The following is a 62,804-nucleotide window of genomic DNA, read 5'->3' as shown; positions in this document are numbered from 1 at the left end:
TGCTTGATAGGCAGAGAGCCAGTGAACAAGTAGGCGGTGGTATCTACTTCTCTTCTCTCTCACTACCACCACCACCACCATTACCTGGGCCATAGCAAGATGCAGGTGAACATGCTGAGTGCAATGGTTAAGAGGAGAAGCAACTCCAGGAGACACCGATTAGTTGGAACCTGCTGGGGCATGGGCCCTCGGCAGGTGCCCAAATATGCCTACCCTTGATGCCAGCCTGATCTTTCCCCTGCTATAACTGGTAGCTATTCGTGCACGTGCTAAAAAAATACTGTGCTGAGAAGTTGGAGCACTGCTGACTTTCTATGCCACAATATTGCAGAATTGTCTATAAATCTATAAATATGCGCCATCACATTTGTTGCTAACAAATACACAAGAAGGTGGTTTAAAAATTTAGTACAAGTTTACTAACTTGGGACTAGTAGCATTGTGGGGTCATGGGAAGAGTCTTTCCTAGTTTTGATGCTTTCCCCTCTTCTAAGCCCTTTCAAACTGCCTCACCCACAGGCTCTAGAGATTTGCATTTCTGTCTGCCTCAAGCGAAGAATCTTGCAGATACCGGAGTTATTTTAAACAAGCAGGAAGAAATGAAAGAAACCAGGAAAAGATCTGTCATGGATTGTACTAAGTGCAAAACCAAGTTTTTTCTGCCTAAACATGTACAGGAATAAAACCATTCAATTATCAATGCTTCCCAAGCACCGGTACCCCAGGCAGTTCATTGGTTAACAGTTCACCAAATCAGGCAACCAAGCAATTGTGCAATTTCTTCTTCTTTTTCCTTTATGTATTTTCTGAGGCAGAAAAGCATGGGAGGGTTCGGAGTGGGAAAAGATACCACCTGGCCTGTCTAACATTCCATGAACGAGGCAGGGCGATGGCGAGATAAAAGCTCCTCGCTCTACTTAGGAGTAAGTCCCATTGAGTTTACCCCCAGGTAAGTGGGCATAACCTTGCAGCCGCGCATGGACGAGGATTGCCGCTGGTCACGTGTCTCCCAGGGCGGCTGTCGACGCACGTCCCGCGCGCTCTGCAGCGGGACTCGGAAGAGCCTGAAGGGCTGGGCGCTGCTGCCTTATATAAGTGCAATTGCCCAGCCCTGGCATAGTGGCGCCAAATATACCCAATGGGGAGTACGTCTCTCTCTTCCTGCCCGCAACTACAAACCCGTGGCCAGTCCCAGGACGTGGTGGAAGGGCATTTGTCTGCACGCGCTCCGCCCAAATGGACGGAGGGTCGGTGGATCTTCCAGAGTGACGTAGCAGTCCATACATACATATACACACAAACCTCTTCTGCTCTTAGGAGAGGCTCTTGCGCGGGGCAGAAAAGTTAAAGATTTTCTCTTAGGTGCCATTGCAACTGATATCACAGCTTTTAGCAAGCTTCTGTTAGGACTTCCTAGAGTGTTCCTCCATTATGTTCTCTCTCCCCACCCCCATTCGTTTGTTTTAAAATAGAGCTGCTTCAGGCTTGGTGACTGATATTTTGACCAGGCCAGCCTCAAGCGTTTCCATTCGCGGGGGTGTGAAGGGTGTGTGTGTTGAACCTCTCAACTCGTTTGGTCTGTCTAACGGCAAGTTTTGACCCGACTACGCAATACAGGTAGAGTTACCTGTATGAAACTCCACACCTGCCGCAAACCCGTTGGGAGGTCTTCCTTCAGGACGCGAAGGCCCCCGCCTCGCCCCTCCCACGCAGCAACGTTGTGGATGAAGCGACGCCTCTTACGGGTTGGATCTGTGCTGTTTTCAAGGCGGCGTAGAGCCCTTACTCTGCACAGCCTTAACGTTTCTGGGTGTTGATTTGAGAGGACAGCCTCGCCTTTAAACCGGTAGAACCCGCCTAAATTGGGGGGGGGGGGGGGGAAAGGCGCTTGCCACACACTTACTTGCTTGTAATTTTCCGCCTCTATTCTATAAGATCCTGTGTTTTGGTAGTTTCCTTGGGTAGGAAGAATGATGACCTGGGAAGTTCGGGCGTTCTGTATAATGCAACTCCTTCCACAGGTCCTAAAACTCTGACTGTCCGCGCTGTCAGGAAACGTGCTGCTGCCTCAGTGCCGAGACCAGATTTTCTAGAAGTGAAGAGCTGTGCAAAACCCAAGTGCGCTGCTGTAATAGTTTTCTTCTTCCTCTTGTTTCAGAGAGCTTTAAAAGGCAACTATACTTAGATATAAGCACATATGGGGTATTATTATTATTTGTATTTGTATTTGTCATTTTTTTTGCAATTGATTGATTGATTGTATTTGTATTCCCACTTTAGCATTGTTACCATTTTTTCAACTTTGCTGTATGGAAATATTTCAGTATAGAACACATGCTTTAGTTTTGATTAAATTAGCATCATTTTATTTTTACTGAGCCAGAGAATTGAGTATCCTGAATTTCTACAGGTGTGTGTATTTTATATATTGCATTATTTTAATAAATTAATTTGTTTTTGCCATTGGCCAACATTCAAGGAAATATTTCATATCTTCTCCCTTCATAAATGTGCCACTGATCTTCAATGTTTTTTTTAACTTTGAAATAAACATGTGGAGTTCTAATCTGGATTGGAATCACTACGTGCAGGTAGGGGTGTGTGTTAAATCTTCCGACCAAGTCAGCCCCCCCCCCAAGATCCTTCTGGGGGCTAAAAAAAGTGGGAGGGTGGACCTCCATTGATTTTTTTCCTTTTCAATGTTCTTCATTTGATTGTACCCATTTGGTTGGGTTGGGGAAGAGCAAAATCAACAAAGAACAAGAAAAATGCATCTTTTGTAGATGACAGGAACTGAAACAAAAACATGTTATTTTTAAGTTGTATATGATGTTGAAATGGGTAGATGTTACTGAGCTTTCTTCTCTTTTTCCTTTTGTGTAGTAAAACATGAAGGCTGCGTTAGGGGTTTCCTGTATTGTCATACTGTCATTCTTCTATGTGCTCAAATCAGGTGGGTGCTATGGTAATGGCCCATGTGGAAAATTTTCCAAATAAAGAAATGGAACGCTACACAGTAGCAAAAACTAGAAACCCTTTTATTAGCTGCCCAAATGCTTTAGTTAAGAACTCTATCATTTCAATATCAAAAGCCTTTTTTATAATCTATGTAGCAGCTGTGGAGGTTTCTTCTGTTTTTCTGTTTGCTTCATGATGACACTGTCTATTATTAACTGCGCTTTTCATCCTCTGCGGGGGTTTTTTTTTACATCCTTTTTGTTCTTATGTTGGGTGAGAAGTGTTTCAATTTTTTTGTGTGATTGTGGCAGTTATAATTTTGTAGTGTGTTGGGAGGCATGTTATGGATCTGCAGTTAGCTGGGTTTTGGGTGAGTTTTTGGTTTAATGTAGGTTTTGCCTTCAGTAAGGAATAGCGGGAATAGGTGTGGGTGTTCCATGACTGCGTTGATCTGTTGAGCAAGGTATTCCTGTGTTGATGTAAGCTGCTTGTACCAGAAATTTTGAATTTGGTCCGGGCCAGGTGTTTTCCAGTTGTGTATCCTTTGTATCCTTCAGTTCTTCCAGGGTTATTGAATACTCTGTTTGGTGTTGTAGTTGTCTCTGTCTTTCTTCTTCTTGTCTTATTCAGCTTGTACTTCCTTTATGTTGTACTGGTTCTGACCAGATATTTTTTCCAGAATGTGGTTATTTCTTCTTGACTTGGGGGTGTAATGTTGTTTTCTTTTTTCTTGCTTATTCTTTGGTATAATAATTTCTTGATTCTTTTAAAGAGAGCGTTTAGGGCTTTTCGTTCATTTGATTCTTTATATCTTCTTAACCTGGTGGTCTGGACTGCAAGTTTTTGTTTCATTATGCCAAGAGCTACTATTACTGTTTCTTTATGGTTTGCTATGATGTCTTGGGTATTTTTGAGGATATTTTCGAGCGATTTCCATTTATGTATTGAGTCATTCTTCCTATATCTTCTCATAGCTTTTCAATTTTGTTTTCAATTCTGATTTGCCGGTTTGGTTTGGTTTTTAATCTTCTGTGTGTGTTGTTGTTTGTGGGCAGTTCTTGTTTGTTACAGGTGAGGACTGCTGTGGCTGCTGCATAGATGACTCTGGATTTCTTTAGGTTGCTATCGTTATTAATGTATGTTGTGAGTTCACTATTCATAATGTTTATGAGTTTCTGCATGTCCTTGATAAACTTTAGTGTAGGTAGTGGGTTTCTTTTTGTTGGGTCAGTTTCTCTCCATTTTGTTAGATTTGTCTCAGTTTCTTTCATCAGTTGCTGCTCCGTGTTCATATTTGTTGTGTTGTGTGTTTTGGGTTGAGGTGTTGTCTGGGGATCTTCTGGTGGAGTTGTGTCTAGGGTTGCTGTTCCTTCTGTGGATGTCTGTGTGCTTGTTGGTGCATCTGTGCTTTTCATGTTGGTGTTCTGTTGTTCTATTTCTTCTTTGATTTTTTGAATTCCATGTTCCGTTAGCCTTTTGTTGTTGATTATAACTCTTTCTTGATCTATTAGTCTTTGTTCTGTTACAGTGTCCGTTAGGTGGGGGTAGGTTTGCAGAAATAGTCTCTGAAGTTCTGTTTGGTATCCTGATGCTATTGTTTCAAGTTGTGTGCTTTCGAAGTAACAATGCATTACATTAAAGTTCATTTCGTCTGACCAAGCTAAGCATTGTCTTGGGTGTCCTGCCTTGATGGTTGCCTGTGGAACAGGCAAAACACATCAGGGGGAGTTTGGGTGGCTTTTCCTTATTCTTGGGCTGTGCAAGGACCCCCCTCCCCGATCTGCTCTGGATACCAATATGGACCTTCTGGATTGGGTCTGAACCACTCTGGATCGATCCAGACCTCTTCTGAAACTATCTGGATCTGAATCCGGAGCAAGATCTGGTGTTCCGCATTTTCCCCCATAGACTTACATTGGAAAAGAAACCCCCCTGTAACTTTTTAGTTTTCAAGATAGAAACATGAAAATGGCCACCATGATAGCTTCTAAATATATCCTTATTCATGGCCACTTTGAAGGAAACAGTGTCATCCACTGATTTTTTGGGAATTTTTAAAGTTCCCCCCATTTACAGAAATGCATTTTTCTCCGTTATTTTTGAAGATACACACATTTAGTTGGGCACCATGATATCTTCCAAATAGATCCTTAGTCATGCCAATTTTGAAGTAAATTGAATCATCCCCTGATTTTTAGGGATTTAAAAAAAAGATTTCAGCATTTCCCCCATTTACAAAACTGCATTCATCTCCTTCATTTTTACAGTTAGACATGTAACTCAGCCCCATGCTTCCATATAGGACCTTATGCATGCCAACTTTGAAGCAAATCAGGTCGTGCCCTGATTTTTAACATTTTTTAAAATTAAACCTCAACCACAATATCCTCAGAAAGAAAATGAGAATTGGAAGGAGTGAAAGTGCATCTCAGGAGAACATTACCACTTCAAATGGAACATAGTGCACTGTGTTCCCTTTGAAGTGGTAATGTTGTTCTGAGATGCACTTTCAATTAGCTCCTGGTGCCCAGTTACATGTCTTTAACTGTAAAAATGAGGGAGATGAACGCAGTTTCGTAAATGAGAGGAATGCTGACATCTTTAAAAAATCCCTAAAAATCAGGGGGATGATTCAATTTGCTTCAAAGTGGCCATGCCTATGGTTCTATGTGGAAGCTATCATGGTGCCCAGTTACATGTGTGTATCTTGAAAAATAACGGAGATAAACGCATTTTATGTGGGGACTTAAAAAATTCTCTAAAAATCAGGCGATGATTCTGTTTGCTTCAAAATTGGCATAACTAAGTATCTATGCAAAAGCTATCATGGTTCCGAGTTACATGTGTGTAACTTGAAAACTAAAAAAGTTATTGGCATTTTTCTTTTCCAATGCAAGTCAATGGGAAAAAAAGTGGTTTGACCCAAAATGGCATCCGGAGCTCCAGATCAGTTCAGATCAATCCGATCCGAACTGATCTAGACCACCCCTGACCCAATTCAGATCCAAATTTAGGAGGTCTGTATCAGCCCAATCCAGCTTAGGTTGTGGTCTTATGCACACGTCCCTGGAAAATGCAAGCACTGTGCTAATGTTTTAAATCTCATGATTGAGGATGGATGAGGGGGAAGAGCAGGAACAAGCTCATTAGCACTGTCCCCTTGGTCATGTCACTTTCACTGGCTCTGCCATTCTACATCTGTTGCTGGGTACACCTCTGCACTGGGAAGTCTGCTGGACTCGAATAGGCTGCCCAAATGACTTGGGGCTCATCTACACCAAGCAGGATATTCCACTATGAAAGTGGTACATAAAAGGCAGGAGCCACACAAATGCTTTACAGCAGTACTGAAAAGCACTGACAACTGTTGGGGCTCATTGACACATACTACCATATACTGCTTTCATACTACTTTCATAGTGCTGTATCCTGCTTGGTGTAGATGTGTCAGGGGCCCCAACAGTTGTCAGTGCACTTCAATAACGCTATAAAGCAGTAGTGTGGCTCCTGCCTTTTATATATCGGTTTCATACCGCTTTCATAGTGGAATGTCCTGCTTGGTGTAGAGGAACCCTTAGAACCCTGATCTTCCATCTGAAGAGAACTCCTATGTAGAATTCTGCTGTTAGACTCCTTTTGACATCCAGGAATTGGCATGCTCCCAAGGCTTTATTGCAGTCACTTGATGAGCCAAGGAAATGTAGGACATGAGGAGGGGTGCTGGCAGGCTCTATGTCCCAAGGAATGTCTGTGGAATATGAGTTGGGAATGAGTTTGTAACATGTCATGCAGGCCCAGGAACAAGGACAATCACCAAAATGCTCACATGCAGAAAAGCTTATGTGGTGATATAGTAGCTGCCGATTGATATATGGGTTAGCTGGCCTCGTTTTCTCCAATAAGCACATTAAAGAGTAAAAACACACACCCCTCATTTGTCACTTTCTATTCTTTTTTTCTCCCTGCAGAGAAATGTATTGTTCAACAAGAGAATGTGTATCAGATGCAGACTGAAGAAGGGCAGCCTCTTGAAATTGCTTGCCCTGTCTACAATCCAAGCTGTAGTTTTAGCTGGTATATAAATGGAAGTGAAACATCTATAACTGAACAACAATCTTCAAGAATTCATAAAAGTGGTCATTTGCTTTGGTTTCATCCCGCAATATATGAAGATTCTGGAACGTATGAATGTTTTGCAGGGTCAGGATTTGCATTTATCTGTGTAGCTTTTTGGGTTAATAATTTTTGTTCTACCATTGAGAAATGTGAATATTATCTTTTTTCATTTTGCCTATTTGTGTATTTTGGTTCAAGAAGTAACTTGCAGTGCACCTATTCTGTACATTTTTGCCGTTAAGTTGATTGGGACCTACTCCTAGGTAATCATACGTAGCCCCTCAGTCTCAAGGAAGTGGCCATGGGTTTTTTTGATGCATGTTTGTCGTTGCTTCCTCATTCCTAGTTAAATCCCATATTTGCAGCTTTCCATTCTATTGTTAAGAACTTCTTAAGAATTAGGTAGAAGGAAAGAACAATTGAAAATCTTAGGAAAGCATTGCTTACCTTAAAACATTCTGTGAATGCAAGTTCAATTGAGGTAGTGGGAGCTTATGTCAAGGATATACTTAATGTGGGAGAAAATAGAAAAAAATTAATCAGTGATGCTTTTTATGTTTAGTTACAGGAATTCAACAACATGTTACAAAAACACTTTCCACGTGACAGTATCGGACAGTGCTGGCCTTTGCTTTAATGAGAAATTCTATCACCTGCAACAGATACCATTATCAACAACTTCAAAGATCGTGTGTCACATGGAACATTTTGTACAAGATAATTTCTCTATTCAGTGGTATAAGGTAGAGATCTTATAAGATTCCCTTTTTGTGGCTAATACAATCATATTTTAATAGCTCTAATGAATGTTGGGATCTATTGGGTTTCCAGTCCTATATGTGTCTTGTTACATTCATGCCATGTATTTGCAAGGGAGTATCAGCCCTTTGAAACAATTTTTTTTAAAAAAATTTTTGTGGTGCCAGGTGTAACCTTCAATAATTATAATGATCTCAAGCTGTTCTTCAGGCTGTAATACGTTTACTGGTTTAAAGATGGGTGTTTTGTCCAGGCTGAACAGAAATCTGAAGCTGAAAAGGTTCTCCTCTCATCAACACTTAGTAAAGTAAGGAATTGCCTTATGCCAATTCAGACATTTCCATCTAGTACGGTATTGACTATGCTGACTGGCACTTGTTCTGATGGGTCTCACAAAGCAGGGTTTTTTTTCATTATCCAGTACTTGTTCCTCTTAATTGGAGATGGGACCTTCTGTATACAAACAGAACAATGCTTAAAGGCCCATTGCAATGAGAAACTCTGCTGTCTTGCTCTGAAGATGAGCCACAGCTAACTATGTTAGTTGAGGACTAGCCAGGATCTGAAATTATGGCTTGTTCTCATTTAGGGATGTGTGAATTAGCAAAACTTGAGTTTGCCAAAGCTCCATCTTGAAGCTCGTTTCTGTACCAGAATTTTTTTCTTTTTGCAAATATACACATCGACTGTATGTATCTTTAAAATGTAGCATTCTTCTCCCAGTGATTAAAGTGTATTTGTGCACATTTTCAAAAGTATGCATTTTTTAAAAAATGTATGCTTTCTGTCAAATGCATTTTTTGGTCCATGCATGATGTCGCAAGCTCAGAAATGTATGGACTTTGACCACAGATTGCATCTGAGTCCATGTTCAATCTGGAAAGTGTGAACTGGGTAAATCCTGATTTTAAAAAATGGATATTTAAGTGAATAATTCAGTAAGCCCAATGTCTGAAGGGGCTTCTTGGCCATCATCAACATGGTACCAGATAGGGGGCAGCGCCGTCCCATGATAAAATAGCAATGCTTGTTCTTTCACCTGTTTGGTGAACGAAGGTCAAAACTGCAAATGGGCATACACCTTCTCTGATACAGAGGTCGATACTTGACAGGGCCAGCCTTTATAGGCTCTGCCCCACCCTTGCCTCTCGTGGTATACGTGTGGCAACAGCCGAGGTGGCTTATTCTGCACCTCCCCACCTGCAATGACCGTTTTCCCACCAAAGCTGTCCCAGCTGGACGGGTACCAGATTTTCTGTATTAAGCTACAGTTGAAATGACATACCTCTTTTTAAGTCAAGATATATCGATTTTTCATTTTCTTTTAGTGAGGTTGTTTAATCTCATATATATATATATATATATATATATATATATATATATAATTTTAAAATGGTCTGATATGAGAGTTATATTGCAATGATCTGATACAACATTAACTTCAAATATACCTTTTTCTAATTAGAGAGCTAGTGAGTTGTAGTGGTTAGAAAGTTAGACATAGGAGTCTTCCAGATGGAAGGCTCCTAGCTCTAGCATTCAAAACACACTGTTATTCTGGCTTTTCTTCCTTAAAGGCTTTTTTTGTTGGGGGGAGGGCAGGGTGAAAAGAAAAATGTTGAAATAAGTAATAAAATACTGGAGGGTTAAAAATGAAAGATTTGTCATCTCCCCCCCCCCCCCGCTCCCCATCAAATTCTGTGAATGAGGTAAAATGGGGATTAGACCTGGTTTAAAGACAGTACCTGGTTTAAAGATGGTTGGACAAGGGATATAGCGGTGAAGTTCTTTCAGTAAACCTTGGTCATTGACACTCTGGCTCAGTTCAGACAACACATTAGTCAATGCATTGTAAAAACTCAACAGTTGAGTTTTAGGGGGTACTCCCCACACAACATGTTCTAACTCCATCGTTGTGTGACTGTGGGATACTTTGGAGTTGAGTAAAATCCATCACGATGTTTGATTGACAGTTCTTCCACCCTGTCTCTTCCCCCAGTCCTCCCGGTGGTATCCCATCAGCCATTGCTGCAAAAAACACAATCCCAGCGGCTCTCCTAGAGCAGCACTTGCTCTTTTCGTCGCTTTTGCCAGGGAACTCTGTAGTCCGTGGGAAAAGTCAATGTAATGGAAAACTCCACGGAGCCCTCCACTCAACATGCAACACAACGGTTGTGCAGGAACTCTCATCTGCATAGTGTGGATATTTTGCGTGGAGTGTTGTTTTTTTTTTAAAAAAAAAATCCACCACAATGTGGAGTTTTCCTGCCAGACAACACATTTCTTCATGGTGGTGTAAAAACTCAACTGCGGAGTTCTAAAACCACCTTTGAGAAATGTGTTGTTTGAACTGAGCCTATGTTTATCCTAATTCAAAGAGCTGCTGTAAAGATAAAATGGGACATCCTTATGTACATTGTTCAGAACATTTTGGAGGAAGGACAGAATTCAGATATGATATAGAAGTTCTTCAGAGCTTAATACAAAATTAAGTATACAAGGGATACTTACAAAGGCCATATATATGTTTGTACACAAACAGATGCAACACAGTTTAGATGCTTCTTTGTTAAAAAACAGATGTGATTGTAGTGTTTTCATAGAATGCAGCAAGATTACTTCATAAGGAAAAGTCACTGTGAAATGTATTTTTTAAAGCTCACTATGTTGTCTTATCTCTTTATGATGAGATAATGTGTAGCCACATAGTCATTTTGTACATCATATAAAATGGAGGAGTATAAACTGTGTTGTTACCTTGAATGGTTATAAGTATTTGTCTAGGATAAGCAGTAGTCCATAGGAAGCATGTTGCAGCTCATATTCTGTGCTTAACTTTTTTAAAGCTCTACTTTCTTACATTTAGGGATGTACACCATTGGAGGGGCAGAGATTTATCTTAACGAAAAGAGCAGTTATAATACGTAATGTGAGCGACGATGATAAGGGAAAATACCAATGCAAAGGAACATACAGTTATTTGGGGAATAAATACCACTTTTCACAGAGCATTTTGTTGATTGTTAAAGGTACAAGTTTGTGTTTGCTAGTTCATCGTTTTCTACCTATCTTCCCTGGGTAGTGTTTTCCTACTTCTTTTGTCAATGCAGAATTTCCATTTACTTATTAGCGGTTTCCAAGCAATTGCACAAATCACAAATTCCAACTTTGTACAGGAATTGAAACCAATTATGTTTTAAGACTATTATACTTGCTGGCATTATACACAATTGTTAGTCTTCAGGATGCCCCTTTATCAATATTGTTACTACAACACAAAGTAGGAGAGAGATACTTTAAAATCAAATGGCACATTCTGTTCAATGATTCTATTTAATTCCAATCTTATTGTTCCTGAAAACTACCTCTGAAATGATCACTCACTGTGAAGTGGGAGTGTATCCATGTAAGTCATATTTCAGTGTGTGTATCGTTTACAATGTGAGACACTGAACTGGAGCTGCATGCTGACTGGCAATTCTTAGTGCTGCAAAAAGAAAAGGGAGTCGCCCTCACGTAGAGAAGGTAAGAAAGAGGACCTAAGAAATATGGTTCAATTTCCTATATTGACATTAACAAGGAGTACCCAAAAATTGTTGTTCAATATTGTGTATTTACACATTAATCAGTGAATGTAATAACTCTCAACCATAGTCCAATTTAAAGACAACAGTAAAAGGTCAAGATTACAGATATGAATATACAATCAAAATCTCAATAGTGATAACAAATAAATGATGATGCGGGCCAAATATACATAGTAGTGACACAACAACATTAATCAAATCAAAACGGACATTCTGGATTGTGTATTCCGTTTCAATGCCAGTCTTCTTCAGTTGTAAATCACTGTTTGTCACTTCAAACAATCCCTGGGGGACACGGCACTGTAACAATAATATACAGGCTAACCATCACATAAATCACAACAACATAGTGCATACATGCCATTAAAATACAATAATTACCTTATCACAACTAAGTGGAGAACCTAATCCTTTGAACTTGCCTAATCACCGTGCTATCTTCTTTGCACTGAAAGACAAAATTGTAAATGCTCTATGTTGTTGCTGCTGATATCATACTAAACCTAGACCTAAAGAGCTAGCTTCAAAACCATATATTTTACCTTTCATTTGGGCTGAGTTTCGGAAATGTGTGCCAAAAGTCCTTCCCCACGAATAATAAGGTTGGACACAGAGCTATATATCACATGTGTAGAAAAGTAATCTAATTGGAATGAAACCATGAATTATCTACAGGGAGGTCCAAGTGAAGGCCGATTTTGTTGTCGGCTGAAAATTAAAGAAACATTCTTATATAGTATCTTCCTGTGCTGAAACATGGCGGGTGTATTCCTGTAACAACTTAGTTGTGATTTGTTATAAAAAAGGGGACAAGTCCCATTTATCATTCAGACCATGGGGGGACATCGAACCCAGCTTAAAGATCCAGTATGCTTCCCCTTTTAACAGGAGTTCATAAATGCATACATGTTTATGGGGATGTTGTTTAATGTGTTCCACAGCAAAAAACAGCATTGACTCTGGAGAATGATTATGATCCAAGAAATGTGAAGTCAAAGGAGCTTCCATGTGTTGATTATGAATCTTACTTTTATGTTCCGTGATCCTCATCCTTAGTGGTCTGGAAGTTTGTCCTACATACATTTTAGGACACGGGCACAAAATGACATATATGACATTCGCAGTCCCGCAGGTCGACTAAAACCTGAGAGTATATTCCAGTCCATCCAAGGGATTAATAAAATTTCAGCTGTAGTGATTGAGGGCAACAGTTGCAGTGCCCACATTTAAAATGTCCAATGTCCTTCATAGGAGAGAGGACTGGGTGTAAGAAATCCAACCAAACCAGTCTGTCCTTTAAATTGGCGGTCCTACATAGTCCTATCATTGGTGCAGACTAGCACCCTGGAATGTCCTGTACAATGTGCCAATGTTTGTAAATTAGCCCCTTAATATGAGAAGATAAGACACCATACTCAATGGACCAATGTAACTGAGAACATGTTGTTGTTGTTTTGGGCCGAAATAAAACGTCCACCTTCGTTTTTGCTGTCCTGATAACATCAATAGGATATCCCCTATCCCTAAAGTCTTGCATCAGTTTTTTGGCTTGTGTCTCATACAATTTGTTGGACTTGTTCCTTTTCAAACGTAAAAATTGTCCATAGGAAATTTTATGTTTTATGTTTTGAATGATAACTGAAGGCTTTTATTAATCATTTATTTGTTATCACTATTGAGATTTTGATTGTATATTCATATCTGTAATCTTGACCGTTTACTGTTGTCTGTAAATTGGACTATGGTTGAGAATTATTACATTCACTGATTAATGTGTAAATACACAATATTGAACAACAATTTTTGGGTACTCCTTGTTAATGTCAATATAGGAAATTGAACCATATTTCTTAGGTCCTCTTTCTTATCTTCTCTACGTGAGGGCGACTCCCTTTTCTTTTTGCAGCACTAAGAATTGCCAGCCAGCATGCAGCTCCAGTTCAGTGTCTCACATTGTAAACGATACACACACTGAAAGATGATTTACATGGATACACTCCCACTTCACAGTGAGTAAGGGAACCAGCACATCTGTAGTTCATGAACTTGAAGATGCAAGCAAGCACACATGCACACCACCACCACCACCACCACTTTGCGGGCTTTCTTTCTTTCCTGCTTCTCCAAGAGAAGGAGCCATGATTGGTTTAACACCACTTGCTTCGTGGCTGGTCATTCTCCCCCAGCTGGGAGTTGGTCCTGACACGCCCCTAGATCTGAGATAAAAGGGGGCAGGAAAGAGAAACAGAGGGAGGGGAGCTGGAAAGATTTCCCCTCTTTCTGCGCCCTTTTCCTAAGAAGGAGCCACAGAGGGAGGGAAGGAGCCTCCAGGCAGGGTTAGGGGATTTACTTTACTCAAAAGTAAATCCCATTGATTTCAACTGCTAACATGATATGCTGCCCCTTGGTCTGTGCTTAGGGAAAGGGAACAGAAAGATGGGAAATCTTTCCAGGCCCCCCCTCTCCGTTTCTCTTCCCTCCAAGCACAGATCAAGGGTGAACCCCGGAATCCAAGGCGAGGCAAGCCAACACAGCCTGCCTCAACCTAAATACGAGACAGCAGCAGGACGGCCCAAGGCACCCCAAGATGAAGTGGACTGGTACCAAAGCATCCTGGGAGGCCACTCCCCCCCACTTGCCCATGCAGGAAAGCTGGCGTGAGGTTGACCATGAGTCTGTTGGATTCACCCCCTTCCTCTCCCGTCCTCCTCTTCCTGCTCACCCTCCAGAACTGCTGCAGCCGCTGCTGCCTATAAAACTTACCTTTGCAGTCTGTCTTCCTCCATCAGAGATGTAATTTAAAGGTAAAATGGGGACTCTCTCATTTTCATAGATCTATGTCTTCAAACTATGGCGGCCATAAAGGACTTTTCTGCAGTTCATGGTTGCCCAGGAGTCTACAAAGGCTGGTTTTGGTTCCTAGGCGAGTTGGGGGGCTGTACACAGCCCTACTGAAAATCAGGAAGTCTCCAATTCAAATCTTGCCTTGGCCTTGGATTTGGAAGGTGGTCTTAGAAAAGCTATTATCTTTTAGTTTCTGTCTGCCATCTACTTACCAATATAGCATAAGGGTTTCTGAGATGATGTTTGTGTTTTGACCACTGTAAATTGCTAATAGTAATGCTCAGTATTACTGTTATTTATTACTGATCTGAACTATTGTGGCACTTTGTTGCTCCTTATTGCATTTTGTTTTATATGCATATATGTGTGGTCTTCTTTACAAAATACTTCTGATTTCTTTTATTTCTAGAGAGAGGAGGAAGGAAGAGAACAGAGATTTTGTACCCCAGAAACAATACAATTGAAGCCGAACTTGGTAAGTCTTTGGTTACTTCCTAATTTCTGATAGAGAATTGACAAAACAACAAAACATGTGTCTTAACTTACCAGTAATATTTTAACGTTAGTGATTAAAATGTACACATTTTTGTCATCCTTTACACATCAGCACTGAGAATAGAAGACAATACTGTATTCTTTGTTTACTGTATTACTGTTCCAAGAGTTGGAAATGGAAGGCAGCCAGCATTAGGGTGGAAGATGCCCTGTGTCACTTTGAAGCTGCAGATGACCATTTTGTTTGGTTGTACTCTTTCCATTATTTCCATGGGTCAAAGGCAGTAATGAAATTAAAACTGTAGAGCAGTAAAACTTGATAAAATACAAAAAAATTAGTGGAACAAAGCAGTATTTACTGCCCATCTAAAGCAAGATGAAGAAGGGAGTTCCACAATTGGGGTGCTGCTACCAAAAAGGCCCTGTCCTGAGTAATCACCAACGTAGACACTCTAGTGGGACATATAACAGGGCCTCTAATGATTGTCCTAAGTTCTAGGTAGATTCATATGGATGGAGCAGTCATTCAAATATCCTGGCCCCAAATCAGTTTGGGCTTTGTAGGCTTTATTAGAATGCTCTGGTCCTCTAATTAGAGGTGCAAAATAGTGTCTGCGGGATTCAATTACTTAGTCTACCTATGAGCTATACAATGTATCCAGAACTTTTCTTTTTTCTAAAGCTTTTAAAACTTGATTTTGTTCTGACTTTTATACTGTTAGTTTTACTCTACCCTGTGCCTGTTTGGTGCATTCTCTTCCCCTTCTTATTGTTTTATTATGATTTTATTAGAATGTAAGCCTATGTGGCAGGGTTTTGCTATTTTATTGTTTTACTCTGTACAGCACCATGTACATTGATGGTGCTATATAAATAAATAAATAAATAAATAAATAAATAAATAATAATTTACATCTGAGTAACTATAGATCAGGGCTTGTAACAAAAAACACTCAAAAGTGGCCAGTAGAGCTTTACAAAGACCCTGGGGTTCCTCCCGATGTTAGTATAATTATCCTGACTCATTGACAGAATTTTCAGGAAGTCCAGGCAAAGTTGGCCTCCACTTGCAGTCCTCCTATGTTTCCCCACCATTTTCTTTCTCTAGCTCTTTTTTCTTACAACAATAAATCCACTAAGGAGGGAAAGATGGAAAATACATATTTCATTGGTAGCACTAGTAGCAGGTTTTCATTGCTCTGCTTCATTAATGGAATTTTAGTCCAGATGTTGACATCTTGGACTTGTAACCCTTCCATAGTTTCCCACCACGGCTTCCATCTTTTTCTTACTGTGGAGAATCTGTTAAGAAGAAAAGATGGAACAGTTGCATATTGCCTTCTACTTGCAAGTTCAAAAACCTTACATGTTGAAGCAAGCCTAATCAAAAGCAACCAATTAATACTCACATTTTACAGGTGAGGCGAAGAGATTAGGATATGGTCAGGATGTGGTATGAAATCATTTTTAACTTTTATTTTTAAATGTTGTTGTTAAACAACTGGGACTCAGTAACCCTTCCCGATCTAGTGCAAATTGCCCTGCTATAGCACACTAAAACCCAATTCACATGTAATGCCCAATTCCTTGGCTAATCAACCAAGGAACTTGCATGACCATGTTTGACTGAGCTTCCAGCCTGCTAATCACTTTCACTTTTTGAAACAACCCAAGAATGCCTCACAGTACTGGGTGGTTATTGTGATGTCTGAACCTGGAACATCAGGGGTTAAACAACCCAGTGTTAGCCCAACAACAAACTATGAGCAATTGTTTACAGTCCAGGAATTGGGGACTTTGCAATTCTAAACACACTTACTAGGGAGTAAGCCCCATTTAAAACAGTGGGATATACTTCTGAATAAACATGTAGGATTCCACTGCCTGTCACCAGATGGAGAAAATTTATGCTCAAGTTAGTTTTCAGGCATTCTTTTAAAAAGATATTTTCATGAAATTGTTCAGTGACAGTTTATTAAAGGCTTCTGATAATCATTTTCTGGTACCAATTTTTCAGGATCCAACATATTTACAGAATGCAATGTTTCAAGTTACAATGACCCTTTTCTTTTTGTATTCTGGAAAGTCAATAATACGCCAGTTGACTTGGTTAAAGGAAGAATTGTGGAAGGATTTCAGTAAGTATATATATTTCATATGTAAATAAAGCAAGCAAGATCTCATTTCTTTTTTTAATTCAGTGAATACTAATTTCATGATTGTAAAGAGAATTCTAGAGAAACAGGATTCAACTATGTTTCGGTAGTTACTAACAGAAGATGAAAGTATCAGCTATATTGGGGTATTGTTTACTACAGAACAATATTTAACCTTCTCGCTTCTTCATATAATATCTTTCTACCATAGGTTTTCAGACTGTGTTGTGGAAAAATCTAAAGTTACTTTCTGAAGAGATTGATAACGGAAGGCAAACTTCCTTAAAGTTTGTCTACCATTTACTGATATTCCCCTACAATGTAGAAGTGTTGTGGAATATTGAGTAATGTAGAAGTTATACTAATGTTCCATATAAGATAGTAAGATGTTTTGTTTTCTTTCTACTTATTGGTTGTCCAAACCCAGAAAATGATTAAATTTCCTCCACAGAAGATCTATTAAACTTCCTTGTGCTTCTAGAATATGTGACAAAGTGTACTTGAAAGAGTAAGAGAGAGAACTCCAATCTTATGTCTGAATTTTCATCCATCTGCTCCAGATTCGCATCTTTATTTATTTATTTATTTATTTATTCATTCATTTCATTTCATTTCATTTCTATACCACCCAATAGCCGAAGCTCTCTGGGTGGTTCACAAAAATTAAAACCATGAAGAGCATAATAAAACAACCAACAATTTAAAAACACAAATATAAAATACAATATTAAAAGCACAACCAGGATAAAACCACACAGCAAAACTTGATATAGGTTAAAATATGAAATTAAAACAGCAGAGTTTAAATTTAAGTTAAATTAGGTGTTAAAATACTGAGAAAATAAAAAGGCCTTCAGCTGGCGACGAAAGGAAAACAATGTAGGTGCCAAGCGAACCTCTCTGGGGAGCTCATTCCACAGCCGGGGTGCCACAGCAGAGAAAGCCCTCCTCCTAGTAGCCACCTGCCTCACTTCCTTCGGCAGGGGCTCACGGAGAAGGACCCCTGAGGATGATCTTAAGGTCCGGGCAGGCACATATGGGAGGAGGCGTTCCTTCAAATAACCTGGCCCCAAGCCGTTTAGGGCTTTGAATGTTATTACCAGCACTTTGAATCGGGCCCAGACCTGGACTGGCAGCCAGAGAAGTTGTAGAAGGACTGGCGTAATATGGTCTCGTCAGCCAGTCCCTGTTAGGTGGGCTGCCCTGTTTTGTACCAGCTGAAGTTTCCGGACCGTTTTCAAAGGCAGCCCCACGTATAACACATTGCAGTAATCCAAACGAGAGGTTATAAGAGTATGGATAACTGTAGCTGAGTTATCTCTGTCCAGATAAGGGCGTAGTTGGTAAATCAGACTGAGCTGATAAAAGGTGCTCTTTGCCACTGAGTTCACCTGTGCCTCAAGTGACAGTTCTGGATCGAAGAGCACCCCCAAACTACGGACCCAATCCTTTAGGGAGAGTGCAACCCCGTCCAGGACAGGGCAAACATCACCTTGCCGGACAGATGAACCACCTACTAACAGTACCTCCGTCTTGTCTGGATTGAGTCTCAGTTTGTTAGCCCTCGTCCAGTCCATTACCGTGCCCAGTCACTGGTTCAGAACAGCCTCTGCCTCACCTGGGTTTGATGAAAAGGAAAGGTATAGCATAACTATAACTCTGATGGATTGTACAGACAATTAGTTTGAAGATAGTTCAACGTAGAGGATATGATTATCTTTCATCCAGATAAATCACTTGTTCCTATCATTCAAATTACAAATTGTGGTTGCTGTGCATTGTGATACTCTGCCTTTAGTGTGACTGTCATAGCCTTCTGTCAGATTATATCCATGACATCATTGCTAGTGATAAACGCAGAGTTCTGGCTTCCCATCTCCTATTCACCTATCCTGTCCTGTAACTGCACCCACTAGAGGTTTCACATGTTAACTGCTCCTTTGAAGGTGGTTATATAAGGAATCAGAGGACTATAAAATGAGAGGCACTATCTTATCAGTTCCTGCATATCTTCATCATCCCAGAGAGTGGTGATGTGGACTAGTCTATACTCTTTCTAGAAGCTCATTTAAGTGTGGGCTGAGATGTTTGTTTCTTGTATGCCTTTGCCCCAAAGAAAATCCATGGATTTTTGCATGTGTTGATTAAGTACTTGCTACTTTTTTTGTACAGAGACGTATATCATGTTGAAGGAGCTCAGTTTTTTGTAGTGCCTCTGAACATTACAAATCTGAAGAGTGAAGATTATGGCAAGTTGTTTGTTTGCCATGCAGGTGAAGTTTCTGCATATATCTCAATACAACCTCCAAGTAGTATGTCTTCTAATATTTATTAATAGGGAAAATGGAAAATGTAGAGACATGTAAAGGAATTAATAAACTACAAGATTTCCAAAGTCCAGAATATATTGTATACACTAATGGGAAGTATGGGATGGGGCATAAACATTGTCTGCATGTTTACTTGGCAGTAAGAACTATTGATTGTATTGAGACCTCTTCCCAATGAGTGGAGAATTTGCAACACTGGTAGTTGCCATATTTTTTTTATTTTTTTTTTTTTTGTGGTGGCGGCTGGGTTGTTCCTATAAATGTAGAATATGTTTTATTTTTATTTATTTATTTATTGCATTTTTATACCACCCAATAGCTGAAGCTCCCTGGGCATTTTATTTGCCATGCTTCAATTTCTAAACTCAATTTTGGTCAGAAAATATAAGTAATTCCTTGCACATTGAAACTGCATTAAAATCAGGCAGGTTAACAGAGGTTTACTTCAAAGATGCTGTCCAGGACTAACGCCAGTGGCTACTGCTAAATCTCCCACTACAAGCCCTATTGCCACCTTGCATATTGTATGGCCTGGTGGCTTGCAATACCATGGCTGCCTGGAAAGGCTTCTGAGTGAATGGCTGCTTCTGCCTTTAAGCTAGCAAACTCTTATTTCAGCCTGTACGTTCCTTTGTGTTATGGGAAAGATGAGTCAAAGCACACAGTTACAGTGATCTCATGAGAACACCAAAAAGTTTACTTGTGTAGGCTAGAAAACTCTAACGAGCTGACATTCCAGCCCCTTCATCCAATTAGTAAGTGCACCTGGGTGAAGTGAAGAGCCTTATGTGAGCCAACGAAATGACAAGTTGTGCCTTGTATTGCAACACAATGTAACCTTAGCATAGATGCTTATGGTGAGAAGAGTTGCTTTGTTACTAATCCACATGAATGACTGAAATCTCTCTGAAGTTGGCAGCAATGCCAGTCCAGTTATACTGTTAGGGAAATTCCCCTAACCTGTTAGGAAAAGGATGACTTCACATCCGGTCCAGAAACAGAGACTCTTTATTTACTTTGCACACAGGAGACAGCCCCTTACCATGTACAAACCAACGGCAGAGACTCTCTAACCATCATCCTCATCAGCATACATTTGTAGCTTTCCAAGTCCATCCATGCATTTTACAGAGATTACATACTTTCTACATTTTCCATAAACTATTTCATCTAGAACAATGCCCCATATTGTTCTGTGTCCACCGTATGTAACTCCTTGTACTTTGATAAAACCATCCCAAGGTCAACAGAAAATGTCTCCAGCCAGCTGCGAGCCACTTCTTGGTGCCCGCTAAGGGAGGGGGTCTTAGCAATAAGACTTAGAGATGCCTCTGCGTCTGGGGAAATATGGAAATTTGTTTCCGGCCTCAAGGCTTTCTTCTGGTATGTTATCTGGGACTGTAACCTTTTCCCTAAGTCAGATTACCAGAGCAGGGGTTGGGGCAACTTTGAGCACAATGAGGAGACTAGGCACTTTGCTTTTCTCCGTTTGGAGACACTGGTGGGGGCAAGGACAAACAGTGTGCATGCTTCTGCACTTTTATTCACATTGAAATGAGGGGCTTCAGGGGGGCTTTTCAGATTTCTCTGTCAATCCTCCATTTGTAGGCATTTATAAGCAATTAATATGCCTACACATGTTTCCCCTCAGAGTTACTGATTAATAGACATCAGCTCCAGAATTTCTCTATGAATCCACTCCTGGTTTGCCAACTGATGCTAAACCATTTGTCTTAACTTTTGCTAGTTGTCTATTGCCACTGTAGGTTTGACACTGCTACAGGCACACAGTTTAACTAGGGCAACTAATACATAGAACACAAAATACATGAAATGATCACAAGACAATTCAGTGCCACAAGCTGGATGATTTTAGGACCAACAGATCCAAAGATCCCAGTGAACCAAGACCAAATAGACCAATCCTCCCTCCTCCCCTCTCTTTTCCCACTTCCTGGATGTTTTTTGCGTGTTCAAAGATCTGGTCAGAACACTCAGAGATGTACACACAACATTCCTCCTGAATCAAAGCACAAACGCCACCAGTCAATGCAAGGATGTAATCCAGCACCAACCGGTTCTAGAGAATCATTTATTTCCCTTTGCCCTCCGGCCAAGCCTTCAACGGCATCTGCAGTTTCATTTCCCATCGTCTCAATTATAGACTGCAGGCAAAGCACAGTGGATCTGATTCTCCCTACCTCATACATGGGAAATAGAATGCGCCCAACCACCTGTCCCATTGTCAGGGCCCCAGTAGTTTGGTCTTTCAAGAACCGGGTATTGCGTATTTGCCCCATGGGCAGATCAGATGTCACATGAATGGCTGGAATCAAGGTGCCTATTTAACAGACCCTTCCCCCGCCAGGAGGGAGATGAAATAACAGATGAAATAATGACCTGCCAGGGTGGTGAACTCCTTCTCGCAAATGCTCCTTTCCACCCACAGCTGGTAATATCCAGAAAAGGAAGGGAGGAGACCAGGGAGCCATGTTCCCACTGAGGTGGTGGCCCCCTGGGGCACATACTTAAGATCACATTCACTATGACCCAACCAAACACCAGTCCCATTATAATCCCAACAAAAATGTCCCTTAACTTTAGTATGCAGCTGGATGTATTCATTGGCACTCTGGCACCTCTCTTCCCAGATTGAGTCTGTTTTTACAGCCTTGGGATCCAGGGCATTCATCTGGCTGGCATTCAGGGGAAATGCCCCCATCAGCATGGACAGGCATATGGTTACAGACCCAACAGTTAGTCTTATTCATAGCCTCAGCAGTTTTCTAAGACAGTCTCAATGCCAGATAATGGTTTGGGAAGCCTGCTGCCAGCTTTGGAAGGAACCAAAAGAAAACCAGGATCACAAAGAAAAACAGCCACAGCAGATTGATGACCAAGGGGTAAATTGAGGGGGGCGCTAGTTGGCCCTCCAGCCCTGGGTGCACTGCAGGGCACCTCACCAGGTAGATCGGCTGCGGCCTGTCATTGGAAGCAAAGTTTAAGGCCCCCCATCTGGCAGCAGCTCCATTGCGTCTCCAGGCCATTGGGCAATGCTCTGGGATGAAATTTATTTGGTTTCGGGGCAGTCGGTGGTCCGTGGCAACGCGAGGAGGGCTGTCCAGGCTGTCGATTGGCATCATCTCCGGGCGTGATGTCATCTGGTATTCGAGCTGCCTTACAATGGGAAGCATGGACCCATGAATCGACCCCATCTACTTTCATGGTGGTATCAGTGACCAGTAGGACCTGGTGTGGACCTTTCTACCTGGGCTCAAGGCAGTGCTTCCTCTGGTGTTGCTTCACATAGACCCAGTTTCCGGGGGTCAAAAGGTGCGCTGGACCCTCGGATGACTTTGGTTGCACCTCACCAACCTGCAACTGTATATTCTGAACAGCATTAGTCAAGCCCTTACAATATTCCACAAGGGAATGATGCAGGGCATTAGCATCCCCCGGGACTGGGGTTGTCCCAGGGTGATAAGGCCTCCCCATCAAAATCTCAAAAGGGTACAGCCTATGTTTTCCCTGGGGAGTGGTTTGGATTTGAAGGGCCACTATGGCTTCTGTCCATTTAAGCCTCGTTTCTGCACTTACCTTTGCTAACTAATTCTTGATTTGGCCATTCGTTTACTCCATTTTGCCAGTACTTTGGGGGTGGTCGGGCGTGTGGAAGTGTTGGGGTATGCACAGTGCTTTGCAGACGTTTTCCAGAACTTTTTCAGTAAAACATCTGCCCCTGTCGGAATCCAAAGAGGGGGGTATTCCGAACCTGAAGCAAATATCATGGAGCAACTTCTTTGCGACCTTAATTGTATCAGCTTTTTGACGGGAAAATCTCTGGCCATCCTGAAAACAGATAAATTATCACAAGGGCATATTTGAACCCTCCTGCTGGGGGCATTTCAATGAAATCAATTTGGAGATGGGAAATTGGCCAGAGTTCAGTCAGTACATGTCGTGGTTACATTTTTACAGGTACCCCTGGGTTGTGCTCCAGGCAGATGGGACGTGTTGCACACAATTGTGCCGGTGTTGTAGTGAACCCTGGGGCAAACCAATTCTTTGTTATAATTCCAATCATTCCTCCCTTGTACATCCCATGAGATCCATGTGCATGTATTGGAATTAGTGCCTCTGGGGCAACTGGGCGTCCATCAGGGTGTTTCCACAATCCATCTGGGCCCACAGAACATCCATGCTGTTTCCAGTTTTCCTTCTCTCTGGGTGAGGCGGCCACCTGCAGAGAGGGAATCTCAGAGAGAAGATGAATTAATTTTTCACACTGTGTTGCCATTTTGTCAGTAGGGGACACCCGAGTCCCGTATTGTGCTGCATGTCGTGCAGCTGCGTCAGCAAAAGAGTTGCCATGCGTAACAGAGTCAGTTGCAGAAGAGTGAGCTTTACACCAAATAACAGACAGGGTAGACGGGAGCTGTATAGCAGCCAAAAGCTGAGAAATTAAAGGTCCATGGGAAATAGAGGTTCCTGCAGTAGTAATGAACCCTCGATGTTCCCATATTTTGCCAAAACTGTGGTAAACATTGAAAAAATAACAGGAATCTGTATACGCATTTACGGAACAGCTAGAAGCAAGGGTGCAAGCATGCATGAGGGCATAGATCTCAGCTGCCTGTGCACTCGGGAAGGGCAGTGAATATGCCTCAACCACTTCATGCGGAGAGCATACAGCATTATGGCATAGCCTGTTATATGGGTACCGTCAGGAAGAAGGAAAGAGGAGCCATCTACATAGAAAATGTAGTCAGGATTGTCTAAAGGGACATCAGACAAATCAGGGCGGGGAAACAAAACAGTTTCAACAATTTCAATACAGTTATGAGAAATAGAGTGTGGGTCACCGTCAGAGGGGTTGGTAGGAGGGAAGCCAGATTCAAAGGGTTGCAACAGACCAGAGTGAGGTTGTCCTGGGCAATGAGGATCTTCTCATAGCATGTAAGATGAGCAGAGGAAAGGTGCTGAGTCTTGCCCTGTTGAAGAAGGGCAAGAACACTGTGGGGAACTGCAACAGAAAGGGGTTGTCCAAGAACCAAATCTGCAGTTTGCTCTACCAAAAGTGAAGTGGCTGCCACTGCACAGAGACAGGCAGGGTAACCGGAAGCCACTGGATCCAGCTGAGCACTGTAATAAGAAACAGGGTGAGGCAATCCTCCAAAGGATTGGGTAAGGACCCCAGAGGCGCAGCCTTGCGTCTCATGGCAGTACAGGGTAAAGGCCTTGCCATAGTCAGAGAGACCCAGGGCTGGGGCAGTTGAGAGGGCCAGCTTCAGGGCGGAAAATGCAGACCCTGCCTTTCTGGCCATGCGATCGGATCTGGAGAAACATCATGGGTCAATTGGGTGAGGGGTTTAGTGACAACTGAATACTGTGGGATCCACTGCTCCCAAGAAGCTGCAGAGCTGTTTCTTGGTTCTAGGGTGGGGCAAGTCTACAACAGACTGGATTCAGTCTTGGGTGAGAGTCCACTTACCTTTGGAGATAGGGTGACCCAGGTAAGTTACCACAGGTTGACAGAACTGCAGTTTGGAAAAGGAAGCCTTGTGCCCCCTTTTCGCTAACTCAGTAAGAAGACAGTGTCAATTTCACAGACATCTAAGGAAGGCGAGGAAATCAATAGATCATCAATATATTGAGTAAGCACAGACTCCCCAGGTAGATGTATTGAGTCCAGATCTCTCTTCAGAAGCTGGCTAAAGACCCCGGGACTTTCACAGAGCCCCTGAGGCAATCTAGTCCATGCAAATTGCCCCCTTCAAATGAGAACGCCAGCAGGTATTGAGAATCCAGATGCACTGGAATGCTAAAGAACGCATTTGACAGGTCAATGACACAAAACTCTGAGGCATCTGAAGGGATTGTAGACAAACCAGTAGCTGGGTTGTGTACAACAGGGAAAGAGGGGATCAGAATATTGTTAATTTGTGTCAGAGCATGAATGAACCTGTAAATGGGGTGCTCCCCCCTCAGTGAAATGTCCTGGTTTAACGGCTGGGAGGAGGGGGCGTTGAAGGGGCTGACCGTTGGTACCACAATCCCGTTTCAACAGATCATTCAAGATTGGGTGAGTGCCCACAATAGCCTCTTTAGACAGGATACTGAGGCAGCCTGGGCAGACAGCTCTGTGGTTTAACTCTGAGTACAACAGGGGTAGTGCTAGATAGCAGACCCGCTTCATTAGGATTCTGCGTCCATAAGATTGGGGGCACGGTGGAGAACCTTTTCTGGTTCAATGAGGAAGAACCCTCCTGTGCCTCATCCCACAACAACACAGCCATCAGAGCAGACTGATTTGCTGCGGGCAAATGCAGAAATAAATTATCACCAGTACATTTGATAGTTGCTTCCAATTTACACAACTGATCTCTGCCCAGTAAATTAAGCGTGCTACAGGGTGACACAAGGAATGTGTGCTCAGTAGTTGAGGGGTCCCAAAGTTACAGACACAGGGTTAGATACAGGATGGACAATGGGGTTGTCCCCTATGCCCACAGCTAACACAGTTTTGCTAGACAGAAGAACATGTAGCTCCCGTATCCACTAAAAATTCAGTGGCATTCCCCAACACATCGAGTGAGACAGTGCAATCACGGGACAGCGGCAAAACAGGTGCACCAGAACCAGAAGGAATAAACATAGGAGCAGAGTTAACAGGAAAAGGAGGACTCAGGCTTTCCTATTGGTGGCACAGGCAATGGCGGTGGCAAAAAGTGTGGAGTGTCTCTGGGGGCAGGCTGCATAGGACAATTGAACTTCCAATGTCCGGCTTCCTTACAGTAATGGCATAAGTCATTGGCTCTTGCTTTGGGAGCTCCCTTATTTGTCCTTTTATTTTCTGAAACCATCCGTATTTCCAGATCCTCAATTTGCAGAGCCATTAACTTATTTATTGTGTGTTTATCACTGGTTTGTGCTTTATTCCAGAAGTGACATGCCATTTTAACAATTTCCATCACAGGCTTGTCTTCATATCCAACCTGGTTAGTAATGTGTTCTGATACTCCTGCTTCTAGTCCCAAGGCAAAAGAGTTAACAGTGCAAGCTCTCAGTTGGGTTTCAGGCTCCGCACACCCACTGTACAATCTGCATACATGCAAGAGGTGGCTATAATAGTCAGAGGGGTGCTCGCCAGGCTTTTGGCGGCACTGTTGAATATGGTTGTAGTCTATCTTGGATGGACTCAATTTCCTAACAGCCTCTAGCAAGTTCTTCTTTGCTGTTTCAAAAGATCCTCTGTAGCGGGCTGTGTGTTTGGCCACTTTGCCTCAGCTACCAGCACGTCACACTGTTCAGGGGGGCGGGTGGGGGGCGGGCGGAGAATGGCACAGTGTAACTGATTTACATCATTCCAGTTTGGCTGGAAGGCAGTGAAAATGGTGCACAGTGTTGCCTCAAATTCCTCTGGATCTTTTCTAATTTTTGGTATTGATTTCTGCCATGCTACAAGGTTGTTAGCAGTCCAAGGAACATGAACGTGCACTACCGCCCCCTCCCCAGCTGGGTCTGGATACTGCTGCAGTGGGGTTTGCACTGTTAGGGTTGGAGGCTCTCTCTGGAGAGACTGGGGCTGAAGAATTTATTTATTTATTTATTTATTTATTACATTTCTATACCGCCCAATAGCCGGAGCTCTCTGGGCGGTTCACAAAAACAGGTGTGGACTTTTTGTCTGGAGACTGGATGAGCTTGTAGTAGCTCGGATAATACACTCTGGTAACAGTTGGGTCAGCCTTTTTACACAGAGTAAGCAGGAGGTGGTTATCGGAGGTACAGACACTGTTGTGCATGAACCAAAAAGTGCACATCTCCTCATCACAAGGGACCTCGCACAACTCCCCACCTAATGTGCGGTGGTCAAAATTAATGATTGATTGAGGCCCCCTGTGAAATCGGTTGAAACACTAGCGAAATTTGTTTGCTCCGGGGCTTGAGCGCTCGAGCTGACAACCTGGTCCATGAAGTGGGCCATAGGATGAGGGGGAGACAGACTGAATCTAGTGTAGCGGCGTGCCACCTCACTAGGAGCTGAAGTTGCTGGGAGGGCAAGAGAAGCAGAGCTAGACTGGGTTTCCCGGGCTGAAAGTGGGGCAGGTATAGAATGCGAAAAACCTACTTGACTAGGGTTTGCAGCAGCTTCAAACACGTAAAGCATAACAGAATTTGGGGAGGCACTTGAAGGGCTCCCCACAGAGGTAGCGGGGGAGGAGAGGAGTTGAGCAGGTGGAGAAAGGTTCGGAGGGATGCTGTAAGACACTGCTGTAAGACATGGGCTCCAGCCATGAACAGAAGAGGGGAAGGAACAGTGGAGCTGCCAGAAAGCGGGGAAATTGCAGGCTGAGGGGCCACTGCAGAAACCAAAGGCAGCGCCGCAGGCAGCGGGGAAGTCGGCTGTGCAGGCACAGGAACCAGCAGGGTGGCTGGCTGCAGCGGAGGGAGAGCAACAGGAACCCATGGAGGGTCGGGAGGTGGCTCTTGGCGCACTGCAGGAACAGGCAGCGGCGGCGGCAATCGCCTGACTAGGGGTACGCAGTCATCTAACAGATCGGGAGGAGATGGCAGCAAGTCAGGAAGTAGCAGGTCAGTAGGAATGCTGGGGAACAGACCGACAGCAGAAGTTCCCAGGGTGTCGGGAGAAGGAGCTGAATCCTTCTGAGTGCTTGGAGATTCCCCAGGTTTTGCTCCTCTCCCAGCCCAGGTGCCATTTCCATTCCTTAAAATGCCCCTTAATGCTTCAACCTCTGCTTTCTGCTTTTCCAAATCTGCCTTAGGGCATTTCTTTTGTTAGCTGGGAATCGCCTTGCAGGCTGCTCACGAGTGTAGAAATTCCATTTTTCCACATAGCGGGTCGCACATGGGCTATAATTTGCGTGCATAAAATTTGCTGGCATTCTTTTCTCAAAAGGGGCATACTTTGAAGAAGTTGTCCCCATGTTCTCAAAAAGAAAACTCCAAAAGAAAAAAGTAAAAGCCACCAAAAAGCCAAATGGTCCCCTCCTCCTCCTTGCGAGGGGGAGTGGAAAAAACCAAAAGACCCAACTTCCCCGGGGATTTCAGAGGAACCTCCTCAGACTACAGACAAGGTCCCACAGGGCGAAGGAGCCTTGTGAAGGGTGACCCCAAGGTCCTGCGGAAACCCTCCAGATTTAACAATTTGAGTTCCCTTGCCTAGGCATCACCGAATTTCTGGGAGGCCATCTCCTCCCCCAGGAAAGAGCCTCTGTAGGAAGGGGGAGCGGGGAAGGAGATGGGGTGAGGGAGTCCACATGCAGCACCCCAGGAACTGGGCAGAATGACAAAGGAGCTGGGCAGAATTACTCACCTTCTGTCCAGAGATCCTGGAATGGGTGCCGCACTTGGTCCTCCCTCCTGCCCCTGGGCTGGGGTGGGTATGGGATCTGGCCACAGCGTGCCGAGGAACCAGGCAGTGCAGGCAGGAACAACGCGATACAAGCTCACCTCATCTGGGTCCCGCTCCCCAGGCCTGGTGCACCGCCAGCTCAGATCCCACTTTGAACACCAAAACTGTTAGGGAAATTCCCCTAACCTCGTAGGAAAGGGATGACTTCACAACGGGTCCAGAAACAGAGACTCTTTATTTATTATGCACACAGCCCTGACAGCAGAGACTCTCTAACCATCATCCACATCAGCATACATTTATAAATTTCCAAGCGTTTCACAGAGAGTCCCTCCTCCTATTTTTTATTGATTACATACTTTCTACATTTTCCATTTGGTGGAGGCAAATGGTGGGGCAAGGACAAACAGTGTGTGTGCTTCTGCACTTTTATTCACATTGAAATGAGGGGCTTCAGGGAAGCTTTTCAGATTTTTCTGACAGTACTATAGCTAAACTTGTGCCCAAGGGGTGGGCGTCAAGATTTCACCAAGGGGTCTTCTGTGCAGGAAGCTTTCGTAGCCTAGTCCACCTTTATGTAGAATAGGCCTGATGTGCTGAAACTATTCTAATAAAGACCATCTCCTTGTGAGCAAACTTCTGAAGTTTGGCTACGTTTGTTTCCTTGATAACCATGAAAGAACCTGAACCTGAAAGTTTGAAGGAGCTTGGCAGGGGACACACATATACTTTGGCAAATTAAGCCAAATTTTAAAATGGGTAGAAATCAAATTAAAGTAGCCATTAGATCTGATGCAAAAGCATTTCCCGGTAGGTCATGCCACAACCTCTATTTGTTGAAGTGCTCTGCTTTCAGATTCTGGTGCCACACATCTATGGCTCTTGTTCAGCTGGAGAGTCAAGCAGCTTCCTTCTAGGGAGATGGATTGGCCAGCTAACGTTTGCTATAACAGATTTATATACATTTATTTAGCTGCTTTGCATATATCTGAATGATTTCACTTCCTATGCTCTTTTGTTCTATGAGTCCTGTGATCTGGACTCACCCTCTTTATCACTGCTACCAGATGCTTGCTTGATAGGCAGAGAGCCAGTGAACAAGTAGCGGTGGTATCTACTCTTCCCTCTCACTACCACCACCACCACCATTACCTGGGCCATAGCAAGATGCAGGTGAACATGCTGAGTGCAATGGTTAAGAGGAGAAGCAACTCCAGGAGACACCGATTAGTTGGAACCTGCTGGGGCATGGGCCCTCGGCAGGTGCCCAAACATGCCTACCCTTGATGCCAGCCTGGTCTTTCCCCTGCTATAACTGGTAGCTATTCGTGCACGTGCTAAAAAAAATACTGTGCCGAGAACTTGGAGCACTGCTGACTTTCTATGCCACAATATTGCAGAATTGTCTATAATTCTATAAATATGCGCCATCACATTTGTTGCTAACAAATACACAAAAAGGTGGTTTAAAAATTTAGTACAAGTTTACTAACTTGGGACTAGTAGCACTGTGGGGCCATGGGAAGAGTCTTTCCTAGTTTTGATGCTTTCCCCTCTTCTAAGCCCTTTCAAACTGCCTCACCCACGGGCTCTAGAGATTTGCATTTCTGTCTGCCTCAAGCGAAGAATCTTGCAGATACCGGAGTTATTTTAAACAAGCAGGAAGAAATGAAAGAAACCAGGAAAAGATCTGTCATGGATTGTACTAAGTGCAAAACCAAGTTTTTTCTGCCCAAACATGCACAGGAATAAAACCATTCAATTATCAATGTTTCCCAAGCACCGGTACCCCAGGCAGTTCATTGGTCCACCAAATCAGGCAACCAAGCAATTGAGCCAAGTGACTAAGAGACTTATGATGTGTGTGTGTGTGTGTGTGTGTGTGTGTGTGTGTGTATTTGTATGTATGTGTGTATGTATATATATATATATATATATATATTCCCATTTTGCTAATTGCAAGCCTCCAATCTGAATACAGTTTTCTATGCTCTCAAAGTCATTTAGCAACTTGACAAACAGAATATTTATCTCCCAACCCACTCTGATTTTGTAACTTTGCGGCTCACGGGGGGGGGGGGCGGGGGGGGAGAGAGACTAAAATGGGAGTGTTAACCATTAGTAAGTATTGTGCAATTTCTTCTTCTTTTTCCTTTACGTATTTTCTGAGGCAGAAAAGCATGGGAGGGTTCGGAGTGGGAAAAGGTACCCCCTCGCCTGTCTAACATTCCATGAACGAGGCAGGGCGATGGCGAGATAAAAACCTGGTCTGGAAGCTCCTCGCTCTACTTAGGAGTAAGTCCATTGAGTTTACCCCCAGGTAAGTGGGCATAACTTTGCAGCCGCGCATGGACGAGGCCAACCGCGTTGCTGCTGCTGGCCACGTGACTCCCAGCGCGGCTGCAGACGCACATCCTGCACGCTCTGCAGCGGGACTCCAAAGAGCCTGAAGGACTGGGCGCTGCTACCTTATAGAAGTGCAATTGCCCAGCCCTGGCATAGTGGCGCCAAATATGCCCAATGGGATGTGAGCACGTCTCCCCCCCCACGCAACCCCCTCCCCGCGGGACGTGGTGGAAGGGCATTTGTCTGCACGCGCTCTGCCCAAATCCTCTCCTGAGGGTCGGTGGGTCTTTGAGTGACGTAGCAGTCCATACATACATACTTATACACACAAACCTCTTCTGCTCTCAGGAGAGGCTCTTGCGCGGGGTAGAAAAGGTAAAGATTTTCTCTTAGGTGCCATTGCAACTGGCTTTTAGCAAGCTTCTGTTAGGACTTCCTAGAGTGTTCCTCCATTATGTTCTCTCTCCCCACCCCCATTCGTTTGTTTTGAAATAGAGCTGCTTCAGGCTTGGTGACTGATATTTTGACCAGCCCAGCCTCAAGCGTTTCCATTCGCGGGGGTGTGAAGGGTGTGTGTGTTGAACCTCTCAACTCGTTTGGTCTGTCTAACGGCAAGTTTTGACCCGACTACGCAATACAGGTAGAGTTACCTGTATGAAACTCCACACCTGCCGCAAACCCGTTGGGAGGTCTTCCTTCAGGACGCGAAGGCCCCCGCCTCGCCCCTCCCACGCAGCAACGTTGTGGATGAAGCGACGCCTCTTACGGGTTGGATCTGTGCTGTTTTCAAGGCGGCGTAGAGCCCTTACTCTGCACAGCCTTAACGTTTCTGGGTGTTGATTTGAGAGGACAGCCTCGCCTTTAAACCGGTAGAACCCGCTTAAATGGGGGGGGGGGGGAAGGCGCTTGCCACACACTTACTTGCTTGTAATTTTCCGCCTCTATTCTATAAGATCCTGTGTTTTGGTAGTTTCCTTGGGTAGGAAGAATGATGACCTGGGAAGTTCGGGCGTTCTGTATAATGCAACTCCTTCCACAGGTCCTAAAACTCTGACTGTCCGCGCTGTCAGGAAACGTGCTGCTGCCTCAATGCCGAGACCAGATTTTCTAGAAGTGAAGAGCTATGCAAAACCCAAGTGCGCTGCTGTAATAGTTTTCTTCTTCCTCTTGTTTCGGAGAGCTTTAAAAGGCAACTATACTTAGATATAAGCACATATGGGGCATTAGTATTAGTATTATTATTTGTATTTGTCAATTCTTTTTGTGATTGATTGTATTTGTATTCCCACTTTAGCATTGTTACCAATTTTTCAACTTTGCTATATGGAAATATTTCAGTATAGAGCGCATGCTTTATTTTTGATTATGGATTACGGTTCAGAGCAGGTCAGCGTTCGGTTGGAATTCTCCAGAAAGACGACTTTGGTGTTTCATCTTGAAAAGCTGTAGATTTTTTGAACTTGCTGGTCAATATTTTAATGAGAAATGTTAATGAGAATTTAAGTGTAGGTAATTTTTATATTTAGAAATCAGCTACTTAGACTGCAGTTGTATAAATGCTTAGCTGGGTGTAAGTTCCATTGAGTTCAATGTAGTATAGGACTGTTAATATGATTTTCTCCTCTGCCAGTGAATAGAGTGTTTGTTTGTTTTTCATTTTAAAGATGTAAACATCTAAATATCCTGTCTGATAATATATTTTAAAGATGAAATTCTATGCACACTAACCAGAGAGTAAATTGCATATAACCAACATATTTCATAGTACACAGGGTTGCAGTGTAAAAGGATTAATAATTTTAGTTTAGAAGGTAGGCATACATGGCAAAGAATAATATTTCAGACTTTTATAAATTAACATCATTTTATTTTTACTCAGCTGGAGAATTGAATATCCTGAATTTCTACAGGTGTGTGTGTATTTTATTTATATATATGATAATAGCATTATTTTAATAAATTAATTTGTTTCTGCCACTGGCCAACATTTTATTTATTTATTTATCACATTTTTATACCGCCCAATAGCCGAAGGTCTCTGGGCGGTTCACAAAATTTAAAACGTTCAAGGTAATATTTCATATCCTCTCCCTTCATAGATGTGCCGCTGATCTTCACTGGCTTTTTAAACTTTGAAATAAGCATGTGGAATTCTAATCTGGATTGGAATCACTATGTGCAGGTAGGGGTGTGTGTTAAATCTTCCTACCAAGTCACCCCCCCAAAGATCCTTCTGGGGGCTAAAAAAAGTGGGAGGGTGGACCTCCATTGATTTTTTCCTATTCAATGTTCTTCATTTGATTGTACCCATTTGGTTGGGGTGGGGAAGAGCAAAATCAACAAAGAACAAGAAAAATGCATCTTTTGTAGATGACAGGAACTGAAACAAAAACATGTTATTTTTAAGTTGTATATGATGTTGAAATGGGTAGATGTTACTGAGCTTTCTTCTCTTTTTCCTTTTGTGTAGTAAAACATGAAGGCTGCGTTAGGGGTTTCCTGTATTGTCATACTGTCATTCTTCTATGTGCTCAAATCAGGTGGGTGCTATGGTAATGGCCCATGTGGAAAATTTTCCAAATAAAGAAATGGAACGCTACACAGTAGCAAAAACTAGGAACCCTTTTATTAGCTGCCCAAATGCTTTAGTTAAGAACTCTATCATTTCAATATCAAAAGCCTTTTTTTATAATCTCTGTAGCAGCTGTGGAGGTTTCTTCTCTGTTTTTCTGTTTGCTTCATTGTCTGTTATTAACTGTTCTTTGCATCCTCTGCTGTTCTATTTGTTTCCTTTTTGTTCTTCTGGGAGTATATTATGTTGGGTGAGATGTGTTTCAATTTTTGTGTGTGATTGTGGCAGTTATAATTTTGTAGTGTGTTGGGAGGCATGTTATGGATCTGCAGTTAGCTGGGTTTTGGGTGAGTTTTTGGTTTAATGTAGGTTTTGCCTTCAGTAAGGAATAGCGGGAATAGGTGTGGGTGTTCCATGACTGCGTTGATCTGTTGAGCAAGGTATTCCTGTGTTGATGTAAGCTGCTTGTACCAGAAATTTTGAATTTGGTCCGGGCCAGGTGTTTTCCAGTTGTGTATCCTTTGTATCCTTCAGTTCTTCCAGGGTTGTTGAATACTCTGTTTGGTGTTGTAGTTGTCTCTGTCTTCTTCTTCTTGTCTTATCCAGCTTAGACTTGCTTTATGTTGTACTGGTTCTGACCAGATATTTTTTCCAGAATGTGGTTATTTCTTCTTGACTTGGGAGTGTAATGTTGTTTTCTTTTTTCTTGCTTATTCTTTGGTATAATAATTTCTTGATTCTTTTAAAGAGAGCGTTTAGGGCTTTTCATTCATTTGATTTTTTATATCTTCTTAACCTGGTGGTCTGGACTGCAAGTTTTTGTTTCATTATGCCAAGAGCTACTATTACTGTTTCTTTATGGTTTGCTATGATGTCTTGGGTATTTTTGAGGATATTTTCGAGCGATTTCCATTTATGTATTGCGTCATTCTTCCTATATCTTCTCATAGCTTTTCAATTTTGTTTTCAATTCTGATTTGCCGTTTTGGTTTGGTTTTTAATCTTCTGTGTGTGTTGTTGTTTGTGGGCAGTTCTTGTTTGTTACAGGTGAGGACTGCTGTGGCTGCTGCATAGATGACTCTGGATTTCTTCTAGGTTGCTATCGTTATTAATGTATGTTGTGAGTTCACTATTCATAATGTTTATGAGTTTCTGCATGTCCTTGATAAACTTTAGTGTAGGTAGTGGGTTTCTTTTTGTTGGGTCAGTTTCTCTCCATTTTGTTAGATTTGTCTCAGTTTCTTTCATCAGTTGCTGCTCCATGTTCATATTTGTTGTGTTGTGTGTTTCGGGTTGAGGTGTTGTCTAGGGATCTTCTGGTGGAGTTGTTGTGTCTAGGGTTGCTGTTCCTTCTGTGGATGTCTGTGTGCTTGTTGGTGCATCTGTGCTTTTCATGTTGGTGTTCTGTTGTTCTATTTCTTCTTTGATTTTTTGAATTCCATGTTCCGTTAGCCTTTTGTTGTTGATTATAACTCTTTCTTGATCTATTAGTCTTTGTTCTGTTACAGTGTCCGTTAGGTGGGGGTAGGTTTTCAGAAATAGTCTCTGAAGTTCAGTTTGGTATCCTGATGCTATTGTTTCAAGTTGTGTGCTTTCGAAGTAACAATGCATTACATTAAAGTTCATTTCGTCTGACCAAGCTAAGCATTGTCTTGGGTGTCCTGCCTTGATGGTTGCCTGTGGAACAGGCAAAACACATCAGGGGGAGTTTGGGTGGTTGTGCTTTTCCTTATTCTCGGGCTGTGCAAGGACCCCCCGATCTGCTCTGGATCCCAATCTGGACTTCTTCCAAACTGATCTGGATCTGAATCTGGAACGAGATCCGGAGTTCCAGAATTCCCCCCATAGACTTACATTGGAAAAGAAAAATGCCTATAACTTTTTAAGTTTTCAAGATAGAAACATGAAAATAGGGACCATGATAGTTTCTAAATATATCCTTACTCATGGCTTCTTTGAAGGAAACTGGATTATCCCCTGATTTTTTTGGAATTTTTAAAGTTCCCCCCATTTACAGAAATGCATTTATCTCTGTAGTTTTTCAAGACACACACATGTAACTGGGCACCATGATAGCTTCCACATAGGACCTTAGGCATGGCCACTTTGAAGTAAATTGAATCATCTCCCTGATTTTTAGGGAATTTAAGATTTCAGCATTTCCCCCATTTACAAAACTGCATTCCTCTCCCTCATTTTTATGGTGTTCCCTTTGAAGTGGTAATGTTGTCCTGAGATGCACTTTAGCTCCTTCCAATTCTCATTATATTTCTGAGGATATTGTGGTTGTGGTTAACTTAAAAAAATTGTGTGTATCTTGAAAAATGATGGAGATTAATGCATTTTTGTAAATCGGGGGAATTGTTGAGCGTTAAATCCTTTTGTGAAGCATCCAGAGAGCTTCGGCTATTGGGCGGTATAAAAATGTAATAAATAAATAATAAATAAAATAAATAAATCTTCAAAATTTCCCAAATAATCAGGGGATGATCCAATTTGCTTCAAAGTTGGCATGCATAAGTTCCTATGTAGAAGCTATCACGGTGCCCAGTTACATGTGTGTATTGAAAAATGATGGAGATAAATGCAGTTTTGTAAATGTGGGGACTTTAAAAATTCTCTAAAAATCAGGCAATGATCCGATTTGCTTTAAAATCAGTATGACTAAGTATCTATTTAGAAGCTATCCTGGTGCCCAGTTACATGTGTGTAACTTGAAAAATAAAAAGGTTATAGGCATTTTTCTTTTCCAATGCAAGTCAATGGGAAAAAAATGCGGTTTGACCCAAAATTTCCAGAACTCCGGATTGGTTCGGATTGATCTGAAATGATCTGAACTGATCCGGACCTCCCCCGACCCAATTCAGATCCAAATTTCAGGGGTCTGGATTGGCCTGATCCGCTCTGGATCCGGAACGGAGCAGAGCACAGCCCTGCCTTATTCGTTGCCTGTTTGTTTCTCTTTTGGCTGACTGTTAGGTTCATGCAGTGTTCTCGGCCTTGACGCTGCTCATTCAACGGTTTTTTCCTATTGTCTGGAACCATTTTTACACACTAACACGGTGTTTAGTCCTGACCAATGGTGGTTAGCTAGGGTCTGTGGGTGTGCCATGCCCGTGTGATCCCTTGCGGGATTATCCCTTGTGGGATTATTATTATTATCATTATCATTATTATTTATTGCATTTGTATACCACCCCATAGCCAAAGCTTTCTGGGTGGTTTACATAAGATAAAAACACTTACCAATATACAAAAATTAAGAACCACAAAAACTTACAATATACAAATACATTTAAAGCTACTATAACTTTAAAAATCTGTGAGCCTAAAAAACCAGACCCAGGCTCATTACATATTGCTAAATGCCTGGGAGAAGAAAAAAGTCTTGACCTAGTGCCAAAAAGATAATGTCGGCGCCAGGCAGGCCTCATGAGGGAGATTGTTCCACAGTTGGGGGGCCTTGACAGAGAAGGCCCTTTCTCTTGTTGCTGTCCTCTGAGCTTCCCTTGGAATTGGCACCCGGAGGAGGACCTTAGATGTAATGCTTATTATATTGAGTGAAGCTTATTTATATTGGTTTTGGTAGCTCTTAAGCTAACTTAGGTTGTGGAGAGAGGGGCTTTCATGACTGATGTGGGATGGGGTTCAGGGGCCTGCTTAAGGGAGTAGCATGTGGGAAGATTTCCTTCTGTGAAATGTTTAGTATGCTTTTAGGATGTTTTTAGGATGTTTTTTTAACAGTTTATACTATGTTTTTAATTAGTATTTTATGTATTTTATACTTGCTGTTGTTCCCCGCCTCAACCCAATCAGAGAGGTGGGTAAGAAATAAATTATTATTACTATTAATGTACTATAGGATCAGAGCTGCTGTGGCTACATCATTCCTGAGGGCCAAATCCAGGATTCTTGCAATCTGTATCTTGCCTTCCAGGGCTTCCCAGATGGCCACCACTCCTTTTCCCTAAACCACTAACCACTTGGTGGCTTTCTGGCTTCTTTGCTAAGCCTTGGTTGGCAGAAACAACTTTAGGCTACATACGTTGGCATTTTTGGAATCTTGGCCCTGCCTCTCCCTTTGTATTTGGTTCTGCCCACCACTGGAATATGCCCCATTCACCGAGAAGTTTTCCAAAACGTGAACTGCCTAGAGAGCTCCGGCTATTGGGCAGTATAGAAATGTAATAAATAAATAAGTAAGTAAATTTGGCCACCTAGCTGAAAAGCATTTTGCTGCCCTGTTCTAGAGTAAGGCTACAATCCTATACAAGCATGCCTGGGAGTAAGACCTATTGCATTCAATGAGCTTTACTTCTGAACAGACATGCCTGGAATTGCACTGTATGTTTGCAGAAGAAAGCACTCCTCAAGAGAAATTTCCAAATTCTTTGTATTGCATAATCCTGTGCACATTTACTCAGAAATAAGTCCAACTATGTTCAGTGTGACTAACTCCCTACAATGACAAGCTTAGGCTGTGGTCTTATGCACACTTCCCTGGAAAATGCAAGCACTGTGATGATGTTTTAAATCTTATGATTGAGGATGCATGAGGGTGAAGAGCAGGAACAAGCTCATTAGCACTGTCCCCTTGGTCATGTCACTTTCACTGGCTCTGCCATTCTACATCTGTTGCTGGGTACACCTCTGCACTGGGAAGTCTGCTGGACTCGAATAGGCTGCCCAAATGACTTGGGGCTCATCTACACCAAGCAGGATATTTCACTATGAAACTGGCATATAAAAGGCAGGAGCCACACTAATGCTTTATAGCGGTACTGAAATACACTGACAACTGTTAGGGCCCATTGACACATACAACCATATACTGCTTTCATACTCCGTTTGACATCCAGGAATTGGCATGCTCCCAAGGCTTTATTGCAATCACTTGATGAGCCAAGAAAATGTAGGACATGAGGAGGGGTGCTGGCAGGCTCTATGTCCCAAGGAATGTCTGTGGAATATGAGTTGGGAATGAGTTTGTTACATGTCATGCAGGCCCAGGAACAAGGACAATCACCAAAATGTTCACATGCAGAAAAGCTTATGGGTTGATGTAGTAACTGCCGATTGATATATGGGTTACCTGGCCTCGTTTTCTCCAATAAGCATATTAAAGAGTAAAAACACATGCCCCCTCATTTGTCACTTTCTATTTTTTTCTTCCTGCAGAGAAATGTATTGTTCAACAAGAGAATGTGTATCTGAGGCAGATTGAAGAAGGGCAGCTTCTTGGGATTGATTGCCCTGTCTACAATGCAAGCTATAGTTTTAGCTGGTATATAAATGGAAGTGAAACATCTATAACTGAACAACAATCTTCAAGAATCCATAAAAGTGGTCATTTGCTTTGGTTTCATCCTGCAATATATCAAGATTCTGGAACGTATGAATGTTTTGCAGGGTCAGGATTTGTATTTATCTCTGTAGCTTTTGGGGATGATATTTTTTGTTATATGAGATTGTTCTACAATTGAGAAATATGAATATTACCTTTTTCATTTTGCCTATTTGTGTATTTTGGTTCAAGAAGTAACTTGCAGTGCACCTATTCTGTACATTTTTGCCGTTAAATTGATTTGGCTCTACTCCTAGATAATCATATGTAGCCCCTCAGTCTCAAGGAAGTGGCCATGGGTTTATTTGATGCATGTTTGTCATTGCATCAGATCTTGAGTCGACTCAGCTGTCCATCCTTCCGAGGTCCAGTAAAATGAGTTCCCAGTTAGCTGGGGGAAAGGTAATAATGGCCACGGAAGGCAACAGCAAACCACCCCCACTATAAGGCCTGCCAAGAAAACGTCAGCGAAAGCTGGTGTCCCTCCAAGAGTCAGTAATGACTCAGAGCTTGCACGAGAGGTTCCTTTCCTTTCCTTCCCTTGTCATTGCTTCTTCATTCCTAGTTACATCCCATATTTGCAGCTTCCTATTCTATTGTTAAGAACTTCTTAAGAATTAGGTAGAAGGAAAGGAGAATTGAAAATCTTAGGAAAGCATTGTTTACCGTAAAACATTCTGTGAATGCAAGTTCGATTGAGGTGGTGGAGCTTATGCCAAGGATATACTTAATGTGGGAGAAAATAGAAAAAAAAATAATCAGTGATGCTTTCTATGTTTAGTTACAGGAATTCAACAACATGTTACAAAAACATTTTCCACGTGACAATATTGGATAGTGCTGGCCTTTGCTTTAATGAGAAATTCTATGACCAGCAAGAGTTACCATTATCATCAACTTCAAAGATTGTGTGCTACCTGGGAAATTTTGTACAAGATGATTTGTCTGTTCGGTGGTATAAGGTAGAGTTCTTATGATTCCCTTTTTGTGGCTAATACAATAATTTTTAATCACTCTAATGAATGTTAGGAGGAACTATTGGGTTTCCTGCCCTGTATATGACTTGTTACATTAATGCCATGTATTTGTAAGGGAGTATCAGCCATTTGAAACAACTTTTTTTGGGGTAATTTTTTGTGGTGCCAGGTGAAACATTCAATAATTATAAGGATCTCAAGCTGTTCCTCAGGCTGTAATATGTCATGTTTACTGGTTTAAAGATGGGTATTTTGTTCATGCTGAATAGCATTTAGTAAAGTAAGGAATTGCCACATTTTAATTCAGATATTTCCTCCATCTAGTACAGTATTGACTATGCTGACTGGCAATTGTTCTGATGGGTCTCACAAAACAGGGTTTTTTCCATCATCCAATACTTGTTCCTCTTAATTGGAGATGGGACCTTCTGTATACAAACAGAACAATGCTTGAAGGCCCATTGCAATGAGAAACTCTGCTGTCTTGCTCTGAAGATGAGCCACAGCTAACTATGGTTAGTTGAGGACTAGCCAGGATCTGAAATTATGGCTTGTTCTCACTTAGGGATGTGTGAATTAGCAAAACTTGAGTTTGCCAAAGCTCCATCTTGAAGCTCGTTCTGATTCAAATCTGTACCAGAATTTTTTTCTTTTGCAAATATACACATCAACTGTATGTATCTTTAAAATGTAGCATTCTTCTCCCAGTGATTAAAGTGTATTTGTGCACATTTTCAAAAGTATGCATTTTTTAAAAATGTATGCTTTCTGTCAAATGCATTTTTTGGTCCATGCATGATGTTGCAAGCTCAGAAATGTATGGACTTTGACCACAGATTGCATCTGAGTCCATGTTCAATCTGGAAGGTGTGAACTGGGTAAATCCTGATTTTAAAAAATGGATATTCAAGTGAATAATTCAGTAGGACCAATGTCTGAAGGGGCTTCTTGGCCATCATCAACATGGTACCAGATAGGGGGCAGCGCCATCCCATGATAAAATAGCAATGCTTGTTCTTTCACCTGTTTGGTGAACGAAGGTCAAAACTGCAAATGGGCATATACCCTCTCTGAAGACACTGAGTGTTAGAATGATACTTTGGCACCTCTGCCCAGGTTCATAAGCCTGATGTCTGAAGGGTCTTTCTAGATACTGTATAAATGTTACCAGTCAAGGAGTGGCCCCTTCCTGTGATAAAACAGAGGTCGATACTTGACAGGGCCAGCCTTTATAGGCTCTGCCCCACCCTTGCCTCATGTGGTATACGTGTGGCAACACCCGAGGTGGCTTATTCTGCACCTCCCCACCTGCAACGACCATTTTCTCACCAAAGCTGTCCCAGCTGGGTGGGTACCAGATTTTCTGTATTAAGCTACAGTTGAAATGACATACCTCTTTTTAAGTCAAGATATATCGATTTTTATTTTCTTTTAGAAATGGTCTGATATGAGAGTTATATTGCAATGTTCTGATACAACATTATCTACAAATATATCTCTTTCTGATTAGAAAGCTAGTGAGTTGTAGTGGTTAGAAAGGAGTCTTCCAGATGGAAGGCTCCTAGCTCTAGCATTCAAAAGACACTGTTATTCTGGCTTTCCTTCCTTAACGTTTTTTTGGGGTGTGTGAAATGAAAAAAAGTTGAAATAAGTAATAAAATACTGGAGGGTTATAAGTGAAAGATTTGTCATCTCTCCCGCTCCCCATCAAATTCTGTGAATGAGGTAAAATGGGGATTAGACCTGGTTTAAAGACGGTTGGACAAGGGATATAGCTGTGACGTTATTTCAGTAAACCTTGGCCGGTGACACTCTGGCTTAGTTCAGACAACACGTTAGTCAATGCAGTATGAAAACTCCACTCAACAGTTGAGTTTTAGGGGTACTCCCCACACAACATGTTCTAACTCCACTGTTGTGTGACTGTGGGATACCGTGGAGTTGAGTAAAATCCATCATGATGTTTGCTTGACAGTTCCTCCACCCTGTCTCCTCCTGGTGGTATCCCATCAGCCATTGCTGCAAAAAAACCCAATCCCAGTGGCTCTCCTAGAGCAGCACTTGCTCTTTTCGTCGCTCCTGCCAGGGAACTCTAGCCAGTGGGAAATGTCAACGTAATGGAAAACTCCACGGAGCCCTCCACTCAACATACAACACAACGGTTGTGCTGGAACTCTCCTCTGCATAGTGTGGATATTTTGCATGGAGTGTTTTTTTTAAAAAACCTCCACCATAGTGTGAAGTTTTCCCACCAGACAACACATTTCTTCATGGTGGTGTAAAAACTCAACTGTGGAGTTCTAAAACCACCTTTGAGAAATGTGTTGTCTGAACTGAGCCTATGTTTATCCTAATTCAAAGAGCTATTGTAAAGATAAAATGGGACAGCCTTATGTACATTGTTCAGAACACCTTGGAGGAAGGACAGAATTCAGATATGATATAAAAGTTCTTCGGAGCGTAATACAAAATTAAGTATACAAGGGATACTTACAAAGGCCATATATATGTTTGCACACAAACAGATGCAACACAGTTTAGATGCTGCTTTGTTCAAAAACAGATGTGATTGTAGTGTTTTCATAGAATGCAGCAAGATTACTTCATAAGGAAAAGTCACTGTGAAATGTATTTTTTTAAGCTCACTATGTTGTCTTATCTCTTTATGGTGAATGTGTAGCCACATAGTCATTTTGTACATCATATAAAATGGAGGAGTATAAACTCTGTTGTTACCTTGAATGTTGATAAGTATTTGTCTAGGATAAGCAGAAGTCCATAGGAAGCATGTTGCAACTCAGTGAAGTGTGCATGCATATTCTGCGCTTAACTTTTTAAAAGCTCTACTTTCTTTCATTTAGGGATGTACAGCAATGGAAGGACCAAGATTTGTCTTCTTAAAAAGAGAAGTTATAATACGCAATGTGAGCAAGGATGATAAGGGAAAATACCAATGCAAAGGAACATACAGTTATTTGGGGAATAAATACAACTTTTCAAAGAGTGTTTTGGTGATTGTCAAAGGTACAAGTTTGTGTTTGCTAGTTCATTGTTTTCTACCTATCTTCCCTGGGTAGTGTTTACCTACTTCCTTTTGTCAATGCAGAATTTCCATTTACTTCTTTGTGTTTTCCAAGCAATTGCACAAATAGTTTCAACTGTGTACAGGAATTGAAACCAATTATGCTTCAAGACTAATATACTTGCTGACATTATACACAATTGTTAGTCTTCAGGATGCTCCTTTATCAATATTGTTACTACAACACAGAAAGCAGGGGAGAGATACTTTAAAATCAAATGGCACATTCTGTTCAATGATTCTATTTAATTCCAGTCTTACTGCTCCTGAAAACTACCTCTGAAATGATCACTCACTGTGAAGTGGGAATGTATCCATGTAAATCATATTTCAGTGTGTGTATTGTTTACAATGTGAGACACAGAACCGTAGCTGCATGCTGCCTGGCAATTCTTAGTGCTGCCCATTGCTCTTCTATTGGGAGTTTCATGAGTTATTGCTGTTGACTTTACACTCCTTTAGGGCAGTAGGGTTGTGCATTTTTGTGTGTGTGCATCCCACTGCTGTCACGTCTAGCCCTGCTCCCCCTAGTTTGGAAGAAGGTGTTTCAGGTAATCAATCAGAATCAGACTCTGAAGCAGAGGACTTGGCACCAGAAACAGGCCAGCCTGTACCAGTGGGAGAGAAAGCTCTCATGGGCTCCTCACCAGCTGGTGGTGAACTCTCCAGAGTTCATCAAGGGCAAATAATTCACAGTCAGTGGGAAGCCAACATTCTTCCGAAAGAGTGAGCACCGACAGGCTAGCTGACCCTATAGTACGTCGCAGGCTAAAATGGGTGGGGTGAGAGAAAGTTGGCCCGGCTCGCATCACATCGGAAGTTGTCTCAGAACTAGCCTCTCTGAAGTTAACGCGTTTTAGGAAAAGACTTTCTTCTTGAACAGACAATTGTCTCGCTTAGTATGCCTAGTTTTGCCTAGTAGAAAGTTCCAAGAGATAAGACTCTCTTCAGGCGGGAAGAGATGTTTATTGCTTAAATAATGCTTTGTGGATTACTTAGCAGGCCTCATTATTGCCTCCCAAGAAGGCAGGAGGTTAAAGAGAAACACAACAACTACGTTTTGTCCATATGGGTATGACATACCCCTGTGTGCAGAGTGAAATTTCTTTAATCCACTTGTTTACCTTTTCAAATTTTTTTTTAAAAAATCAACTAGAACACTGTTACAGTGGAAATGCTATTGCCACTTTCCTCAATACCTTAAAAATTACTAAGTGTTTTGTGGGAGGGGGAAATTAAACATGGCAACTTAAATGGCACTGGCCTTAAAAGTTAATGTGGCTTTTAAAATAATAATATTTAAAAAACTAATAAAAGAGAAAAGCAAATATTCTGAAGTGGTATATTTGTACTTATTGGCTCATCTTGCCAAAGTACAGCTGAGAGTACACTGGACAGATGTTGGAGTGCAAAGGTATATGGAATGTATACACATATATCACATATAATTCTCTCTCTCTCTCTCTCTCTTTCACTGTATTGAAAAATACAATAAGAGTAGCTGTAAGCTATCTATGGCAGAATCTACACTACTGCTTTAAAACGGTTTATAACAGTAGTGACAACTGTTGGGGCCCAGGACACATGCCAGAAACAGTTTTCGAAGAGCCATATCTTGCTTGATGTAGGGCTGGCCTATACCAGTGGAAATTACACTGCTGTTGTGTTCTTTAAAAAAGAAGTTGGTTTCCTGAAATCTGAATCAAGATGGATGGGGAAAACATTGTGGGGACAGTGATTTAATTACTTTCCATCGTGTATATTTTGGTAACTGAAATGAAATTCTCCCCTTTCTCTAATTGTGGGTCTTACTCATCATTAAGGGAGTATATGATTGCAGTAAGGCAGTACTGAAAATTAGGGCTGTGCACTGCCTCAGGCTGAACCCCTGAATCCAAGGCGAGGCAGGCCAACACAGCCTGCCTCAACCAAAATATGAGACAACAGCAGGACGGCCCAAGGCACCCCAAGGTGAAGTGGATTGGTACCAAAGCATCTCGGGAAGCCACTCCCCCCACTTGCCCATGCAGGAAAGCTGGCGTGAAGTTGACCATGAGTCAATTGGATTCACCCCCTTCCTCTCCCATCCTCCTCTTCCTGCTCACCCTCCAGAACTGCTGCTGCCTATAAAACGTACCTTTGCAGTCTGTCTTCCTCCATCAGAGATTCAATTTAAAGGTAAAATGGGGACTCTCTCATTTTCATAGATCTATGTCTTCAAACTACGGTGGCCATAAAGGACTTTTCCACAGTTCGTGGTTGCCCAGGAATTTGCAAAGGCTGACCCACTTTGGTTTCAGTTCCAAGGCAAGTCAGGGGGGCTGTACACAGCCCTACTGAAAATCAGGAAGTCTCCAATTCAAATCTTGCCATGGCCTTGGATTTGGAAGGTGGTCTTAGAAAAGCTATTATCTTTTAGTTTCTGTCTGCCATCTACTTACCAATTTAGCATAAGGGTTTCTGAGATGATGTTTGTGCTTTGACCACTGTAAATTGCTAGTAGTAATGCTCGGTATTACTGTTATTAATTACTGATCTGAACTATTGTGGCACTTTGTTGCTCCCTATTGCATTTCTTTGTTTATGCATATATGTGTGGTCTTCTTTACAAAATACTTCTGATTTCTTTTACTTCTAGAGAAACCAGTAATGAAGAGAACAGAGATTTTGTACCCCAGAAACAATACAATTGAAGCTGAGCTTGGTAAGTCTTTGGTTACTTTCTAATTTTTGATAGAGAATTGGCAAAACAACAAAACACTTATCTTAACTTGCAAGTAATATTTTAAAGTCAGTGATTGAAATGTACACATTTTTTGTCATCCTTTATACATCAGTGCTGAGAATAGAAGACAATATTGTATTCTTTGTTTACTGTTTTTTCTGTTCCAAGAGTTGGAAACGGAAGACAGCCAGCACAGGCATTAGGGTGGAAGACGCCCTGTGTCACTTTGAAGCTGCAGATGACCATTTTGTTTAGTTGCGCGCTTTCATTATTTCCATGTGACAAAGGCAGTAATGAAATTAAAATTGTAGAGCAGCAAAACTTTATAAAATGAAAACATGTTAATGGAACAAAACAGTATTTACTGCCCATCTAAAGCAAGATGAAGAAGGGAGTTCCACAGTTGGGGTGCTGCTACCAAAAAGGCCATGTCCTGAGTACTCACCAAACTAGACACTCTAGGTGGGACATATAATAGGGCTTCTGATGATTGTCCTAAGTTCTAGGTAGATTCATATGGATGGAGCAGTCATTCAAATATCCTGGCCCCAAATCAGTTTGGGCTTTGTAGGCTTTATTAGAATGCTCTGGTCCTCTAATTAGAGGTGCAAAATAGAGTCTGCGGGATTCAATTACTTAGTCTACCTATGAGCTATACAATGTATCCAGATTTACATCTGAGTAAACATGTAGGATTCCACTGCCTGTCACCAGATGGAGAAAATGTATGCTCGAGTTAGTTTTCAGGCATTTTTAAAGAAGTTGTTTTCATTAAATTGTTCAATGACAGTTTATTAAAGGCTTCTGATAATCATTTTCTGGTACTAATTTTTCAGGATCCAACATATTTACAGAATGCAATGTTTCAAGTCACAAAGACACTTTTATTTCTATATCCTGGAAAGTCAATAATACTCTAGTTAATAATTTGTTTAAAGAAAGAATTGTGGAAGGAATTCAGTAAGTATGCATATTTTTTTTGTAAATAAAGCAAGCAAGATCTCATTTCTTTTTTTAATTCAGTGAATACTAATTTCATGATTGTAAAGAGAATTCTAAAGAAACAGGATTCAACTATGTTTTGGTAGTTACTAACAGAAGGTGAAAGTATCAGCTTGGGGTATTGTTTACTACAGAACAATATTTAACCTCTTTTCTTCTTCATATGATCTCTTTCTACCATAGGTTTTCAGACTGTGTTGTGGAAAAATCTAAAGTTCCTTTCTGAAGAGATCGATAATGGAAGACAAACTTCCATTTACTGATATTCCCCTACAATGTAGAAGTGTTGGGGAATATTGAGTAAAGTAGAAGTTATACTAATGTTCCATAGAACATAGTAAGATGTTTTGTTTTCTTTCTATTGATTGGTTGTCCAAATCCAGAAAATGATTAAATTTCCTCCACAGATCTATTAAACATCCTTGTGCTTCTAGAATATGTGACAATGTGTACCTTAAAGAGTAAGAGAGAGAACTCCAATCTTATGTTTGAATTTTCATCCATCTGCTCCTGATTAGCATAACTATAATCCTGATGGATTGTACAGACAATTAGTTTAAAGATAGATTAACATAAAGGATATGATTGTCTTTCATCCAGATAAATCGCTTGTTCCTATCAGTCAGATTACAAATTGTGGTTGCTGTGCATTGTGATACTCTGCCTTTAGTGTGACTGTCATAGCCTTCTGTAGGATTATATCCATGACATCATTGCTAGTGATAAACGCAGAGTCCTGTCTTCCCATCTCCTATTCACCAATCCTGTCCTGTAACTGCACCCACTAGAGGATTCACATGGGAACTGCTTCTTTGAAGGTGGTTATATAAGAAATCAGAGGACTATAAAATGAGAGGGCGCTATCTTATCAGTTCCTGCATATCTTCATCATCCCAGAGAGTGGTGATGTGGACTAGTCTATCTAGAAGCTCATTTAAGTGTGGGCTGAAATGTTTGTTTCTTGAATACTTTTGCCCCAAAGAAAATCCATGGATTTGTGCATATGTTCATTGTGTACTTGCTACTTTTTTGTACAGAAAAGAATATCGTGTTGAAGGGGCTCAGCTTTATGTAGTGTCTATGAACATTACAAAGCTGAAGAGTGAAGATTATGGCCAGTTGTTTATTTGCCATGCAGGTGAAGTTGCTGCATACATCTTAATACAACCTCCAAGTATGTCTTCTAATTTTTATTCATAGAAATGTACAGCTGTGAAAAAGATAAATTAATAGGGAAAAGGGAAAATGTAGAGAATGCAAAGGAATTAATAAACTACAGAATTTCCAAAGTCCAAAAATATATTGTATACACTAATGGGAAGTATGCGATGGGGCATAAACATCCTCTGCATGTTTACTTGGCAGTAAGAACTACTTATTGTATTGAGACCTCTTCCCAATACGTGGAGAATTTGCAACACCGGTAGTTGCGCTCTCTCTCTCTCTCTCTCTCTCTCTCTCTCTCTCTCTCTCTATATATATATATATATATATATATTTGGTGGATGGGTTGTGCCTGTAAATGTAGAATATTTTCAGCTTTCATTTGCCATGCTGCAATTTCCAAACTCAATTTTGGTCAGAAAATATGAGTAATTTCCTGCACGTTGAAACTGCATTAAAATCAGACAGGTTAACAGAGGTTTACTTCAAAGATGCTGTCCTGGATTAATGCCGGTGGCTACTGCTAAACTCCCACTGCAGGCTCTATTCTGGTGAAGAGGAGGCCATTAGCAATTTGCCTTTAAAAACGTGGGTGCATTTCAAATGCATCTCCAGTAAAGAAGAATAGCACCACTGTGCCGTATATAAAGGTTATTCTTGGATTGTTGCCTGTTACAAGGCCTATAACGTCCAGTTATACTGTTAGGGAAATTCCCCTAACCTGTTAGGAAAAGGACGACTTCACATCCGGTCCAGAAACAGAGACTCTTTATTTACTGTGCACACAGGAGACAGCCCCTTACCTTGTACAAACCGACGGCAGCATACATTTATAACTTTCCAAGCCCCTCCAAGTGTTTCACAGAGAGTCCCTCCTCCCATTTTCTATTGATTACATACTTTCTACATTTTCCATAAACTAACTGTTTCACCTAGAACAATGCCCCATATTGTTCTGTGTCCACCGTATGTAACTGCTTGTACTTTGATAAAACCCTCCCGAGGTCAACCAAAAGTGTCTCCAGCCAGCTGCGAGCCACTTTTTGGTGCCCGCTAAGGGAGGGGGTCTTAGCGATAAGACTTAGAGATGCCTCTGTGTCTGGGGAAATATGGAAACTTGTTTCTGGCCTCAAGGCTTTCTTCTGGTATGTTATCCAGGACTGTAACCTTTTCCCTAAGTCAGATTACCAGAGCGGGTAAGTGGGCGCAGGGGTTGGGACAACTTTGAGCACAATGAGGAGACTAGGCACTTTGCTTTTCTCCATTTGGAGACACAAAGGTGAGGGCAAGGACAAAAAGTGTGCGTGCTTCTGCACTTTTAGTCACATTGAAATTGAAATGAGGGGCGTCAGGGAGGTTTTTCAGATTTCTCTGTCAATACTATAACTAAACTTGTGCCCAAGGGGCGGGGGTCTTCTGTGCAGGAAGCTTTCACAGCCTAGTCCACCTTTATGTAGAATAGGCCTGATGTGCTGAAACTATTCTAATAAAGACCATCTCCTTGTGAGCAAACTTCTGAAGTCTGGCTACGTTTGTTTCCTTAGTAACCCTGAAAGAACTTGAAACTCACTTCCGGAGTTTGAAGGAGTTTGGCAGGGGAAATACATATACATTGGCAAATTAAACCAAATTTTAAAATGGGTAGAAATCAAATTAAAGTAGCCATTAAGTCTGATGCAAAAGCGTTTCCTGGTAGGTCATGCCACAACCTCTATTTCCTAAAGTGTTCTGCTTTCAGATTCTGGTGCCACACATGTTGCTTTATCTATGGCTCTTGTTCAGCTAGAGAGCCAAGCAGCTTCCTTCTGGGGAGATAGATTGACCAGCTAACCCCTTCTGTAATAGATTTATATACATTTATTTTGCTGCTTTGCATATATCTGAACGATTTCACTTCCAATGTTCTTTTTTGTTTCCTGATGCAGCTAAGAATTTGACGGGACTTGTTGGGCTGGCATTCCTACTAATTATTCCTATATTAATCTGCATTTTATTCAAGATCGACATTGTGCTTTGGTATCGAAAGTCATGCCGCCCATTTCTTCATGAAAAAGGTAATGCCACATTGTTTACTATATGTGGCTGTGAATGGTATATTTTTATCCAATTCCAAAAAATGAAATAAAATAAAATAAGCAAATATACGCATAGTTGTACTGAAAAAAATGATAGTAGCATTAACTTTTGCAGATGTTGGCAAAATGACAAGACAGTGGCTAACTATTGATATTTTGACGGAATATTTCCAGTTACATTACAGTTGTTGTCACTCTTTTGTAGTGTGACAAATATTTGTCCCAGAAGCCATTGCAGCTTGCAGGACTTCTGCACCAACTTGTTTAATAGGCCAATTTTCAAATATCTATCTAGAATTATTTGGTCTACCCCATTTTTTTAATATGTTTATCTCATAAGTTTACTATTTTCATAGAGAAATAAAGTATTAAAATGTATTACCATATAAAATGGGGAATGTTACATGTACTGATAATTTGGTCTTATTTAACTTCAGGACGTATACCAGTTGGGTTCTAGACACTCAGTAGGCAACCAAGCTATGTTCAAACAGGTAAACATGACTACAGAATAAGACATAAACTAAAATCTATTAAATACTTTATTTAAGAAAATACAAAAATTAAGAAAAGATAGCATGGTGGTTTTATGAGCTTTAGAAGCTTTTTCTTTAATTACATTATCAACAGAGAAATAGAATGTAACATTAATTAAAGATTAACTAAAAGAATTGAAATTGACAAAGCTGACATCACAAATGTAGAGAGCAACATAATAAGTTGAGCTTCCAACATAATACGACCACTCCTTAACACCCTCCAGAATTCTGCTTACATTTTAAAGTGAAGCTAAGTCATGCTAGAATTGCTAACTGTCCATTTTACTTCATCTTGCATTACTTGAATATAAAAGCTAAGTTAAAGCACTATTAAGTTCTTGCAGGCATAAAAAAGGGGTTAAAATTATTTGAAGTTCTAAAGGATCCCTATTTACTAAAATCCTTTGGTTTGGTATCCAGTAAAAGTCAAAGCTAAAGTAAAGTAAAGAAAAAGATTTTTAAAAAGACATGCAGAACTCTCTTTACCTGTGCTTTCATACAATTATTCTGCTCAGAGGTGGGGGCTCCAGTGAGTAATGAGACATCCAATAAAAAATAAGCTGTATGGGTGATTAAACCACCCATTCACCAATCATAAACGAGCAGTCTATCTACCCTCCCCGCTCCAATAATATGATGTTTTATGCCCATGTGGTTTGGGAACATTTCAGGCACTATAATATTAAAGGGTTAATCTAAGACTTCCTAAAACATCTGCCTTCTGGGCACATTATCTTGTTTAATGTGTTTCTCCTCGGTACATCTTTGAATTCATGGTCATCTTAGGTCATATCCACCTCACCTTCCCAATCATTGCTCATACTTATTGTTTTGGCTTCCCCCATCCAACAAGTGTTGGGTAAGAAGGACATTCTCTTATCTGCAGGTGCACAACACAAGATGTCTAACAGCGATTTTTTTCCTCCTAGTTGGCGTCTGAGCATACTCAGTTCTTCTGTTCTTTCGTTCCTATCAGCATCTCTGCCAGCACATTTCGCCCTGACTTTGCTCTGCAAGAAACCGTTTACAAAAGGCAGCTGTGTTTCCCCCCCCCTCTTCTTTCAAAGCCAGTACTGTAAAGCGTTAGTTAGAGGAATAATATAAATTATTATAGATCCACAATTTCAGGGTCTTCCTGGGGTCTGGAATATATGGGGTCTTCTTAAATACGAGTCTGGTGTCTTTGGGGAATATTCCTAAAATCCCTCATTCAGATTATTCATCATTCTATATTAGATTAGCCATCTTCAATTTGAAGTAGCCTTTTCAGTCTTTTGTTAGCAAAAGTATTTAACACTTTCATTGGCAGATTAACATTTACTAAAAGTCTGAATTTCAGCAATTTTAAGAAAAGTATAATAATGATAGTAATAGAAATAATAATAATCAAGAAATGTTGTGTTTGCTAATGAAGAAGATATGCACATACACATGGTGTAAAATAAATCTTTGTTGTCTTTCTAATATGTGTTAAGTATGAACTTCCTTTTGCTGTAATAGTACACAGAGTAAAACAGCTTTGAACTTACTGTTTATTTATCTATCATATGAAGATAAACTTATAAACACCTTAATAAATAGTTATGAAAATAATTTGATATGATTATGCACCTGTACAGATAAATGTTATTGAAAAAACTATTTAAATAAAATCATCTTTTTCTTAAACTTAAGATAAAAAATAAAGGGGCCTATAGAAGTTTGAGTTGTATTGCATATTGAAAGTGCTTTGCAGAAGACGACATGATTTACTAAAGATACTAATAGAACAACAACTTTTACTAAAATGTAAGGGGAGAAATGAAATATACAATTCTATTGCAAATTTTGAGATCTTTATTAATAAGCCAGAAATGAAGAGACAATTGATCAGTTTTTCTACATTGAGGCATTGTTACTACTTGAACTAATAAGAAGGAGGCCTGCTCATAGAAACATGTGAGAATAACAAGTCTGAACAGATTTAAAGCACCAAGATTATTTAAGAACCCTAACCCTATAGTGTCTAAAAGAGGACTATCAAAATATAAAGACCAAGGTCAGGATATGACAAATATTGCTCCATCTTGCAAATCTCATAATAGGCTACCTTGCACGTATTTATCCAAAATGGAGTTATTAGGTGTTCCACATTTTTCTTATATGTTTCTCTCATAAGTTTACAGTTTTCATAGAGATGTAATAAATGTATTATCATATGAAGTTTGAATCAGTTTGATTCTTAACGAAGTATTCTGGTTGAAGCACTTGTTCTTAGAAGCTGTGACTTAAGATTGAACATTTCACTGTCCAAGAACTTGCTGTGGGGAAGATAAAAATTTCCCAGCTCATCTCAGGAAAGGAACAAAATGTGTCTTAGATGAAGAGGTTAGAAAAAGGAAGAATAATTGCAAGTTATGACGCAAAGGGGACAAAAGATTGTAAACAGTAAATAGGACTTACAAAAGAGAAGTGGGTGGCATCCTGTTTGGAAAGGAGCAGTATCCCAGAAAAGCTGAGAAGTAATTAAATATATTACTTCCCAAAAGCATAGTTGATAACTTGGAGAAAAATATAACTAATAAATACTGTTAGATCAGTTCCTGTTTCATTAGAAACATATATAAACAATTGATAAAAATAATTTAAATATGAAAGACAAAATACAAGAAGTAGAGGACATTCCACCTGTCCTCAAAGAACCCAGCGTTGGTTCTCACAACATCTGTCCTCAGAAGGACAATGGCACCAGTCCTCATTGACGTCTCTGCTGCTCCATTTTGTTCCTAGCTCAGAAATATTACCGGGTACGAAGCTTTAATCCTTAAAAACAATTATCCTAGATAAATGTATAATGCTTTAAATTGTGTTTTGCTTGCAACCACTTTGTATCTTTGTGTATTTTATACTCTAATATCATGAAATATAGAAACTGCTTTATATTTAAAATAAAAGATGAAAAGACATGCCTGATCTCAGAGTCTTCTATTTCTAGAAACTCGATGTGTTAATATCAGGAATATTATAGTCTTAGAGTTCTTAGGTGACACCTTTCTACCTGGAACATGCCTACGATGGTTATCTTGCTGATCAAAGATAAATACCCAGATCTTATAGCATAATTGACAAGGATAACTCTGTCACAGTAGTCACTTTCTACATTGTTACTGTAATGACTGAACTCTGGAGATCATATTAGCAGGACCTGTAACATGATCATGTGTCATCACCACTTTTGGAAATGATCACGTTGCCAGCCTTTCCCATGTATCCTCCTGTGTTGAAACATTACTGCAGAAGTGTGGGAAAGAATTGCAAGAAAGCTGCCATCATGCTGCTCCTGTAATGTCATGTAAGAACTTACTCCAAATCCGAATTACCCTACTTACAACATGATGCATATGTGTTGTTCTACCTGCTGGCAATCGGTAGCTTAAATGCATCACCTTTGCTGATATGCTTTAGCTCTGCAAATTATCTTGGTTTGTGGTGTTCAGTTTCAGATGGGAAGACCTATGATGCATATGTTTTGTATCCAAAAACCAATTCCCAAGACTGCTTTGCCCTGAAAGTGCTTCCTGAGGTTTTGGAGAAACATTGTGGGTATAATCTATTTATACTGGGCAGGGACGATTTACCAGGAAAAGGTAAAATAAGCATTCATTTTTCAACATTATTTTAAAAATAAAATATATAGTTGTGCCTTGCTCTTATCAATAAGATTGTTGTGGTACTACACATAAACCAACCTTCCTTCTTTCCTTCCTTCCTTCCTTCCTTCCTTCCTTCCTTCCCTTTTTTTTTCTAAATGTATTTTTGGGCACCTTTTGTTCCTAACCTACAAATTAAAATATATGAAACAATATTGTGGTAAGGAATTTCCATGATAAGTTACAAACAGGAGAAAAAATAATCTTTTAAAAATGATCTGTAAAAACAGGGCAGAATTATATTGAAAACTAGCTGGTATACCCAGCATTGCTCAGCCCCCTAAGATATATGTCTGCAAGGTAATCATCTTAAAGTAATAGGCCAGTGCAAGGCCTGTGAGTTAGCTGTTAAACAGATTAAATTTGTTTCTTTTTTTCCTCTCTAACCCTCACGACAACCCCACAAGGTAGGCTGGTGCTAGGCCTGAGAGGTAAATTTAAAATGAATTAATTTCGTTTCTTCTTTCTCTGTCTCTCTCTCCCCTGATGCAGGCCAGGGGAAGCGACAGCTCTCCATGGCCTGCTTGACCATCTTCTGCTCGGGGCTCTTGGTGGGCTCCAGGAAGCTTTCGAGGGAAGCCTACACCTGCCTTGGCCTGCATTTTTCTCCTACCAAGAGCTCCAGCAGGAGGCAGTACTGAAGCGCTATGGGCAGCCTGGGCTGTGCCCTCCTTCCCTCCTGCTCCCAATGGAGCCTAACAACAAAGGCAGATGGCCCCAGGCACTCTCCCTTCAGGCCCAGGATGGTGAGCCACTTCCAGATGATGGCCGCCAAAGCCGGATAAGTCTTCCCTCCCACCCAAGGCATGCTGGGAGTTGTAGGCATAAGCCTGGGTCTCTGAACAACATATTAATCTTTGAATACTGTCTGAGGTGTGGTGGTAGACAACTGGAGCGCAGGCCTTCTTAGTTGCAGCACCCTGCTTATGGATTTCTTTTTCCCAGGCAGTTTTGCCTAGTGACTACATTAATGGCTTTTCAGTGCCAAGTGTTTCCCTCCCCCAGGTTTTTTTAACTTGATGAGATTTTTTTAATGCTGTTTTGTTCCCCCTGTTATAACTAAACATCAACATTCCAAGTCAGATCTAGGAATTACTAAATAAAGTTTATGATTTTTTTTATAAAAGCCTGATTATATACCACTGAAACAGAAGAGTGAATGGAGGAATGACTGACAGCTAAGGCTAGAATGGAATGGTGTGCAGGGTTAGTAACAGTTGGAGAAAGTGAGCAGGAGAACAGTTAGTGAGAGGTCAGGAAAGTGGGAGCAGAGTTAAGATTGAGAAACAGTGACCTGGTTTACTAACTCATGTTTTATTTAAAATCAGCCACTCTGCATGTCAGTACTACACCTCCCAGCATGGCTTTGGTGACCTGCAGGTGCTTCCTTCTCATTGCCAATGCTGCCAAGGAAGTCAGATAAGCGACTGTCAGTGGACATGCCCAGCTCTGGCCAATTCTGGCTGGGACTGCCTTGGCCCGTGCTTCTCACCCACCAAGCGAAGGGCTTGGGTCGGCCCAGACACTTGCCCCCTTTCATTGGGCCTGTTTCTGGGCATGCACAGAGTGCCTCCCCTTCTTCCCTCCCTCTTAAAGGTGAAGGCCGTGCACGTGCTTCCCCCAGATTCTGAGAAAACAGCAATATCAGGACGGAGCACCTTTGAGCATGTTCAGAGTTCGGCCTCTCAAAGTCACACTGCTGTATCTAGATATGATTTTAAAACCACACATGGCAGGCAGGAGGAGGCACCACAAATGGACACAGCCCATTTATGTCAGTTTTTTCCTTTCATGTGGAATTGGCTTGATTGCTCGAGACCGGTCTTAGGGGTCTGGATTGTGAAAGCCATGCAGTGGCCACCTGCCAGTGCACTCACAATGGCTGCCAAAGGCCAGTAAGTCTGGCCTCCCTTCCATGGCATGCTGAGTTGTAGGCATAAGCCTAGTTTTATTTTAAATTAAAAAAACTTAAGAAGTTCATGTTTTTAGATTTTTCTTGTACATTGTACAGTGAGATGTATCAGCTTGCCAAATTTCAAGTTTCTAACTCATCTGGAAGTGGATAAACATTTCCGGACATTCATTCCACACTCATACTTTCAGCTTTATAGGCAGAGATCATTCAAATGCCAAATAGAACAAAAACATCTTAATGGTCCATCTATAAATAAAGAAAGAGCCAGTCTAATCTTCCTAGGGAGGGAGTTCCACAATTAGGAAAGGGCCCTGTATTGTACCATGTTTCCACGAATCTAAACTCTCAGTGGTGGGATACCTAAACAGATGCTAAGCTTTAGGGATGTTCATGTAGTAGGATATGGTCCTTCAGATATCCAGGCTCCAAACCATTTAGGGCTTTATTGATAAGCAACAGTACCTTTAATTTTGTATGGAAACAATTTGGAAGCCAGTACGTTTGGTATAAGAATGAGCAAATTGGACACCAGAGAGCAATCGTGCCACTTTTTCAATTTGGAGATGTTGCAGTAGTCTAAATGGGAGGTGTTTTTGGCATGAGTAACTGCGGCCAGATTGTCCTTCTCCAGGAAGAAGCACAACTGGCAAACCAGTTAAAGCAGAGCAAAGATACTCATGGCCACAGTTAATTACCTAACACTCTAGAAGCAATGCTGGTCCAGAAGCATCCCCAAGCTGCATACCTGATCCTTCAGAAGGAGTGCTATCCCATCCAGAACAAGCTTGCCTACTACCCAATAGTATCTCTATCTTTTCTGGATTGAGGCTCAACTTGTTAGCCCATATCCAGTCCATTGTTGTGTCCAGGACTTCAATAGCATTTGTGAAATCAGTTTTGATACTGTTAAGAATCCGTGCATGTTTCAAAAAGTAGATCCTTTATCTACAGGAGGTAACATTTGATGTTGTCTTTGTCTCTTGTGATTTACAGCTTTAGTCAGTGTTGTTGATGAAACCATACAACAAAGCAGAAGGCTGATAATTATTTTAGTACCAGAACTGCCAAGCTCAGAAGAGGCTCCTGAGCAGCATATAGCTGTGTACCATGCCCTTATACCTGATGGAATGAAAGTAATCCTAATTGAAATGGATAAAATGAAGGATTACAGCAACATGCCAGAATCCATTAGATTCATCAAGCAAAAGCAGGGAGCTATCAGATGGAAAGGGGACCTCACACAGAGAAGTTCTCATTCTCCAAATAGCAAGTTCTGGAAAAAGGTCAGATACCAAATGCCACCAGAACACTATATTTCCCCCGGCATACCTTTGACGCCAACATCTCTCAATGCCTGTCAAACAACAGAAACGTAACCCTTCTGTAATTTTAACAACTCTTGATGCAACTGCTTTGAAGAGTGGTTTGGAATCCTGTACCCTGCCAAACAAACTATCAAAGGAATTTCATCTTTGTGTAAAGATTTGGATCATGGGGGAGGAGGAATTGCATTTCCAGCATAAGTTTACATGTATGAGGAATATGTACAATTAGGAATATGTACATGGTAGCCTTAGCTGGATTATGAAGTGTTTCTCCATTCTTCTTAAGTTCAAAGTTGCAAGTTTTCTTTTCTTTTGTTATTGTTTTAACACTTGAATAATGATTGTTATGTGGCTGAAATCATTTGAAGGTTGTATTCACTGATGATCTGTTTCTATCAATATGGTTCCTGATTGATATGCAGAACAGCCTCTTTAATTTCACACATATGCTCAACAACTGCATAGACCAAATGACATTTAAAAGCCCTTAAAAGTATCATTTTATCAGAAAATCCTTTTGTAATATTCAAATAGTGCCAGGATCAACACTCCTTTGGGAATGATCAGATATCCACAGTTTTAGTGCAATTTCCTTAGTCTGTATTTTTTGCATTTCATTTCCCTCTGACTTCATTTTTTTCCTTTACACTCATGCGTATATATACAACAGTTTAGGATAACATTTCATGCATCTGATGAAGTGGGCTTTAATCCATACAAGCACATGCCATTCGTTAGTACTTAAGATGGCAGAAGAATGTTTGTTCCTTTTGCAATATTTGCAATCTGAGACTGTTAATAATATTAGATGTTTCTCAAGAAATATATTTTTCATATGAAAACGTAATATTTGAGAGATTGAGATGGTTTTAATACTTGAATTCTAGAATGCTTTAATTTTAGTTATATATTTCTTTTAATTATTTTATTGATCCAGGTGACACAACAGAATACTAACTTGTTAAATGTGAAATGGCTTATCTTTGCCGATAAAACTGACATGTAAAAAACTTATCTGAAAATATACGTGGGATTAAAATAACTACATTTCTGGTAAAACACAAGGAGACAATGGGTTTTTATTGGCTGTGTCGAAACATGTATGAAAAATATCACTTAGGCTTTAGCTAGACCTAAGGTTTATCCCAGGATCATCCCGAGGTCATCCCTCTTCATGTAAATGACACACAGGATATTCCGGGAGCAGGTAGGGATGATCCCGGGATAAACCTTAGGTCTAGCTAAGGCCTGAGTTTTCATTCCATGGTAATTAGGGATGTATTACTAATCACCATGTGGTGTGGTGTAGTGGCTAAAGTGTTGGACTAGGAGTCGGGAGATCCGGGTTCTAGCCCCCACTCAGCCATGGAAACCCACTGGGTGACTTTGGGCCAGTCACAGACTCTCAGCCCAACCTACCTCATAGGGTTCTTGTGAGGATAAAATGGAGAAGAGGCGGAGGATTATGTATGCCGCCCTGGGTTCCTTGGAGGAAAGAATGCGGGATATAAATGCAATAATAAAGTAAATAAATAAATTACTTAAATGAACTCACAATATTCATTTGACCATTAGTTTCTACTGTTGACATTTCACTCACACCACTTTTGTTTACCATTCAACAAATTCAGTTTACTATTGCTTGTATTCAGGGCTTTTTTGCGCCCTAGGCAAGGTGAGCTGCTTTCACCCTCCCACACCGTATCCCCCCCACCCCAGGTAGGCAGAGACAGGTTACCTGTCCCTCGCCTGAAGTCCTCCTGGCTTGGCAGGACGCTGCGGTGGGGTGGGCGGGCAGTTCTAATTCCATCCATTCGCCGCCGCCCCCGCCCCCAGCGTCCCGGCTTGTCTTTGGCTGGGAGCCCCCAGCCGAAACCAAGCTGGGTAGCTAGGGGAAGACAGTCAGACGGCCGGAGTCAGGTGCCTTGAAAGGCGGCGTGGCGGGCGGAGGCAGGGAACCCCCCACACACACACGCTCCACGTGGCCTGCTCCCCCTGGGGCCAGGGACGGGGCTTACCATTGGCAGGTGGGTGGCTGCTGGCGCCCCAATCCAGCCCAAGGTGAGCGAGCTGGGCAGCAGGAGCGCTATGCACGGCGCCTGACTCCTCTGGCTATCTGGACGTGGCGGCGGCGGAGTTTCATTGAGGGGCGTAGAGGTGGGCTGCTGCCCTTCGCTCCGTCCTCCGGGTTGGAGCGGCAAGCAGGGGGCTGGCCACAGGGCCGGGCGGAGGGAAGGGCGGGTGGCGGGGGGGGGAGGCAGGCAGAGGAGGCTGCTGAGCCTTAGTTGAAGGCGCCCTGCGCGCATCCAGTGACAGTGGCGAGGCGCGGGAGGCAACACCCACTTAGCAGCAGCACCACCACCACCGACGTATTTACACGAGGTACCGTCGGGACCGGGGCGCGCATCAATCATCCGGCGGCGCCAGTCAATCACGAGGCGGGCAGGCGGGCTGCTTGAAGGAAAAACAGATTGCTGGGGGGGGTGGCGGGGGAGAGGAGGAGGAGGCGGCAATCACGCTGGGCGAAGGAGCTGCCGGCGCCGAGCAGGTAAGCAGGGCGCTGCGGGCTGTCACCCCTCTCCGCCAGGCGGCTCCACGTTCTGATGTCCGGTGCGCGCCGGAAGTCAGAACGTGGAGCCGTTCCTTCCCCCACCCCCAGCGTCCCGGCTTTGGTTTGGCCGGGAGCCCCCAGCTGAAGCCAAGCCAGGAAGCTGGGGGAGGGCGGTCAGACAGCTCCATGTTCTGACGTCCGGCGAGCGCCGGATGTCAGAACGTGGAGCCGCCCGCCCCCAGTGTCCCAGGTTGGCTTCGGCTGCTGGGCGGGCGCCCAGCTGAAGCCAAGCCAGAGACGCTGGGGAGCAGGGCGGAAGGCTTCGGAACGGCGCACCCGGAAGCTGCCCTCACTCGGCCAGAGTGGCTCTGGGAGTGGGAGGGCGACTTCCGGGGGCGCCGAACTTGGCGCTCTAGGCGGCCGCCTAACTGGCCTTTATGGAAGTGCTGGCCCTGCTTGTATTTACAGTGCATATTTATTTCTCTTTTGAGAGAAACCTGTCCCCCAGGCTGTGCAAAAGGTGAGGCAGAAATCTTTCATCCATGGAGGATATTACACAATTGCCATGTAATGTACTGGGTCACTCTGGGCCTTAGAATACAGCTCTTTGTAGTTAAATGGAATGGACTATAAGGACAGAAAATATACCATTTATATTCAAAACCTAGTAATCTGTCTGAGGAACTGAGACAAATAGTGGTGACAAAAGATGTAGTTCTCAATCTTATTCATAAATTGAAAGCAAATAAATCACTGGGCCCAGATGGTCTCCATCCTAGAGTTCTCAAAGAACTCAAGTATGAAATCGTTGATTTTCTAACCAAAATATGCATCATGTCTCTAAGATCAGCCTTTGTGTTATAGCACTGAGAGGAGGCCAGTACTCATAACAGTCTTTTAAAGCAAAGGGGGGGAGGATACACTCATACACCAGTAAATTTAAGCTCTTTCAACATAGCAATGATGTGCTGTCACTTAATTAAATATTTTCCCTTTCTATAATGTGCTGAAGTGCCTATCTGCCATGTTTTTTTTTTAAAAAAATGGTGAACATGTGCCTGTTTCTCTGTATTTGGAACTTCTGCAGCAGGCAGGAGCATTTGGTCGTGGGGTAGTGGTGATGATTTGGAGTAGAAAATTACAGGTGTGCTTAATCTCCCCTTGCTGCTCTTCAGAACCTGATCACACCTTCAGAACTGGCTTTTCCAGTTCATGCACAATTTACATGCTTATGTGGGTGTCTGCTTGGGTCTTATAGACTGAGGTGAAAGGGAAATATTTGTGTGTGGTCGGTAAGGCTTCCAACCTAATACGTAAGAAGCTCTGCAGTACTGGATCAAAGGGAGAATAGGGTCATTTTGGTTTTACTGTTGTCACTCCCTTGTTCTGGCAGTGCCCGAATCTTTAATCCGTAAGCAGGGTTGAGAAGAAGGTATCGTGGGAGGGGTAACAAGTTTTTTTGGGAGGCACACAAGGGATTTAATCACCCAGTGGGTTTGGCTTATAGGTCAAAGTAGGGTGACCATATGAAAAGGAGGACAGGGCTTCTATATCTTTAACGGTTGTATTGAAAAGGAAATTTCAGCAGGTGTCATTTGTATATATGGGGAACCTGGTGAAATTTCCTCTTCATCACAACAGTTAAAGCTGCAGGCGCCCTGCCCTCTTTTAAATCTGGTCACTCTAGGATAGCTCCTGCAGCTTTAACTACGGTGATGAAGAGGGAATTTCACCAGGTTCCCCATATATACAAATGACGCCTGCCGAAATTCCCTTTTCTATGCAACCGTTAAAGATACAGGAGCCCTGTCCTCCTTTTCATATGGTCACCCTAGGTCAAAGGGACATAGGTAGAGTTATGGAAGGAGATCGATCTTGTAAAAAAGGACACAGATTTGGGTCGCAGTCCTATACACTTACCTGGGAGTAAGCCTCATTGATTTCAAGGGGACTTCTAATTAGATATGTATTGGATTGCACTGTTACTCTCCCCCCCCCTCCACAAGGTTGGTAGAAGGACAAAACAATATGAAAGGGGCCAGCGTTTATGACAAATCAGCTGACTCCTCTCTGAAAGTGAGACATGTAGCTCTTCAGAAAAAACAGCTGCCAAAAGCTAACTGACATTGGGGGTGTCTACATGGTGCTGCTTTCAGTGCGGATCCCCACAAAACCCTGCAGCATTGCAGCTGCAAAGTGACAACCACCATGATAGATGGGCAGGATTGAAGATGGAATAGAAACACAGTGCTAGCTACAGAGAGGGGCCGCATGCATCATCTGACACAATCAACTTGGGAGTGGAGTAGAAATGGAGTAAAAGCTTCATGTAGATACCCCCACTGTTGGCTGTGCTCCCTTTTTATCCCTTCCCTCCTGGAGTTTACTAAGGGAGACAGAACTTCCCTCCTGACACTGAGATCCAAAGGCCGATCTCTGAAGTGCCACCACTTTTTTACACTCTAGAAAAGCTAAGCAAAGTTGGTTCAGCTGGTTTTAAACATGGAAACCTCTCAGCCTTTGGCTTTGAAACCGCCTTGAATTATTTGGATAAATCAATCCCTTTCTCTAAAATGTTTTTCTCCCAAACAACATCTTCTGAGATGCATTTCCATTTCTTTACAGCCATAGACACTGGAATGACTCATCCAAATTGGACCACTGGTGGTACAGTGGGGAAAACTCTGTCTTCTTGTTCCATTTTTCCTGATCAAAATTGTGCTTTTCCTGCAAAGTTTCCTCCCCCCACCCACCAGTAGTAAAATTATACAGGCAGACAAGCTAAGTTTGTATGTTTGGGTGTCAATTTTCATTGGGAAATGGCATTAGAGATGAGTGGGAGGCGGAAGGAAGGTATGAGTTTAAGCACTCCTCCCA

General features: G+C 41.7%; 2 protein-coding genes across 3 annotated transcripts; both read left to right on the top strand.

Moving 5' to 3' along the window:
- The first annotated feature begins 2,889 nt into the window (after window positions 1-2,889).
- Window positions 2,890-19,250, top strand: LOC134399588 (interleukin-1 receptor type 1-like). Its single transcript, XM_063127671.1, has 7 exons — window positions 2,890-2,953; window positions 6,927-7,158; window positions 7,637-7,817; window positions 10,700-10,862; window positions 14,674-14,739; window positions 16,777-16,897; window positions 19,088-19,250. Exons 1-7 carry the CDS (start codon window positions 2,890-2,892, stop codon window positions 19,248-19,250), a joined length of 990 nt encoding a protein of 329 aa, XP_062983741.1.
- A 14,191-nt stretch (window positions 19,251-33,441) lies between these two features.
- Window positions 33,442-57,895, top strand: LOC134398749 (interleukin-1 receptor-like 2). Of its 2 annotated transcripts, none has more exons than XM_063126230.1 (10): window positions 33,442-33,507; window positions 38,718-38,949; window positions 39,665-39,845; window positions 42,722-42,884; window positions 45,581-45,646; window positions 46,504-46,627; window positions 47,707-47,843; window positions 49,759-49,887; window positions 53,924-54,073; window positions 57,045-57,895. In XM_063126230.1, the coding sequence occupies exons 1-10, from the start codon at window positions 33,444-33,446 to the stop codon at window positions 57,425-57,427; spliced, it is 1,629 nt and encodes a 542-aa protein (XP_062982300.1). In that variant the 5' UTR covers window positions 33,442-33,443; the 3' UTR covers window positions 57,428-57,895. The 2 variants fall into 2 exon arrangements, with proteins under 2 accessions (XP_062982300.1, XP_062982301.1); XM_063126231.1 differs by having other exon boundaries at window positions 42,722-42,890; window positions 45,590-45,646.
- Window positions 57,896-62,804: the final 4,909 nt, after the last annotated feature.

This window comes from Elgaria multicarinata, chromosome 5 (genome assembly GCF_023053635.1).
Source record: "Elgaria multicarinata webbii isolate HBS135686 ecotype San Diego chromosome 5, rElgMul1.1.pri, whole genome shotgun sequence".
Classification (NCBI taxonomy): domain Eukaryota; kingdom Metazoa; phylum Chordata; class Lepidosauria; order Squamata; family Anguidae; genus Elgaria; species Elgaria multicarinata.
This window is presented reverse-complemented; position numbering and strand designations above follow the sequence as displayed.

Coding starts and splice junctions, on each gene's coding strand:
- LOC134398749 (XM_063126230.1), top strand. CDS start 33,444: ATGAAGGCTGCGTTAGGGGTTTCCTGTATTGTCATACTGTCATTCTTC. Junction 46,628..47,706: donor AGAATTGTGGAAGGAATTCA/GTAAGTATGCAT, acceptor TTTTTTGTACAG/AAAAGAATATCGTGTTGAAG. Junction 47,844..49,758: donor CATCTTAATACAACCTCCAA/GTATGTCTTCTA, acceptor TTCCTGATGCAG/CTAAGAATTTGACGGGACTT.
- LOC134399588 (XM_063127671.1), top strand. CDS start 2,890: ATGAAGGCTGCGTTAGGGGTTTCCTGTATTGTCATACTGTCATTCTTC. Junction 2,954..6,926: donor CTTCTATGTGCTCAAATCAG/GTGGGTGCTATG, acceptor TTCTCCCTGCAG/AGAAATGTATTGTTCAACAA. Junction 7,818..10,699: donor TCTCTATTCAGTGGTATAAG/GTAGAGATCTTA, acceptor TCTTACATTTAG/GGATGTACACCATTGGAGGG.